Below are 70,498 nucleotides of genomic sequence, written 5' to 3' on the forward strand. Positions count from 1 at the left end.
AGAGAACTCACTATTATTATTTGGAATTTCCTCCCAACAATCAAACCTGCTGAAAAGGCATCATTTGATAATTCGTTTTCCATTGCTGGGAATGAAGATTATATGAGCTCAGTTTTGGACTTCTGTTATTTTAGCTCAGTTCACAGTCTAGATGCATTTCTATAAGAAGATGCTGGGTGCCAAAATGGGTCAGTAGACCTCCCGGATCATAGTCTTTAAGGAACAGAGGGGCCGTGTCGTGCGAGGCTGCTCCGGATCTCATCTGGTCGGAGAGCGTGCCGGTAACACCCCCATCCCATGATCTCTTGCGCATCACGTCACTGCAAACTCATACCTCTGGACTGTGAGTTCTAGAAGATGGCAGACGCCACGTGGGGCATTGCTGCTGCTGCCGCTGCCATCTCCCCCGTAGAAAGAAAGCATTGAGAGAGAAAATCCTTCCCCCTCCCCAGGCGGCATGGGGTTGCAGCTCAGTTCACAGTCTAGATGCATTTCTATAAGAAGCCGGGGGACCTCCCGATCATAGTCTTTAAGGAGCAGAGGGGCCGTGTTGTGCGCAGCTGCTCTGGATCTCACTCAGAGGGAGCTTTTTAAAGAAAGAGCTGGAGCAGAAAGCAGTTGTCTGAGCCCCGAGCACCTCCAGACAGAGGTCCTGAACCCCTAGGTGTGGCCTCCAAACAAACACAACAAACCAAATGACTACAAATTTCCATCAGGCCCCACTTTCTTTATAAACTTCAACTAAAATTACATGGAAGGAATGAGAAAAAGATAAAATGGGCCACGTGATCATTTAATGAACCTAGATGCTGAAGAACTTAAGGACACAAGACAGGGCCAAAGAGGTGCTCAACAGAGCACGCGCAGGTTCGATCCTGGATCCAGGTTCCATCTGGATCCAGATTTGATCTGGGCATGGACCCTGTCAGCTCTGAAAGTAGCCCCCAAACCCCACCAGGTGTGGCCCCAAAGCAAGGCAAACGCCCTACCCACTGTGCTATCACTCCAGTCCCACGATGCCACTCTTCTAACCATGTGTTTTTATACTGGAGAATGCACTTGATGCCCATCAAACGTTATGGCAGGAAATAAGGAACGACCGTATCACTGTCAGTCTGTTTCTTACCCTGGGTTCCTGGTTGTGTTAAATGAACAAATGCACCTTGCAAACGTCTGTTTGGGCAGTGAGGTGATGGCTCAGCCGCAGAGGTGTTGCCCCGTGACAGGGAGGCAGACGGCCTGACCCCGGGGCCGCCTACGTGCTCCAGGCCCAGCGTCTGCAGCTCCACTGCCGCTGCTCTGAAAGACGGTCTCACACACAGCCGGGCAGGTCCATGCCACACTATGGACATGCACATCCCTAGGCGGGCTCCACCTCCGCAGCCCCGCAGGCCCCGTGCCACCCACCGCCAGCACAAGGGGACTGTGCACGAACTTGCCCACTTAAGTGTGTGACCCTGATGAGCACCCCAACCAAGCATGTGCAACCCTCGGTGACTGCAGCAACCCAAGGAAGGGGGCAATGCCTGTCCTCATTTCTAGGAAGGTGGTAGGAAAGCTACAACGCAGGTGAGCCAACGCTTGTTGGAGTTGGGGAGGGGGAGAGAGGGCTCAGGCCAGAGCCAGCCGGAGTACACAGGAGCCGGGGCTCAATCCTTGGTGCGACACAGTCCCCTGAGGGCCATTAGGTGTGGCTCCTGAACACCGAGTGGACAGTAGCCACTGAGGACTATGGGTAGGGCCTGGACCACCCCTCCTCCCTCTCAAAACGAATTAAAAACTGGTGAGGGGAGAGTGAGAGAGGGCTCTTTCTGTGTGTGTGCACGCATCCAAGCAAAGGCCAGACACGTGGGACAAAGAAGGTGGCCACCGGGAAGCTATAGTGAGCCCTCATCCTAAATTAGCTTAATCGGAAGTGTGAGGAAATATAGCCTGGAAAGCTACCGAGAGTATCCCGCCCGCACGGCAGAGCCTGGCAAGCTACCCGTGGCGTATATACGATATGCCAAAAACAGTAACAACAAGTCTCACAACGGAGACGTTACTGGTGCCCGCTCGAGCAAAGTGATGAACACAGGACGGCAGTGCTAGTGCTACAGTGCTAAAGCGCGCGCGCACACACGCACACACACACACACACACACACACACACAACCCTCTAGCAAAAGCCACAAAGCCAACAGATCTCTCTGAGTCCTTACTCTGTCTGGTCCTACTCCAAGTGTCCGCGTGCAATATCTCATAGAATCATTTCTCCAGAAGAGCAGAGGTAGGTCTGGGGCTAGAGAGAGCACAGCAGCTAAGGTGTTTGCCTTACGTGCAGCCAACCTGGTTCCATCCCTGGCATTTCAGACGGTCCCCTGAGCACTGCCAGGAGTGATTCCTGAGTGCAGAGTCAGAAGTAACACTCGAGCATGGCTGAGTGTACCCCCGGCACCCCCCCAAAAAAAACCCCAAAAAACCCAGAGGTAGGCCTGCGTACCCTTAGCCCATACAAATGAGCCAGCAAGCACAGACCTGCTCAGGGCCCACACTTCCTCTTCCTTTTCTTATTTAGTACACTGGAGAGCACTGTGCTGGGAGCAACAGCGTTATAGAGTCAGTGGGGAAAGATCATTCCTCGCTTTGATTCTGGCTGCCGTGCTGAAGTCCCACAATTCTTTATCTCTAGTCCTAATATTTAACTGAGGTTGGATTTGCTGGTTGGGCCGCATTTCTGGAAGTCTTTTCCTAGTTTCTTGCGTCCTCTCCCTAGTGGCCTGCTAGTCCTTTTAAACGTGGTCCTTGACTTTGTCACTGGAAATTCGTTTCATATCATCTTTCTATCTTTGACAGGAATACTTCAGAATTCTCATCTCTAGCCTTCCTGGAATATCCTGGAGGCTCCGGGGGGACCAGGAGCGTCTGGCTGAGGGTTACTCTCCACAGCCTTTCTCAAGCCTGAGCTATATTTACACGACATAAAATTCACCATTTGAAAAATACACCTTTGTGGTAAAGTGGTTAAGAGGACGAAGGATCTCTGGCTCCAGGCACATCTTTTCGACATCACCGTTCTTCCTGCACTAACATATGCCTCAGAGACCTGGGCCCTACGCAAGCAGGATGAGAACGCTATTCGGGTATCCCAAAGAGGAGTCGAAAGAGCTATGCTTGGAGTATCACGTTTCACTCAAGTGAGAGAAGGAATCCGGAGTTCCAACCTCCATCAACGGTCAAGAATCAGGGACGCTGTCTCGTTTGCCAGGGTGTCGAAAATCAGCTGGGTCAGACACGTAATGTGATTTAGAGATGACGGCTGGACTAGAGCTGTTACCGACTAGATTCCATGGGACATCAAAAGACCGAGTGGCCGCCCACCTACGAGATGGTCAGACTTTTTCGTCAAAACCCTGAACGAACCGTTTGAGGCTCTTTGTGTTCCTGGAGTGAGCAGATACCATTGGGTTACACTAGCACACGACAGGGATGAATGGAGACATTACTGGCGCGTGCTCGAGCCAGTAGAAGATCAACGGGGTGACAAGTGACAAGTGACAAATGGTTAAATGGCAGGGCACGTGTTGAAATCCAAACAGCTGACCTTTGACCTTTGCTCTCAGAACTGTAACTGGGTTTCTTTTTGTTTGTTTGTATGTTTGTTTGTTTGTTTTTTGGGGTCACACCTGGCGATGCACCGGGGTTACTCCTGGCTCTGCACTCAGGAACTACTCTTGGCGGTGCTCAGGGGACCATATGGGATGCTGGGATTTGAACCCGGGTCAGCCGCGTGCAAGGCAAACGCCCTACCCGCTATGCTATCATTCCAGCCCCTGTAACTGGGTTTCAACCAGAGTGCTTTAAAGCAGACCGTGTGAGGCCAAGGCCAGAAAGCGGACCCTGTGAGCAGGGTTCAGTATTCCCGAGATCCACATGTCTCCATCGTTCAGACAGAAAAGGCTGGTCCAGTCCCTCTGAGGTGACGCAATCACGCAGTGGAGACTGTGTCCAGAATTGCTAATTGACTTCCAAAGGTCACTTCCAATAGACTAAACACTTGCTCTCACACAGGGAGACACTCCTGCTAAGTGTCCCTGTGACTCCGAGCCTGCGGGAACCCCAAAGCGTGTTGAGTTTGTTTGCTCAGCTGGTGTACTCTCAGCCCGACCGGCTCCACGTGTCAACCTCCACATTCAACACGCCGATGCTGTCTGTCTCCTTCCTGATCCAGAGCTTTGTTTCATGATGCTTTCAACATGAACACCTGCGATAATAAAGTTGAGGGTCTAGAGTTTAGAGGTGTGGGGGAACCCGGGAACGGGGAGCTTGTATTCTAGATCATTCTAGACTCAGTGTGTGGTTCGGATGGATGGGTGGATGGAGGGGTGGACGGCAAGTGAGGGCCAGGCTGCCGGACGGGAGAAGGGGAAAGATGCGACTCACAGGATGTGGTCACAAGCACTGAGGAAAGAGGAAGAAAAGAGTGTTAAAGGAAATTCAAAACCAGAAAGGCGATTTCAGGCACACCTGAGGGTGCTGGGCACTCAGTTCTGGATGGGGCTCCTCTGCGTACATACCGATACAGCAAGTCACAAGGATTTTACTTGGTTGCCCGCTGCACCTCGGTTATTTTGATACTCTAATCTGCTATGCAGAATGTCAAGTATATACACATGAAACTACACATCTTCATCTAAAAACACTTCAGGCTGGAGGCCAAAGAGATTGTACAGTGGATAAGACCCTTGCCTGGCACATGGCCAACCTGGATTTAGTTCCTGGCATCACATATGGTCCCCAGAGCGCCTGAGTGACCCGGCCACAGAGCCAGGAGTAAGTTCAGAGTACTTCTGGGTGTGACCCAAGCCCTTCACCTCCAAAACAGTTCTAGAAGGAAAGGGAGTCAGTATCCTTTTAGCCCTGCATGAAGGAAAGATTACAGTGAAAATATAAAAATCAGCACCTTATTCCTAAAAGCTGCTAACCACCATCTGTGCGTTCAGTGTATCATTATTCTCTCCCCCTTTCTTTATTTGCTAATGGGCGGGGATGGGGGTCTTGACTTGAAATTCATATCTGTCGATGGATAAAGGTAAGGGATTGCAAAGGCTGGTGTAGTTGAGGCAATTTCTAAAATAAGAAAGTCATGAAGTTAACACATTGACGGGGTCTTCCTAACAGGAAAGATTCCTCCATTTGCCGTGCATGTGGCTGACCTGGGTTCGATTCCCAGCATCCCATATGGTTTTCCAACACCACCAGGAGTAATTTCTGAGTGCAGAGCCGGGAAAGTAACCCCTGAGCAGTGCTGGTTGCAACCCCAAAAGCCCATAAGCCTCAAAGATTCCTCCATGGCCTGAGATGCTGGTTGATATCGCTTTATCAACAGTAGAACTTCCTTCCCAGCCGGACTCTCAAACTCTGCCGAGGTTTCATCAGCCAAGCCTCAGCGATCCTCTAAGCTCTTTGCTGCCTTCTCAGCCGTGTTCAGAGAAGCTCCATCGGCAGTGCATGCGGTCTGGGGAAACCACTTCCTTTGCGTTCATCGGACGGTAGCGTTTTACCATTGGCTCACAGAGATTTCACAAGTTCAGCTTCACACCTCTCTGGGTCTAAATCTCACCACCTCCACCACCAAGCAATGCCACAACACTAGCAAAACAAGACACCCCAGAGGACTGGAGAGCACTTGAAGCAGTAAAGCACTTTCCTTGCTTGTTCACTCCCCAGCACTGCAACATAGACACACAGACCCACACACACACAGACACACACACCCCAACAACAGCAGCCTAACAACAAAATGACCCCTCTACCCATTCCTCCCATGGCCACTTGCACTTCCCTCTGATCACTGCAACGTTTTTCCTTCTGGATCCATTCTTTTTGTGCCTTGATTGTTTGCTTTGGGTATTTATATTCCACACAAGTGAAACTATTTTGTAACTGTTTTTCACTTCTGACTGGCTGTGCGTAGAATGATCACTTCAAGTTCCAGGCATGTTGTCACAAAAGGCACAATTGTGTATTATTAATTGCTATTGGTGAGTAGTATTGTACTTAAAAAATTAATAGAAGTAGGCAAGCTACCCGTGGCATATTTGATATGCCAAAAACAGTAACAATAAGTCCGCTGAGATGTGATCCCGGGGGCTGCACGTGTGCGGCCTCTCCGAAGCTGCACGAGCATGACTCCAGAGGCCAACTAAACTACTTTTGGTACCGGCAGCTCCTTGTAGAATGTCTCCAGACTGAGAACTAAGCTGTGGCCCCATGCCTACCAGAGAGGGGAAAGGTCTCTCTCTCTCTCTCTCTCTCTCTCTCTCTCTCTCTCTCTCTCTCTCTCTCTCTCTCTCTCCTTTTCCTTGCCGGCGGGGGGGAAGGGTGTGGCGACTGCCATATTATGAGGACCACTAATGAGAGATACAAGCATACAATGATCCAATTTCTGGAAGAAATTTCCCTGGACTTAGTTGCTAAAATACAGAAATCCAAAACTGCATGGCCGATATTGCGACCGCATGACCTCATATCTCTTCACAACAGGTCTGACTCTAGTGGGGAACTCCTAACAATAATAGTGAGTTTTTTGTTGAAATATTGAATGTAACCAAAGTAAAGAGAGAGTAAAGTAAAATTTATCAGTTACACAGTCGGGGGCGTGGGGGATGGGAGGATGGGAGGTATACTGGGGTTTTTTTAGAGGTGGAATATGTGCACTGGTGAAGGGATGGTTGTTTCAGCATTGTATAATTGAGACTTAAGCCTGAAAGCATTGTTATTTTTCCACATGGTGATTCAATTAAAACAACAACAACAACAAAAAAGCAGTAACAACTCGTTACTGGTGCCAGCTGGAGCAAATCGATGCTACAGTATTACTTTTTAGTAGTATTCACTTTATAAGTAGTAGCAGTAGTATTCCTTAAAAAGAAAAAAAAACAGTAGTGCAACTCCTGTCTTTTTCTCTGTTACTGACTTAAAATATCTTATTCCAATTTTTCACTGAGTCTGTGTATTTCACGAGTGAAATTTTACCAGTGAAAAAATTAATTAAACCAATGAAAAAAAACAAATCATTCTAACTGCTGTGTTAGATGTCAACAAGGGGCTTCATCTATTCAGCAAACCATGTCACTAATAAATGTGTTGAAAATCAGACTTATTTTTGCATTTATTGAATGGGAGTACAGTAGACCCCTGGTAATTCTCAAAGCTTCCTGGATTTTGGGGACGGGGGGAGCACTGACCTCAACCTGCAGACACTGGCTGCACGAGCCTCGATACCGGACAGCCTGTCTTTGAGGCTCCTCATTAACTTCCCCCTCTGGTCATGAAAGTCCTTGATGGCAGTTTCTTTCAACATATAACCACTTGTGGACATCCTCCGTTTATTGAAGTCACCTTGGTCAATGGCTTTAGCTAGATCTTCATTATAACTTGCAGTAATTTGTGCTCGTCCTTGCTACAGCAAAACTGTTGCTTTGCTCTGCCAGGATGGCTAGTGCTGCTTCTTTGTTCACATGCATGAAACACAACTTCTGCCAGCTTCCTATTTTCTCATTTATTTTCCTGTTTTTCCTTTTCTTGTCTCTTATTTTCTCTCTGGGTTCAATGGGACCCAGGAGCAGAGATCCTCTGCCTGCTTGCCCCCAGCTCCAGCAACCCGGGGTCACACTCACAAGCCATGTACTCATCAGCCACCCTCCAGAACTCACGGCTGCTCCTCCCGGAAGGGAGCATAAAGTGAGGCCCCTATAACCGTGCCACTGGACTCTGCACCAGGGGTGCCCCAGAGGGGGAGGGGGAGAGCCCTCCCCGCCCCAAGGGACCCAACCCCGGCAGCCGACTTCCACTACACCATCACCACCACACTTCAGGTCGCTTTCCACATGCTTGGGCCGAGCCTCATGCATGAGTGAACATATTCCTCAACTGTGTGGCCGCAAACACATCATCATAAAAGGCAACATATATATATATATGCCTCTCGGAGAGCCCAGCAAGCTACCAAGACTATTCCGCCCACAAGGAAGAGCCTGGCAAGCTCCCTGTGGCTTATTTGTTATGCCAAATACAGTAACAATTGCAGGTCTCTTTCCCCTGACCCTGAAAAGAGCCTCCAATTGTTGGGAAAAACAAGTAAGGAGAAGCTGCTCAAATCTCAGGGCTGGGAAGAATGGAGACGTTACTGTCGCCTGTTCGAGTAAATTGATGAACAACGGGATAACAGTGAGACAGTGGTTTTTTTCTCTTTAACACGTGCCTGTTGGTCATCTTTTTGTCCTCTTTGTGGGAACGACTGTCCGTGTCCTCTCCTGATTTTTTAAGGCCGTGTGATTTACAAAGTTGTTCGGAGTAGAGGTTCAGATAAACAACAATCTCACACCACTTCCACCGCCTCTGTAGACGTCCCTCCACCATGTCCCTGGGTTAGCTTCGTATTTTACTTCTGCAGTTTCCCTACTCTCCCCGGTGTGCAAGGAAAGTGCTTTACCCCCTAGGCTATTTCTCAGTCCTTCCTTCTATTCCTTCTGGACAAGGGAAGGTAAAGGACTCCAGGTGCTGCTCGTATCTGAGCATCCCCACATCTCTGTTTGCTTCCTTAACTCTCCTCACCTCTAAACAGCCCTGTGGTAAAGCTCTGTTGAATTAGGCCCTTTGGGTCTTTTCCCTGCAAGGACCTGAGTATTGCTGATTGAGGGTGTGGGAGGGCAGGGAGAGGGGTACATGCAAGCGGTGGTAACACCAAGGTTTAGATTCTTGGCTTCCAGATGATTTTTAGCATTTTGCTCAATGCTCCATGAAGACACGGTCGGTTTCTACCTCAGGGGGCATTTCTGGGAGGGGTTAAGGCAGGTTCTTCAGAACCAAGAATAATTCATGGCACAGAGGAGTCCTCAATAAACAGATTTTCTCTTACATTGTCACTGAATTGCTGTCACATTATTACAGGTGCTTGTACACACAGTTCTGAAGATAGCATTAAATTGTACGCTTGGTTTTCTGTTCCACTCCGAGTGCTGAATTTCGAAACGTGTGTGGAGCAATAGATAAGGGCTACTGCAGCAATAACCTAGCTTATAGAACAATGTAAAAGACTTTCTTATAAAAAAACAAAACCACCTGAAGAAACTAAGTCTATTTAGCAACGAGAATATATTAATGCAAATTTCAATGCCCAAGCAGTTGGTTTGTGGCTGTAAAACTTTGTTCATCTAATTATAAACCATTTTATCTCCAACTAATTGAATATGCGGAGTGGCCTATTCTTTCTGTAATAGCCAGCTCAACTCAAGAGTTTCCTGTGAGGCTGGAGCGATGCTCTACCTACAGGGGGCTCCGGTCCCACCCAGTGTGGACCTAGGACTACTCTCCCAACCCCCAGTAAATGAATAACATAAAAAAAGAATTTAGCTGAGTCTTAAATTCTTGTTAAGCCATAAACACATTCCATTTGATTTTTTTTTTTTTGGCCATATCCAGCCACGCTTGGGGTCTCTCTTGGCAATGTTTGAGGGGACATATGGTGCAGGGGATTGAACCCGGGCCTCCCGAACACAGAGCCCTCCTGCAGCCCTTTAAGCTCTCTCTGACTCTTGGAAGAAACTTTTCTCACTGGGGCCTGCCCTGGCTAAAGCCTCCTCCTTTGTTTATTTATTTATTTATTTATATATATATTTTTTTCTGTATGCTTTTTTTTTTAATAAGAAATATTTTATTGAATTACAGTGAAAAAAAATTACAAAGCTTTCAGGTTTAAGTCACAGTCAAATACTGATTAAACCCCCATCCCTTCACCAGTGCACATGTTCTACCACCAAGAACCCCAATATACCCCCCTCCCACCGCACCCCCCACCTAAGTAGCTAATGATATTCCTTTTATTCTCTATATACTTTAAGTACATTCCATATTTCCATACAGAACTCACTATTATTGTTTGGAAATTTTCCCCAACAATCAGGCCTGCTGAATAAGGCCTCCTATTTTTAAACCCTCGGTAGCTGCAGTCTACCCGGTGGCGAGGGGGCCCGCGCCAGCCCACCCCACACGCAGCACAAACACTGCGCTCAGCCAGAACACTCTGTAAATACGTTCATGCTCAGGCACGACCCCCGCCGCCATGCCAGCCCAATTAAGTCAGAAACCTCTGGGTCAGAGTCCAGATATTAATAAGCGTTTAAGAGCTCCCCAAATTATACCAAAACGCACACGATTTGATAACACGGTTTTGAACCACCCAATGAAACCGGACCACACAACAAGGGATGCGCATTCCCACAGACGGCGTAAACACAGTAAACCTTGCGTCCAGCAAAGCCTTTCTCCGCGTTAATGAACTTCTGGGGCCTCCCCTCCCCCTCCACTCCCACCCCCACACGCCGTGAGCGTTTGCACAAGGCCACGCAGAGCCTTGCAGTCCGTTCTGCTTCCCCCTTTGGCAAGCGTGGCCTGTTGATAAGCTGCCCAGACCATTAAGACACCCCAATTAAACCTGCCTTGGTATCTGCCACGGTTTCCTCTGCCAGTAACCCCACAGGCGGCGAGGGGGGTAAGAACACAGAGCTGGAGAAACTGCCTAGGTTGGGTTGTTTGGATGGTGAGTGACCCCAGGGGCAAAGGAGCAGTGGCTTGTCCCTCGCCTCCTTTCTCCCCTCGCTGTTGAGACCGCGTGGACTGGGCGCAGCAGGTGCCACGCTCAGGAGCCGATGCTTGCCTCGGATGCAGTGCCATCTCCTGGGTCCGTTCTTTCTGGGGGGTCATAAAGAGCAGAGCTGCCGGTGTGGCTGGCACCAGGCTTTGAATTCATGCCCTCAGGTTTGCTGGGCACAAGCTTTACGCCACGGAACCATCTCCCAGGCCCCTGTCTTTTATTTAGGATTTTGTGTCACACCCGGTGATGCTGAGGGAGCCCTCCAGGTCCCGTGCTCAGGAATCACTCCTGGTGAGCTTGAGGGACCCTCATAGGTTGCTGGGGATTGAACGCAGGTCATCCGTGTGCAAGGCATATGCCCTACCCACCAACTCTCCGCCTTTCAGGCCCCTGTCTGAAGTGTTGTTAAACACACACACACACACACACACACACACACACACACACACACGGGCTGGAGCCATAGCACAGTGGGTAGGGCGTTCGCCTTGCATGCGGCTGTCCTGGTTTCGATTCCCAGCATTCCGTATGGTCCCCTGAGCACCGCCAAGAGTAATTCCTGAGTGTAAACCCAGGAGTAATCCCTGTGCATTGCCGAGTGTGACCCAAAAAGCAAAAACAAGCAAGAAGCAAGCAAACAAACTCACACAAACTTGTTGGGGCTGGAGCAATGGCACAGCGGGTAGGGTGTTTGCTTTGCATGAGGCCGACCAGGGTTCGATCCCCGGCATGGTCAGGAGTAATTCCTGAGTGCAGAGCCAGGAGTAACCTCTGAGCATTGCTGGGTTTGCCCGCCAAAAACCAAACCAAAACAAAACAAAAATTTGTTTTAAAAATTCAATATTACTTGGTAGAGGAGGGGGCACACCACACCTAACTCTGTCCAGGAATCACTCCAGGCGGTGCTGGGGAAACTGTACGGTGCCAGGGTCGCTGCCTGCTTACCCACTGGACTCTCTCGGCGGAGTCGCTGTCCATCTTACCTACTGGACTGTCTCTCCTGGGGTCGCTGTGTGCCTTACCCGCTGGACTCTCTCTGTGCCCTCGGCCAATTTTAGCTTTATCCCCTCCCCTTCTTGTGTGCTGCCATTGCTGCAGTGACTGGGGCTCACCCAGGTGCCCCCATTCCTTCATTGCACACATGTGTGGAGGTGCATGAGTTGTGGTTATGGGTCTCACTTCAGGAGGAAAGGGAGTCCTTGCCAGAGGCTGTACTTCTTGGCTGCGGCATATGTCTATCTCTTTGGTGATTATGTGTGTGTGTGTGTGGGGGGGGTGCAATCCCATTTCTGCAGTGCCCAAAGTTCCTGGCTGAAGTACAGCAGTTGGACATGGCTTGTGGCACTGAGGACTGCAGATAGAGGTGGTGCGAGGTTCAAAGAACTAGCTTCCTAGATTGGACATGTAGGGCCTCAGGGATTTGAACTCATGACCATATGCTGACAAGGCAGGTGCTGTCAATCCCCTTTCTTCTTCAATATTGTTAAGAAAATCTTTGAATAAGGACCAAGGAGAAAAATGTGCAAGAATGCTGGGTTTGATCCCCAGTACTGCACGGTCTTCTGAGCACTGTCAGGGACAAAAACTGAGCAACAATGAGTATGGGCAGCACTCCTGAGCATGCGCACACACACACACATACACACACACACACACACGCACACACACGTAAAATCCACACAAGTATTAATTTTGCCTCCTGCTGCTGGACACTTTTCTGCTTGTTTTTTTTCGGCCACATTTGGCAGCCCTCAGAGGCTCCTACCAGTTTTTCTCTCAGGGGATCATGTAGTGCCAGGGTTAGAACTCAGTCTCCAAAAGGCAAAGCAGGCGCCTACTCCTTCGAGCTATGTCTTTGGCCCCTACCTCTGAGTTCTTTCATCATCATCATCATCATCATCATCATCATCATCATCATCATCATCATCATCATCATCACGTTGATCGCTGAATTCCTTGAACAGTCTTAGTGCCATCTCCATTTGTCCCAGCCCTGAGATAATGGTGCCACATTGGAGGCTCTTTCCTGGTCAGGGGAATGAGACCCATCATTGTTACTGGTTTTGGCATGTGAATACACCATGGGGAGTTTGCGAGGCTCTCCCATGTGGGCAGGAAACTCTTTGTAGTTTGCCAGGCTCTCCCAAAGGGAGAACTAGGCTATAATGCTCTCCCCGCTGGGCTATCGCTCCAGCCCCTTCCATTTCCTTAACTTTCCCAGATGTTTCATGCTACTTTCATCAGTTTTATTTTTTGGTTTTTGTTTGGTTTGGGGCTGGAGCGATAGCACATGGGCTGGGACAATAGCACAGCGAGTAGGGTGTTTGCCTTGCATGCAGCTGACTGGGTTCAATTCCTCCATCTCTCTCAGAGAGCCTGCCAAGCTACTGAGTATCCTGCCCACACGGCAGAGCCTGGCAAGCTCCCCGTGGCGTATTCGATATGCCCAAAACAGTAACAAGTCCGACAATGGAGGTGTTACTGGTGCCCGCTGGAGCAAATCAAGGAACAACAGGATGACAGTGACAGTGCTACAGTTTGATTTGGGGACAAACAGCTGGAGTGGCTCAGGGGTTACACCTGGCTCTGCACTCATGAATCACTCCTGCTGATGCTCAGGAACCAGACGGGAAGCTGGGAATTGAACCTGCACTGGCCATGTGCAGTCGCTCTCTCTGCTGTCCTGTCACTCCAGGTCAGTTCCCAGTTTCCAAATGACTTCACCCGCGGCATTCTGAGACTGCAAACTACAAAGAACTGCCAGTAACTTGATTTCTCCATCTAGATTAATGATCACATTTTGGAATCCTCGGAGCTCCGAAGTGAGGGTTCCACGCGGGCAGGAAGCTGACCTCCACTTCCCGGCAGACGCAGCCCACAGGCTGATGGAGCAGTGGAAGTTTCTTCCACTTCTTCTCTGACCCCTCTTCACATCCTGCCGAGCCACCCTCCATCCCTGAGCTTCTCTTGGATTTGGCAGTATGTTCGGGAGAAGGTTCCTGCAGCCGACGTGTTTCAGGTGTGTTAGCTCAATAAACCCGACAGACCAAAACACAAGAAGGAGAGACCTCTGGCTCCGTGGAATGGGAAACATGCCCAGGACTACAATAGCAGCCTGTGAATGCATGCAGTAGAACCAGAGACTCACAGAGGTAACCAGAAGGGGCAAGTACTTCCTGGTCAACCCAATCTCTGTAGTTCTAGAAAGATCAGGAGCTCTCCCTCTGCATTCCAGTTCCCACTGGAGGTGGAGGAGTTGATATACTTCTTTCTGATGAAATGCTTAAAGGTAGAAGTGCCCCACTTTAATAATCCAAACACATCTCACATCACTATAGAAGGAAACATAGCACTAAAAGTAGAATTGGTGCATCTTACCTGTGTAATATGCGTTTAATAGAGTACATTTCATGGTTACATCATGTCCAAAGTAGGAAAGGAAAAACTTTGTCCTTTTTTTTTTTTTTTGCTTTTTGGTTTTTGGGTCACACTTGGCGATGGACAGGGGTTACTCCTGGCTCTGCACTCAGGAATTACCCCTGGCGGTGCTCAGGGAACCATATGGGATGCTGGGAATCGAACTTCGGTCATCTGTATGCAAGGCAAACGCCCTACCCTCAGTGCTATAGCTCTAGGCCCTTTGTTCTTTTTTTTTTTTTAAAGGAATGTTTTGGGGTGTGTGTGTGTGTGTGTGTGTGTGTGTGTGTGTGTGTGTGTAGTGTGTGTACAGGCTCTTGATTCTCCACAAAGCAAAGCATGTGCTCCAACCCTCTGAGCTAGCTCTCCCCCAGCCACAGACTTTTACCAAACGTCCTATGACATCCCATGAGGACCTTTAGTGTTTTGGCATTGTCAGGGAAACACCACAGAGTTACTTCTTTTTTTTTGAGGTTATGTTCTTCCTCCTCCTCCTCCCCTCCAGTGCTGTTGTTCATAATATTGCTATGGTGACGGAGGTACCAGCTAGTTAATTCTCAGTCCGAGGCTCGCCACTATCAGGTTGCAGAGTTTGTACCCTTGGGCGGTGGCTCCAGGTTTGCAAGCCCAAATAGTTATCTTAAATTGTACCCTTATAGTTCACTCTTAAATTGTTTCTTAGACAAAGTATAGCCAAGGACAAACACGGCCTGTTGTGCCCCACCCCCCCCCCCAAAAGGAGCAAAGGAGGGTGGGAGAGAAGTGAGAACTTCAGAGGGTGGGAAGGTTACGTGGGAACCGGCAGAGGGGTGATGGGGCCAGCGTGACAGGACAGCGGGAGGGTGCTTGCATGGAGACCACCTCCTGAGGCGCCCCGGAGTGATTTCTGAGTGCAGAAGATTCAGAAGTAACTCCCGAGCACCAAACCCCAAAAAATAAATACATGAGGGGATGCATTTTCCATTTAAAACAGGAACGAGCTGAATCCTCACTTAGAGGCTGTCAGGTGCAAAGGCTGCGTGTTGGGCCCAGAGTAAGTTGTGCGTGCGGAGTGTCCTGCCGAAGAGGCAAGCAGCTCACAATCTAGGGCGCTGGATGCTTAAGCGCAGATTAGGATTTAGGCAGGTTCTGAGCCTGGAGGTCCTTCAGATAATCAGATTAAAAGCACAGGCAAGGGCCCGGAGAAGTGGGGCGTTTGTGTTACATATGAGTCCCTGGGTTTGACTTCAGCTGAAAAAATCCTCCTCCTCCACCCCCCCAAATGGAGGAGTAAGAAAAGCATCAAAAATCTCTTTTTTAAAGAGGGGGTTTTGTTCAGCAGATTGACTTTAGGGGGGAGAAACTCCAAATCAATAACAGTGAATTTTTTTGTTTAAATATTGAATGTAATCAAAGTAAAGTGAAAGTAAAGTGAAATTTACCAGTTACACATGCGGGGTGGGGGGCTGGGGAGGTGGGGGGAAGGGGGGAGGTATATCGTGATTCTTGGTGGTGGAATATGTGCACTGGTGAAGGGATGGGTGTTTGAGCATTGTATAACTGAGACTTTAACCTGAACGCTTTGTAACTTTCCACATGGTGAATTAATAAAAGAATTAAAAAAAAAAAGAGGGGGTTTTGGGGAGTCTCCCAACCTGCGCTCAGGAGGCACAGGGGCACCACGGGTGAGGGCTGGTGGTTGATTGTAAAGGCCCAACGATAGTCGCTCTGTGGGGTTGGGATACCCTGGCCACCGAGCCTTGCTGGGGACACTCAGGGCTTCACCTAGAGATACTGGGGGACTGGATAAGGGCAGGGCAACCACACATGGCTCTGGGAATTGGATCAGTCAGTGCAGGCCAGGCAGGTGGTTTTATGGCTGTGCCATTTGTCATCTGCCTTTGTTTGGAGGGTTTGGGGGACACACCTGACGGTGGCTCGGGGGACATTATGTGGTGCTCAGGATGGAACAGGGGTGGCCACTTGCAAGGCAAATGCTTTAACCTTGAACTATCTCTCTGGCCTTCGTTTGTCCTCTTCCTTCCTTCCTTCCTTCCTTCCTTCCTTCCTTCCTTCCTTCCTTCCTTCCTTCCTTCCTTCCTTGGTCTCTCTCTCTTTCTTTCTTTCTTTCTTTCTTTCTTTCTTTCTTTCTTTCTTTCTTTCTTTCTTTCTTTCTTTCTTTCTTTCTTTCTTTCTTTCTTTCTCTCTTTCTTTCCTTCTTTCTTTCCTTCCTTCCTCTTTCTTTCTTTCTTTCTTTCTTTCTTTCTTTCTTTTCTTTCTTTCTTTCTTTCTTTCTTTCTTTCTTTCTTTCTTTCTTTCCTTCTTTCTTTCCTTCCTTCCTCTTTCTTTCTTTCTTTCTTTCTTTCTTTCTTTCTTTCTTTCTTTCTTTCTTTCTTTCTTTCTTTCTTTCTTTCTTTCTTTCTTTCTCTCTTTCTCTCTTTCTTTCCTTCTTTCTTTCTTTCCTTCCTTCCTCTTTCTTTCTTTCTTTCTTTCTTTCTTTCTTTCTTTCTTTCTTTCTTTCTTTCTTTCTTTCTTTCTTTCTTTCTTTCTTTCTTTCTTTCTTTCTTTCCTTCTTTCCTTCTTTCTTTCTTTCTTTCTTTCTTTCTTTCTTTCTTTCTTTCTTTCTTTCTTTCTTTCTTTCTTTCTTTCTTTCTCTCTTTCTCTCTCTTTCTTTCCTTCTTTCTTTCCTTCCTCTTTCTTTCTTTCTTTCTTTCTTTCTTTCTTTCTTTCTTTCTTTCTTTCTTTCTTTCTTTCTTTCTTTCTTTCTTTCTTTCTTTCTTTCTCTCTCTTTCTTTCCTTCTTTCTTTCCTTCCTTCCTCTTTCTTTCTTTCTTTCTTTCTTTCTTTCTTTCTTTCTTTCTTTCTTTCTTTCTTTCTTTCTTTCTTTCTCTCTTTCTCTCTCTTTCTTTCCTTCTTTCTTTCCTTCCTTCCTCTTTCTTTCTTTCTTTCTTTCTTTCTTTCTTTCTTTCTTTCTTTCTTCTTCTCTCTTTCTCTCTCTTTCTTTCCTTCTTTCTTTCTTTCCTTCCTTCCTCTTTCTTTCTTTCTTTCTTTCTTTCTTTCTTTCTTTCTTTCTTTCTTTCTTTCTTCTTCCTTTTTCTTTAGGTTGTGGTACCCATTGGTTTACAAGAGTATAAACATTTGAGGTCGAGAGATAGTACAGCAGGTAGGATATTTTGCCTTGCACTCAGCTGACCCGGGTTCCATCCCTGGCATTCCATATGGTCCTCCATGCACGCCGGGAGTTATTCCTTAGTACACAGCCAGGAGTACCCACTAAGCACCATAGGATGTGGCCCCCCAAAACAAAAGAGTGCAAATGTTTGTATATTTTAGGGATACAGTGTTGTCATATGCAGCATCTGAGGGTGAATACCTGTCCACCACTCTTCACTGGACCCTTTCAAGTGATGAACTGGAGGAGCCCCCAGTATATGTTTGTTTGTTTTGGTCACACCTGGTGGTGCTCAGGAATTACTCCTGGCTCTGAACTCAAGAATTACTCCTGGCTGGCTCAGGGGATCATATGGGATTCCAGGGCTCTAACCTGGTCAGTTGCATTCAAGGAAGGCACCTTACCCACTGTACTATCTCTTTGGCCCTCGTAGCTCCCAAGTTTTATAGTTTGCTATTCAATAGTCATCATTAGTGGGTGGAACATTAGTACAGCAGGTAGAAGGCTTGCCTTGCATGCAGGCGACCCAGGTTGAATCCCCAACAACTCATATAGATCCCCCATGCACTACCAAGAGTAATTCCTGAGTGCAGAGCCAGGAGTAACCCCTGAGCATCATTGGGTGTGACCAAAAAATTTAAAAAAATTGATCTGGTCTTTAACAAAGAATTTATGCAGTTTAAAATCCTCATTGGAAGACAAGAAGAAAACATAAAATATATTTTAAAAAGTCATCAACGTCTAAAACAGACAGGTTCTATGTACATCAAGCTATTCCTCAGTAATTTCTACTTCCATTTTCTTCAGTAATTGTCAACCTCACCCCACCCCCCTTTTCTGTATTAAATCACCAGGAAACAGTGGCACTGCATGGAAGGAAACAAACGCACCCCAAGAACAAATGAGCAGTTCACTCCTCAGGGGACTGGACAGTTCCCTCCACCTCCACCAGCAGGCGGGCAGGACTTGGGCAAGTCCCTTCTCAGGGTGACCCTTTTCCTGACTTGAAGAGGTCTTTGGCACCTCAAGAGCGCCATCATACACCTGCCCTGTCCTCATTCCCTTGGGATCCCTCACGGGCTGCTCTGCAGAGTGAGGTGTTGCAGCTGAAGCCACACCTTCCTGCACACCTTCCTGAAGAGGGACAGAAAGTCCAGGTTCCCCTGAGTGCTGAAAGTCAGTGCCTATGTTGCAGACCACAATGCCCAGAAAGAGTGAGAGAGAGAGAGAGAGAGAGAATGAAGAAAAGAGACAGGTTGGGGTGGGGTGGGGCAGGTGGGGAGCGAGGGGGGAGGGATATTGGGGACACTGGTGGTGGGAAACGCACACTGGTGGAGAGACAGGTGTTAGAGCACTGAACACTTTTTGATTATTGAAACCCAATCATGAACAGCCATGGGTGATGAGAAATGTGCACTGGTGGAGGGACGGATGTTGGAACACTATGATGAAACCCAATCATGAAGCACCTTGTAACTGGGGACACTGATGATGAGAAATGTACACTGGTGGAGGGACAGATGTTGGAACACTGACTCAAACCCAACACCATGAACAACTTTGTAACTGTGTCTCTCATAGTGACTCAATTAAAAAAAGAAGGCAACAAAGGAAATGTCTTAAGCACGTAAAAACAAAAGCAGGTAAGAGAAAAACAAACAAAAGAAAAAAACAAAAAACATTTCAGGTTCCAGCCCAGCAAAAGAGACTGGCCAGAGAGACCAGCGGGAGCCGCCAGGACGGCGCGGGGCCCGGCGCGCAGGCGCACCACGCCCTCCCGCCCCTCCTCGGCCAGAGCCCCGAGGGCCGTGACGTCACTCCCGCGCCGGGCGCGCTGACGTCATCGCGCGCGCGCCGCGCCCGCTTCCGGCGGGGCCGCGCCTTCCGGCGGAGGGGCTCGCGCTGTCGCCGGTGGCGGGACGGGGGTGGCCGCCGAGGCAGTTTGGGCCTTCGCTTGGCGGGGCGTGCGTGCGTGGCGGCGCAGGCGTGCGGCGGGGACCGGCCCATGCCCCACTCGCGGCCCGGGCCCCGGCGGGGCGCGGGCGAGGGCGCCGAGGCGGCCGGGCGCGACGAGCTGCTGTCGCGCTCGCTGCACAGCGCCGAGCACTGCCTGGGCGCCCGCGACTTCGGCACGGCCTACGCCCACTACCTGCTGGTGCTCAGCCTGGCGCCCGAGCTCAAGGACGGCGTCAAGGTGAGCCGGGGACGCGGGCCGGGGGACCCGAGCACCGCCGGGGAGCAGCTCCCCTCCCCATCGCCCCCCCCCCAACAAGAGACGGCGCGCGGCCTCGGGGCCTGGGAAGTGCCCAGGGGTGCAGCTCGTCAGGCCCCGGGAGGGGAGGGGGACAGGGCGGGTCCCCGGCTTCGGGGGTCTGCCAAAGCTAAATAGGAAGACTGCTTGGCAGCGCCCCCTGGGAGCCCGCGGTGCAGAAGAGAGACCCTTGATCGCAGGTGTTAACATTGCGACCGTCAGCACCGTTAATGTGTCGGGGATGGGTGCGACAAGAGACTCGCGCCGAAGACGAACTCTTGGGACTTAACAGGGGCTGGAGCGATAGCACAGCGGGGAGGGCGTTTGCCTTGCGCGCGGCCGACCCGGGTTCGATTCCCAGCATCCTATATGGTCCCCCGAGCACCGCCAGGAGTGATTCCTGAATGCAGAGCCAGGAGTAACCCCTGTGCATCGCCGGGTGTGACCCAAAATGCAAAAAAAAACCCCACCAAAACCAAAACAAAAACCCAAACGAAAAAAACCTAGCAGACCCTGGGGAAGGAGGGGTAGATATTGTGATTAAAAAAAAATATATATATATATATATATTTTCCCTCTATTTTGGGGCCATCTATATATTTAAGTGCTCAGGTCTTATTCCCTACTCCTACTTCGGGCTCACTCCTGGCGGGCCCTGGGGACCATAAAAGGTGCTGGGTTCGAGCAGGGTTGGCCATGTGCAGGGTAAATGCCCCAGCCACTGTACTGCCGGTCCAGCCTTGGAGTTGTGATTTGGCAGTGAAGGATGGAGATAACCTTGATTGGGCAAACTATCAAATTCTGCGTGTTCTTGCTGTATAGGTAATACTTTTTTGCCGCAGACATAATTCACTGTGCATTTGCTTACTTCGTAAATGGGCCTGTTAAAGCTAAATAAAATTGAAGATGAGCTTTACGTAAATTCACCTTGTGGTATTCTTAACCAGCATTGCATAGTTTTTCATACTTTATGTTCTTGACTGATACACTGTTCTCTCGTGAAGGAAACCTTTCAGTACACGCTCTTCAGATGGGCTGAAGAGCTAGATGCTCTCAATCGGACTCAAGACTTACTGGGTTGCTACGAGCAAGCCTTTGAACTATTTCCGGACGATGAAGTGATCTGCAATAGTATGGGGGAGCATCTTTTCAGGTTTGTACTGTTTTCAGTATTGTCAAAAATCTCTTAGCTCTGTTGAGGGACAGATGAGACTCTAATTTGAACAAAAAAATTTAATAAACTATTAACCATCACAGGATCACAGTAATGAGGGATTGACTAGTAAGAAATAAGGAGAGTTAAAAAATACTCCATGGGAATAGCAGACAGGGAATGTTTCTCATAGCGCAGTACTGGTCTGCATGTATGGGTTCAGTTCCTGGTACTGCGGGGAGGGGAGGGGTGGATGTAGGTTTGAAGAGAGAGTCCACGGGTAAACTGCCTTAGCTTGTGTGCTGCTGACCCCAGTTCGATCCCTGGCACCACTTATGGTCCCCTGAGCACCACTAGGAGTAATCCCTGAGCAGTCAGGAGTACACCCTGAGTGATACCTGTTGTAGTTCAAAAACAAGCACTGTTCTCGGTGGATTGATAGTTTTTTCTGCCTGCTTTTCTTGTTGATTTGATCACATCGCTATAATTTAGTTACCATTATTGGGTCATTGTCTTACTAAAAAATTAAGAGGAAAATCCAAAGCATTTAGCTTCGTTAGTCCCTATAGTTGCATTATCTGTAATAGTTTAAGTAAAATGTGTCATATGACAGGCAGAAACTGGTCTAGCAACACGTAGAGCTGACTTTTGAGACCCATAACACATACTTGTGGAGAGAAAAGTTGTTCGGGAAGCTGAGATGAGCCTCCGGCAGGCTAGTGACTTTGTTTTAGGCAGTGAGTGGTTTTCAGAAGGTGCCCATGTCCAGAGAGTTGGTTCAGTGGAGGGTGACTGGTCAGAGCTTTTTTCTTTTATTTTTTTGAATTTTGGGTCACACCTGGCAATGCACAGGGGTCACTCCTGGCTCTGCACTAAGGAACTACTCCTGGTGGTGCTCAGGAGACCGTATGGGATGCTGGGAATTGAACCTGGGCAAGGCAAACGGCTCCCCCCCCACTCCGCTGTGCTGTTGCTCCAGCCCCTGTTCAGAGCTTTTGCTCATGCTCTAGCATGATAGTAATACATAGTCAAGTACATTAATTTACTTAGGTCTTGTGGCCACAGTCAGCTTTGGTTAGGGCCTCTAGCTCTGTGCTTCGGGATCCTTCCTGCTAGTGCTGGGGGACCCCATATGTTGGGGATTCAAAACAGGGTTGCACAAGCACAATGAACGCCTTCCCTGCCTACTCTCTCTCTGACCGCTCAGTCCTTTCAAGTCCAAGAGTTTGTGAATGTCATTGGGACTCAGAAGAGAAAGAAGTGGTTGAAGATTGGGGTCTTCAAAAGAGGCTTCTTGAAGGAGATGGTTCCTGATTGAGAAAAATTGGGGTCTGGTGAGGTTAGCAGGAATCATAGTTGATCATGTTTAGTTGAATACTTTGTTGTTTTTACTCTAGGATGGGTTTTAGAGATGAAGCAGCCGGGTATTTCCATAAAGCAGTGAAGCTAAATCCTGATTTCAGTGATGCAAAGGAGAATTTTTATCGTGTTGCCAACTGGCTGGTGGAGCGCTGGCACTTCATCATGCTGAACGACACCAGGAGGAACACGGTTTATAATGCGGCCATCCGAAAGGCGGTTGGCTCGGGGGCCAGCAGCGTTCTGGACATTGGAGCAGGAACTGGAATATTAAGGTTTGTTGGGCTTGTATTTTACTCACATGGAATTAAGCAAATGCACATTAACTATGGCAAGTTTAACGGTGGAATTTTTAAAAAGCTTACTTTTTGTATATTTTACATCTTTTTATATCTTTTTGTAATTACTGATTTACTGTTATCACAATTTAAAAAGAAATTGAACCCATGCCCTCACACATACAGAGCAAATATTGTAGTGTTGGTTATATCCCAAATAATTATTCTGTTTGTTCATTGATTCTCACTAAGCACAAAGTGAATGTAACTACTGAGGAAAGGTGTAGGCTGTTACTGCGATCGTGAACTAAGCTTTGAGAATATTTTTTTATTTAGGGCTTGGCTGAGTGCATGCATAAGCATTCTCATCTCACTGAAAGCTTGGCGACTTTGTGACAGTGGTGAGTTGTTGCTAGGGAGGTGCCATTTTATCACATGCTTTGTTTTGTGATTAGAATATTAATGTATTTCGTATGCAGGATGAATAATGATTGTGTTAAAGGATAAAAGGAAAAATGCACATTTAAGTAACATTAATTCTATAAAATTTGGGAAAAAAGGCACGTGGATTTTTTTTTCTTGATGGAATACTTTTTTTTTTTTAACCCTTGCAGCATGTTCGCTAAAAACGCAGGTGCACGCTCTGTGTATGCTTGTGAGTTATCCAAGACCATGTATGAACTTGCGTGCGATGTCATAGCAGCCAACAAGATGGAAGCAGAAATCAAACTCTTGCATATGAAATCGTTGGACATAGAAATTCCAAAACACATTCCTGAAAGGTATTATGTACACTAATCTCAGTATTTATAATCTACTGTTGCATTTTTAAAATTAATGTTTTCACATTTCTAGCTTCCAGCTCAAACAAGAACATTAAAATTCTTATTGAAAATATGGGTATCAAATAGTTTAGCATGAGACAGATTTTCCTTTTGAAAATACAGATATGGGATGGTTTAGCATAAGATAGGTTTTCATAATAAGGCCATACTAGATAACAGAATTAAAGATTTTGAAAAAAATTGTGGCAAGTAATTTGATAAGCCTGATCTTTTTAAAGCCTGATTTAGTAAGTTATTTTTCCTTTGTGAATTTCTTCTGTGTGCTCAGTAATAGTGAAAAATTGGTACTGAAAATAAAATTTGAGTAACTTGATGGACTTAGCACTTTTTTGGCCATTATTCTAAGGCCAATATTTACAGTGAAAACTGTGGAAATGTTGGCTGTCAGTGAATTTTGACCTGGACCATCCAGATATTCAGAATATTTTTAGTTTCTTTCTCATAAATCTTGACATTTTAGTGTGTCATCTTATTCTGAGCGATATCACAAAGCTGATAAGATTTTAGAGCTTGAAGGGATTTAAAAATCACTTGGGGATCTGAATCTGTCCCCAGCACCGCCAGGGGTGGCCCCTGTGGGGACAAGGCAAAGGCCCGTGACTTAGCACTGGGGTCTGAGCAGAATGCCCCTTGCCGCACCTGCTCTGTTGGCTCTCCTGCTCAGTCAGTGTCCTCTTAGTTCTTATTGAGAGAGGTGTTTTTTGTACTGTTGGCCTTTCAGAAAAGTCTCCTATAATTATTTGTGTCCGTACTTAACACTTTGTAGAGCTTCTGTATCTGTTCTGATGAAAGCCACCTCGTTCCATTATTGAGGCGGGTGGCAAATGTAGTGTTCTTCCGTCTTCACTGGCACCGTAACAAATCCCGTAGACTAAGGGTGTGACTTTCTTGTAGTTGTGCGGGTTAGAGGTGCAACATGTTTGCTCCCTGAGGGAGTTCACCTCTCAGGTCCCCGGGCCCTGTTATTCCCCCCACCCGCCCGCCCCAGCATCTCTGGGTGTACCCTGGTGGGGGAAAAAATCAAGATCATGAGCTCTTAGGAAGTAGGTTTATTTATGTAGACCAGTTTTCGTTTATCAGTTCAGTTGACATCCGGAGTATGGATGGAAGATTAGATAATAGCCAGTTTGTGAACTCTTGTAAGTCAGAAAATGTCCAAGGTATAATAACATGCCCTGAAGTAGCTTTCTATGGAGACAGGGAGAGACCCCTGTGTCTCTTCCTTTTTGGGTCCCCGACAATCTTAGTTCCTCACCCTTGGGCCATCATTTAACCCCCATCACATTTTGAAGACCCTCATCTCCAGGGAGTCACAGTGGGTCTTGGGGCATTAGCCTGCCATTTGATGGGACACAAAATTCAGTCCAGAGCAACATCCAAAGGTAGGTTTTGAGTGAAAAGATGTAGAGTGTAGTACAGTCATAGTTTTTATCTGACCTTCAGAAGCTTACTTAGAAATGTCACAATGTTGAACCAGGTGATGACATACCATCCATATCACAAATGTATGCAGTTGGAAATAATGAACATTTTGTGTCTATGTAGTTTAGGTATTGAGGGGAATACCAGCTTGTTTCTGTCCCAAGGCACCTACAGTTACAGGAACAAAAGGGATATTTGTGAAACTTATTTTCTAACCACATGCATGATGCTGGCAGGAAGTGCTCATGAGGCTCCAAGAAGGGAAAAATTATTTTGGAGTATATTTGAGTAAAATGGTTTAGAAAAAAAGAAAGGACAGACTAGAGCTCTTTGGATAGTCTCTTGTGAAGAGTAAGATCAGCCAAGGAGAGGCGTCAGGAGCCAGGAAGAAGAGTGACTGCTGTTCCAGAGAAAACAAACGGAGCTGCGCGATTACAGGCGCTAAGGGAGGAGCGGTTCATGTAGCCCTGCCTTAGAAGTCCAGTTCCTCAGCAGCAGGGAGGGAGCCTGGACGGGTAACAGGGAACCTTCGCAGGGAGTCAGTGGTGAAAGGGAAGCTGGTGTCCCCCGAGTGCCTGTGGGAGCAGAGCAGAGGGGCAGCAGTCAGAGCTAGGAATGGTCCCAGCGGGCATAAGCACTGTGTTATAACATGCTCTTCCTTCTCTCAGCTTTGACGTCTGTGTAAGCAGCATGATCTCTTACTTACGTCTGTATCTTTAAACAATCATTCTATAGAGTGTCCCTAGTTGTAACAGAAACTGTCGATGCAGGTTTATTTGGAGAAGGAATTGTGGAGAGTTTGATTCATGCATGGGAACATTTACTTTTGCCACCAAAGGTAAGCCAGCACAAAAGCCATTTCATTTTGTTCATGGTTTCCATAGCTGTTCACCGAAGGGGAATTTTATCTTTGGGGATATTAGGACCACCTCCGGTAGTGCTCAGGGATTAAACCAGGGTCTGCTGCGTGCAATAGGGTATACTTAGCTGCATATAGGGTATACTGTGTATAGGGTATGTTTTTACTCTGTACGATCTCTAGCCCTCAGTAACCTTATTGAATGCCCAGTGTCTTTGCCGAGTATTCTGCCTCCCACCGTCAGGATGGTCACTCTGGGTCCTGGGTCTCTATGTGGGCTGGGGTGTAGCCGAGTGGTAGGGTGCTTGCCTTACCTGCCTGGGGCCCTGATCCCATCTCCAGCACAGAAATATATGGAAAACACTCCGTAACAATGTGTTGTCTACACATGCTTAGGGTAGGCAGACAGGCACTCACCCCTCCAGCGGGGGAAGTAGGTAAGTGGTAGTAGTTAAGGTTCCAGTGTAGAGGGACTGGCTGGAATTCTTCAGTAGTGTTGAGAAATGGAGACGCTTGTACCCTTAAGCCATCGTTTTTGGGCCACGCCTCGAGTGCTCAGGGACAGTGCTGCATGGTGCTTGTGGACCACGTGACACCAGGATCAAACCTAGGACTCTTGCATCCAAGCAGACACCCCAGCCCATTGAGTTGTCTCCCTGCCCACTGCTTGGGTTTTTTGTTTCTGGGCCACACCCAGCAGGTGTGGGGGTTCGAACTTATAAAGCAAGCACCCTACTCGCTGGACTATTGCTCTGGCCCGCCCCTTGGATTCTTGGGCAAGTTACTAAGAGGGCGTCTAGTGACGGCTGACTTGGGGTTGTTTCCAGGTGCCAGGGAGCCCAGGCTGCGGTGGGCCACGATCCCCTTGCTGGGGTCACATTATGTCTTGCATAGAAATTCTCTACTGTGGCTCACAAACTGAAGGTTTTTAATGATCTGTATTCTGAGTGAAAGGAATTGAACCTAGAATGAACACTTGCGTTATGATAGTGATTTGGATTAAAAATAACTAGAAATTGAAAAGAGCAGTTTGTTATTTTTAAGTAGGTAATGGTGACTTGGAATTTTCTATTAAAATCGTACCCAGTATCCTTTTATGTAGTCCTCCATTTGCACCCGCCTCCTTATTTGTACTGTGAAAAATATTTTTTTTAGATATGTGTATACACATGAATGCATATATATGTTTGTATGTATATATATCAGTAACAAGTCTCACAATGGAGACGTTACTGGTACCCGCTCAAGCAATTCGATGAACAACAGGGTGACAGTGACAGTGACAGTATATACACATACAAATGAAAATAGACATTCTATTGAGATAATAATTGATGTACAACTTAGTTTCAGATGTCCAGTGTAATTTATGAAACTGTCACCTTGATAAGCCTAGTTAAAAAGAGAAACATGATTATATTATTAAACATTAAAACATTATTGTATTATATTTCTATAACTTATTTTTTGGGCCATACCTTGTCATGCTTAGGGAGTGTTCTGGCTGTAGTCAGGAGTTACCTCTGATAGTCCTCTGGGAACCGTATGTGCCCTTGTGCTATCTCTCCGCCTAACAGTAGAAACTTTAAAGAAAAAAAAGTTTTAAACAGATTATTCACTATTGTTGTTTAAACTTTTTATTATAAATTTTCATAGCTCTTCATCGTAAGTGCCTAATTTGCGTATACATAATTGAGTGTAATTTGTATTGTTTTGTCTTCAGACCACAGGTAGTCTTGATGATTGTGAAAAATTTGGAAACGTTATACCAGCAAGTGCTGTTATGTTTGGCATGGCAGTTGAGTGTGCAGAGATAAGAAGGCATCATAGGTAGGTGATTAGTTATGTGGCGTACTTAGAAACAGTAATTGTAAGTAGTAGAGTACTTAACAAGTTGTTTAATAAAATGCTTATTTGGATGAGAATTTATAGTTTTTTTCTTTCTTTTTTTTTTGTTTTGCTTTTTGGGTCATACCTGGTGATGCACAGGGGTTACTCCTGGCTCTGCACTCAGTAATTCCTGGTGAGGTGGTGTTTGGGGATGATATGGGATGCTGGGAATCGAACTTATGAGGCTAATGCCCTACCCGCTTTGCTATTGCTCCAGCCTGAGAATTTATAGTTTCTTGACCTTTAAATGCATGATGATATTCAAATCTTAATTTTGGGGGGGACTTTTTTCTCTTTTATTAATAATGGAACTCTGGATTGAAAACCAATATTTCATTTTTTTAATTTGAAGATTAATTTTGACATAGCATATTCTTTGAGTATGAATGAATCACATTGAATGAATGTGATAAATTCATATAGTAAAGTATTAATCAGACCGAATTTTATTTTATTTTTTTATTGAATCACTGAGATACAGTTATAAAACTTTCATGGTTGAGTTCCAGTCGTACAGTGATTGAACACTCCTCCCTCCACCAGTGCACATTCTCCACCAGTGTCCCCAGTATTCACCGCTCTTCTTCCCAACTCTCCCCCTGCCTCTGGCAGACAATTTCCTCGTACTCTCTACTTTTGGGCATTATGGTTTGTAGTACAAATATTGAGAGGCCATCATGTTTGGTCCTTTATCTACTTTCAGCACACATCTCCCATCCTGACCGATCCCTCCAACCATCCTTGTCTTAGTGATCTCTTCTCTATCCCAGCTGCCTTCTCCCCAGCTCATGAGGCAGACTTTCGACTATGGGGCAATATTACTGGCCCTTGTGTCTGCTGTCCTTGGGTGTCCACCTCATATTATGTTATTTTATATTCCACAAATGAGTGCAGTCCTATGTCTGTCCCTCTCTTTCTGACTCATTTCACTTAGCATGATACTCTCCATGGCCATCCACTACAAGCAGATTTCCTGACTCCGTCTTTCCTCACAGCTGGATAGTATTGCATTGTGTAAGTGGACCAAAGTTTCTTTAACCATCAGACTGACTTTTAGATGAAAAATTTCCTGTGTGAAATAGTTTTTGCTTGAATTGGCTTCTCCCTGTTTGCTCTTTGTTCTTGCACTGTCTCGGGAGCATCCGCTCCAGGGGGTGCGGGGCGGAGTGGCCCCTCGAACCAGCTCAGCCCCACGCCTGCTGGGCACGTCTCCCCGACCGGTCCTGCCCAGGGGGTGTGTGGTGTGCGCAGCCTTCACCCCTGCAGGAGCTGGTCAGGAAGGAGAAACCGCTTAACTTGTGGCAGGGCCTGGTGGCGCTTGGAGGCCCCCAGGCTGCGGCCCACCCGGCCTCCTGTGCAGGCTGCGCCCGGCCTCTGAGCCCTTTCCCGGGCTCTGACGTGCCTTTGGGGGTGTTCAGGGGCTTTCCAGAAGCTGGGCCAGGGCAGGGTGAGGGTGTGGTGTGTGTGTGTATGGGGGGTCGTCTGGCCACCCTAATGGTGCGGGGGCTCCAGGGCTGCACCCTGCGAGGCTTGGGGGAGCGTGTGGTGCTGGGAATTGAACCCAGCTCAGGCGCACACCAGGCATGCGCCCTCACTGCTGCATAGTTTTGGGTGCCCGGGCTTTGAGCAGTGACGAGACGGGCACAGGAGCAGTGGGGCAGTGCCGGGTCAGACTCCGCCTTCTCCTGGACCAGGGGAACTTGTGGCAGGCTAAAGCGTGATGTTTTTTATTTTATGTTTGTTTTGGGGCCACACCCTGTGGTGCTCAGGGCTTGCTCCTGGCCCCGTGCTCACGGATCACTCCTGGCAGGACTTAGAGGACCAGATGGGGACCTGGGTGGGCCACGCCCTACTCCTGCACCATCTCTCTGGTCCCACTTCTTGTATTTTATAAGAAATCAATGGGACCTTACCTTTCACTCCTTTTAATTTTCTTTTTAAATGTGCGGGGAGCACAGCTAGCAGGGTGCAGGGCTTCCTCCTGGCACTGTCCAGGAGCCGCTCCTACTGCCTGGGAGAGGGGGTGCGTAAGGGTGCTGGGGGTCGCATCCGGGTCCGAGGCGTCACGGCAAGCGCCCTGCCTGCTGTCCTCTCTGGCCCCCCAGTCACTCTTTCCGAGTCTCCTGGCCGTATTCCAGGAGTAGAAACATCAACCCCCTGAAGAGTGAACCCGGGGCCAGGGAGTTCCTTGGGCCGAGCGCGGGCTTGTCTGTGGGAGCCTGCGTTCCGTGCCGGCACCTCCAGACGTGGCCCCTCCAGAAACAGGGAATCTGGGATCTGCTCGGCTCAGGTGGCACCCAGAAGTCTCCCCAGGTGTTCTTCGGGAACATGCAGTAGTGCAGAGTCTCTGTCCTCAGTGGTGCTTGTTACTGGCTGTTCTTGCCCCCTCTCTGATGGTACGATAAGATTTATTGTCTTGTTGGCTAGTGAGTGTGAGCGACTGACTGTGCTTGTGTGGACCTGTCCTTTGGTCAAGTGTCTCTTTTGCCCATCTCTTTTTCTTTGTTTTTAAGTAGTGTTCCTGGTTGGTGCTCACAGTTCCCACACCTCACCTCCATCGGGTGCCCAGGAGCCTCCTCCGGCCTCTCCCTTGCTCCGGGGGTTCTCCCCGCAGCGCTGGGCCAGGCTGCTTGTGCTCAGACGCAGGGGCGCGGGGCACGGGGCAGGCGGCCAGCAGGGCTCTCCTGGCCAAGCGCGGGTGGCGCTGGAGCAGGGCAGGGAGCTGTGCTTCCCTCAGCAGGGCACGTGTCTACCCTGCCAGCTGAGTCCTCGCCCAGCGTGTTGCCCATTAAAAAAATAATTTGTAGGAATTGAAAAATCTGTTTCAGCCCTGAGAGTCCTTTGTTGATTGAGTGAATCTCGGGTCTCTGCTGTGGGGCGGCTCCGTTTCGGTGTGGCCCAGACGGCAGCTGCGCAGGCTTCCCTCCGACCGTGGCCGGCTCTGTCCCCGCTCCGGCCGTCTTTGCAGGAGCAGTCACCGTTTTTCAAATTTTGCTCTGGGTCTGTTTGTTTGCTTTTCTTCCTAGTTACTGATTTGTATAGTCTTATTTCTGTATTGTATTTAGGAAACTGGTCTGTGAAATTTTCTTTTTATGTTCACTTTCTCAGGACTCAATCTTAGATGGTATTAACTGAGTCTACAGCACCCAACGGTCTCTCTTTCCTCCCCCTCCTGTTCCCCTCTCACCAGAGTAGGGAGTCAGGACCTCGCTGGCATCTCTCTGCCCCCAAATGTGAAGTTCCGGAGCCCGTCTTACACGGCTGCAGAGACTGAAGAGACGGTGGAACCGTATACGACGGAGAAGATGAGCCGGATCCCGGGCGGGTACACGGCGCTGACACAGAGCTTCGAGATCCTGACAGTGGATTTCAACAGCCCTCGGGTGAAGCGAGGCTCACGGGCTCTCGGGGGCTTATGTTTGAGCCACACTGGTGGTGCTTGGGGCTGACTCCTGGTTCTGAGCTCACAGATTACTCCTGGAGGGGCTTGGGGGGCCATGTGGGCTGTTGGGGATCGAACCTGGCTTGGCTGTGTGCAAGGCGAGCGCCTTCCCGCCGTCCGCTCTAGCCCTGGGCCTCGTCCTTAGGGCTGTGTGGGTTTGTCCTTAGGGCTGTGTGGATTTTTGCCAAGAGCTTCCCCCCAGGGCCCTCAGCATTCCCCAAAGGATACTGGCAAGACCAAAGCTCAGAAGTGCAAGCGAGACGGTGGCGGGGCGGTTCACACTCAGCATCTAAAATCCTTTTTCTGTCTCTTGTGTGCGTTTTGATCAGGAATTAAAAAATCTTGCAACCAAAAAACCCAACAAAATGGCTATTCCTGTGGTTAAAGAAGGCATCTTGGACGCTGTCGTGGTCTGGTTCGTCCTCCACCTGGACGCAGAGCACAGTCTGTCCACCAGCCCCAGCGAGGAGACATGTTGGGAGCAGGCTGTGTACCCTGTGCTGGACCTCGCAGGTGGGCTTCCTCAGAGCAGCGGGGGTGCTCAGGAGACCCAGGTTGGCTTCCTCGGAGCAGCGGGGGTACTCAGGAGACCCAGGTGGGCTTCCTTGGAGCAGCGGGGGTGCCAGGAGACTCACTGTCAGTGGGAAGGCGTCAGTCAAGGTGGGAAAATTTCCAAATTTCCTTTCTTAAAGGTAGTGTTAAGATGAGACCAAAACACAGCTCTGCTGACCCCACTCAGAAGTACCCTAAGTCCTTTCTCGAGCTGGTCATCTGCAGGTGGGAGAATGCTGACCCTGTGTCTCTGCCTCATTGCGTGGAGCCGCAGCTGGGACAGCTGGTGGCATCATGGAGCCCGAGGTCACGGGACTGCCAGCTCACATGTGCGAGACTGTAGCTTCAGGGAGCTCAGGAACCAGGAGCTGCCTTCCGGAAGTCCTGTCTAAAGATTTTGTTTTTGGAGAGACATACCTTGGCCAGTAAACGGATGCAAAGGAATTCACAGCAGTTCTGTTATATAGAAAACCATGATCTTTTCTAACCTGCTGAGTCGGTCACTTTCCAGGGGGCGGGGAGATAGCTCACAGGGCTAAAGTGCGTGCCTGGTGTCCCGAACCCCCGAACCTTCCCCACGTGCTGGATAGAGCCCTGCTAGCCCCTGAGCCCCTGTGCGGTGGCCCCAGTGACGCTAGTACCGCAGGCTAGCATCACCCGTCCATGCGCTTCTGAGCTAGAGTGGCCTCCGAACAGTCTGAGCAGGGCTTGAGAGGGCCCCCGCCCCTCCAGTAATAATGGCTCTAGTTTAGCAAGGTCCCTTGTCCCGGAGTCCCTGTCGTTCTGTGGCTCATGGTGTTTGAAGTTGGTCTGCGATTTGGGTTCCCAGCTGGGTCCCGTGTCACCGCCCAGCTGGCCTTGGCGGTTATTGCTAGTGCTATGTCGCTGTCCGACACGCCCTTCCTCACATGGCCAAGCTTGAGCCCAGCGCTTCACACAGGCGAGCTACTGCCTTGTCGCCGAGCTGCATCTGGCCTGCTGCCGTGCTCCGAGGAAGTGTCTTTTTGAGAAAGGTCTCCCGTTAGGGGACCTGCAGGTTTGGCGTTGACTGCTGAGCTTCTGTTGTTTGGGTCACACCTGGCAGTGCTCAGGGGTTGCTCCGGGTGGCGCTCTCACTCCTCGCTGCCTGCCTTGCTCTGTTCTGTCTTCCTTCCCCTCTTCCTCCATGGTGCGTGCCCTGCAGCCCTTTCCTTGCCCACAGTGGGGACACGGTCCTGCCTAGTGACCGGAGCACAAGTTCTGTGTCGTGGCTTGTTGCCTTGTTGGGATGCTCTGATGGGGCTCCCGAGTCTCTCCACCTGGGTCTTCAGGTTTCTCTTCCTGAGACAGCTGCTGGGCTTGATTGTCATTGTCTAGTTTGCCTTCCCCCGCACCCCTGTGGAAGTGAACACGCCAGTGCACTGAGTTCTAAGGATTCCTTCTGGGGTGGAGAGAAAGGGTGGGTGGCAAGTGGAGTGGGAAAGGTGGCGAGGCCCCTTGGTGTACGTGTCACTCACCTGTTCCACCCTCCCTGTGTCTGTGTGATGAAGACTACAGGATAAAGCCCGGGGACCGCGTGATGATGGAGGTGTCGTGCCAGGATTGCTACTTACGGATCCAGAGTTTCCGTGTCTGCAGTTCCGAGTCCGACATGGATGTTGGGAAGTGTTCCGCCGGGGAGAAGGATGTGTCCCCGCTGGGGCCCGAGGCGGAACTGTGCAGTGCGCTGGCCAACCTTCAGACCAGCCGGCCGGACGCCGCGGAGCAGACCTGCATGCTGGAGTGCACGGAGATCGCCTTGCTCAATAACGCCCCCTATCACGAAGGCTTCCGACGGGCCATGAGCAAAGTGTTCTCCTCCCTCGCCCCCGACACGCCGTGTCCGGATAGCTCGGAGCGGAGCCATGAGGGTGCTGGGGAGAGTCCCGACCCGAGTGTCCCCGAGCCTTTCTACGTGCTGGACGTGTCCGAAGGCTTCTCTCTCCTGCCTCTGATCGCCGGCGCTCTGGGCCAGGTTCGGCCGTACAGCTCCGTGGAGAAGGACCAGCACCGCCTCACCCTGGACCTCATCTCGGAAGCCAACCACTTCCCTAAGGACACCCTGGAGTTCTGGCTGAGGCACGTGGAGGACGAGTCTGCTGTGCTGCAGAGGCCGTGCTCAGACAAGCTGTGGAGCATCATCATCCTGGACGTGATCGAGCCCTCGGGGCTCATCCAGCAGGAAATCATGGAGAAGGCCGCCATATCCAGGTAGGCCGGCGCGGGCGCACGGCGTTGCGCTGCTCACGTGTGCCGTTTCTTTTCTGAACTTCTTTGTTGATTCTGGCGCCGTGCCCGGCTGTGCCCGGGGCTGTGCCCGGCTTGGGGCTCGGAGGTCACCATGTGCTCCGGCCCTTGGAGCTCTGTCCCAGCGCCAGGGGTCACCAGGTGTTCCCCTCCGAAAGGAAGCGCGGCACTGCTCTGGGGATCAGGACTAGTCTGGGGATTATCTTTGAACAAGCTGGTGAACACTGTGAAGTGCGAGATGGCGTGTACCGGGGAACGGAGAGGGTCCGGCCAGGATCTCACACGTCACTGATTTCCTGGCCATTGAGGTTTCTCTGAGTCACTTAGTCTCTGTCTCTCGGATCTTCTCTGTGCAGTGCGGGCTCAGGGGCCTTTCAGTTTCCCGAGTACCCGTTCCTGCTTATGATGTAAGCGCTGTGGAGGATGGCTCTGGTAGGATCATGAATTCTGTACAGTGAGGGCTCCTCGGAGGAATTTGGCTTCCTGAATACTATTTCTGCCTGTAATTTAAGCACTGTGTAGGATGATTCTGGTCAGATCATGAATTGTCTTTAGAAGTCTGAAGCTGTTCCACAATTGAGTCCTCTAGCTGTCTCAGTACCTGAGGAGGCTGAATTTCATTTCTGGTTACTTTACATCACTTGGTTTGAGTTGTTTGATTAGTTGCTAAATTTCACTTGGTACTGAGGCAGTTATTTGCAAGGCTGAGGCTGAATCTTTTATTTATTTTATTTTTTTATTTTTATTTTTTGAATCTTTTATTTTTAATTGAATCACTGTGAGATAGTTACAAAGCTTTCATGATTGAGTTTCGGTTCTATAATGATTGAACACCCATCTCTCCACCGGTGCACATTTTCTACCACCAATGTTCCCAGTATCCCTCTGCCATCTGCCCCACCACCCACCCTCTGCCTCTGTGGAAGGCACCTTCCTTCTTACTCTCTACTTTTGGGCATCATGATTTGCAGTACAGATACTGAGAGGCCATCGTGTTTGGTCCTTGGTCCTTTGTCCACTTGAGGCTGAATCTTTGAGACTCCAATTGTCCTTTTCCCTGCGAACTCTCATTGGTGGTTTCCGTCTGCCAGGTGGCTGTTCCTTTCCTTTCCCTGACGAGCAGTCTCTTTAAATTGGGCGGGGGTCAGTCTAGGTGGCTTCCCATCCGGACCACTCCATTACACTGAAATTTCATCAAGTAAATCATGGACTTACCTGCGGGTGTTTCAGAGGCGCAGGGAGTCCGGACGCCCGTAGAACATTCCCCTCCCCCAGGTGTCTGCTGCAGTCGGGAGGCAAGATCTTCCCTCAGTATGTGCTGATGTTCGGGCTGCTGGTGGAGTCGCAGACGCTGCTGGAGGAGAGCGCCGTGCAGGGTCAGGAGCGGACGCTCGGGCTGAACATAGCGCCTTTCATTAACCAGTTCCAGGTAAGTGTCTGCTTCCTCAGTCCTGTCTCTGCGGCCTTCTCCGGCACTGTGCGGAACTGGAGTAGACGCCGCTCAGTTCCCCGGAGCAAAGGAGCCTGTTAGGGCAGGGAGCAGCCTGGGGGTGCCAGCCTGAGCACAGCCAGGTGTGGCAACAACAGTCCATCTGGGGTCTAGACTGGCCAAGGAATTCTGTCTGTTACTAACGAAAGTCAGTATAGCCCTCCGAGCCCCATTCGAAGTGAGGAACAGTACCTGTCTGGTTTTGTGAGTGTTTGCTCTTGGGTTTTCAGGGCAGCCAGACCACCCGTGCTTACGACCTTGAAGTGAATCTGCTTGGTTTATCTTGGCTCCAGCCCCTGCTTCCTGGCGATCAGACCCAGGCCTCTGGCATGCTCGCCCGTTGAGCTGCCCTGGCCCTGCCCTGGAATCGAGCTAGGCTGCAGCCTTGGGCAGAGCAGCTCAGTCTGGGTGATGACATGGCAGCGTGGAGGGTGCAAGGGACTCGGAACCTGGAGGACAGGCGGAGAGGGGGTGCTCATTGCTGTCTGGATCTGCGTTACATTTGTGTGTATGTGGGAGTCTAGGGAAATTTGGGGCTGGGGGCTAGGGACAGAAGTAGGTGGGTGACTGGGACTGGGAGATGCTGAGCAGAGTGAGGCCATGCTGTCCAAGTACCTAAACAGCAGCTGAAGCCACGGGACGAAGCTTTTGACTGTACTTAGATCTTCCAAAGACACACTTGCTGAGGAAGTACTTTTTTCAGGTCTTCCTAATGTTGTCAAGTTGAACATCCTGTTTTCTGGAGAGTTTAACAGTACAGGAAAGTTCTTTGTGGTCCCGTGCCACCATTGCTTCTCTCTGGTCTCCAGTGACATTGCTCATTCTTTTTTTTTTTTTTGCTTTTTGGGTCATACCTGGCAATGCACAGGGGTTACTCCTGGCTCTGCACTCAGGAATTACCCCTGGCAGTGCTCAGGGAACCATATGGAATGCTGGGAATAGAACCTGGGTCTGCTATGTGCTAGGCAAACGCCCTACCCGCTGAGCTATCACTCCAGCGCCAGCCATCCAGATTCTTACGTGGTATTCATTCTTCTCGAGTGTAGTGGTGATCTGCTAGAATGCTGACTGAACTAGAGGAGCAAAATTATTATTAAAAAGCAAAAATATAGGAATATTTACCAGATGTTACTGTGTATACAGTCTGATGTCTGAGGAATACAGCTTTTTTTCCTTTTTGGGTCACACCCGATGATGCACAGGGGTCACTCCTGGTTCTGCACTCAGGAATCACCCCTGGTGGTGCTTAGGGGACCATATGTGATGCTGGGAATCGAACCTGGGTCGGCTGCATGCAAGGCAAACGCCCTACCCGCTGTGCCATCGCTCCAGCCCCGGAATACAGCTTTGAAAGGAGAGATATCCCGGCCCAGGAAACTCCCATTCACGTGGACAGCAGACAGGCTGGCCGACTGGAAAAGTGGCAGCCACAAAGCCCAGCTTCCGGCCCTGCTGGCGTCACCCCCTTAGCACCACCAGATACGGCTCCTGGAGATGGACAGACCAGAGAGAGCAGAGCGAGCTGGGTGTCACGGCTAGGGGGGGTGTCATGGGCCAGAGGCAGGTTGAGGGAGACACAGTAGCCCTGGGTTCTCTCCCTGCGCCTGGGCCGCCGAGCTCTGTTGAGTGTAGCCCCGAGTAGCTCGGAGCACCACTGGGTGTGGCCCCCAGCCACGATCAGTAAAACATCATCCTGTGTGCTCATCACTTCATCTTTCACATGCAGGCATATCCATGGTTGGAAAGTTTTGGATATTTTAGCTTAAGTAAAAATTCGTCTTCATCCAAGCAAATAGTAGCTAACCGAAACCATAGCAGCTCATGCAACCTGCTTTTCGTTTGATTGGTCCCCTGAACCTGGAGTCAGGAAAACCCGTCTTCAGACTGGTGCGGAAATGAAAGGCAGTGAAGGCGGTCATGGCCCGAGAAGCGGCTGGGACCCGGAGCCAGCTGAGCGGGGCGTTTCCGTTGCAGGTGCCCGTGCGCGTGTTCCTGGACCTGGCCTCGCTGCCCTGTGTGCCGCTGAGCGAGCCCGTGGAGCTCCTGCGGCTGGACCTGATGACGCCGTATCTGAACACCGCGCACAGGGAAGTGAAGGTAACGCGGGGTGACTCCTGTAAGCAGCGGGAGCGGGAACACCACGTGCTTGGAAAACTCAAACGCCACTTTTGTCAGTTGACGTTCATTTGAATTGGGTGGTTAGGTTTCTTGAACTGAAAATGACTTAAAAGACCTACCCTTGGCTGATGGCCTGATGCTTTCTTGCCGCAGGTGCCCATTTGCAAATCCGGACAGCTTACAGCCATCCCCTTCTGGTATCACATGTACCTCGACGATGAGGTCAAGTTGGATACTTCGAGTGAAGCCTCGCACTGGAAACAAGCTGCGGTGGTGCTGGACCGCCCCGTCGGGGTGGAAGCAGGGGACGAACTTGTGCTCAGTGTCCAGCACCACAAAAGCAGCGTCAGCATCACCGTGAAGCAGTGAGCCGGCTTCCAGGGCCAGCCCCGGCCTTCTGCTGTGCGTGAGCGGGACTGCCGTGACACAGAGGCGTAGATGGGTTCTTTGTATCAGTCATATATGTAAATGTGTATTTTGGAATTGACATGAATAAAGGTGTGTTTAAAAGATCCAGAAGTTGTTGGGTCATTAAGAAATGCTGTTGCCTGTCGGCTTCTGGAAGAACGTTGTCAGAGCTGGAGAGAGATGGGTTAAGGCCAGGACCAGACCTTGGGTACAAGCTTTACCCACTGGACTCACACTCTGGGCCCCACCTTTACTTCCAGTAGAAATATTCGGTGTGTAGTGGTGCAGAGACCTTTCAATTACTGTATCCTAGTTAATGTGTGTATGTATATCACTATAGTAAGCAAAGGTTTTGGAAATAATGCATACTACTTGAAATCTACAACATACTACTGAGTACCTTATGTATTTTATTTTCAGCATAAGATAGACCCACTGGGTTATTTGTTACAAAAAAATTTGGATTTCCGGTGTAAAACCTAAATGAGGCAAGGTTTTTCGTGGTTTTCTTTGACACAGGCTTCTCCCTAAACACCTCCACGGTCTTCTGGCCCTGGGCTCAGGAGCATTCCATGTTGGCTGATGTCTGCCGTGTGTCAGACACGGAGGAAAAGTGCCAGGAAGTATTATAGCGGCACACCCCCCATTTTCGCTCACGAGTCTCCTACTCTCCCAGTCTTCCACCCAGTTCATTCCTTTTCTCTAAGCGTGGAAAACCCATTAGCAGTGCTACAAATGGAATTTTAGGTAGCACTGCTCCTAGACGAGGAAGTTAGGTCCTAAGTAATTTCTCCTAACGGGAATATAAAATACAGTACCTTTAATTGTCTTCATGCTTTATAGTCCTTCATTTTCAAAGCTTATTTTCAGGCCTCTTAAGCAAGCAGTTTTTAAAACATTAAGCTTATGTTTAAAGAATGACAGACATAAAATATGTTGCGGAAAATAAATGACAAATTCTTTATTGAAAGACAACCAGTTGAGAAAGAGAAATTATTGTTAGGTAAGCATATATGGCACATGATTATGATTTAAGTTCCACTAATTCATATTTCCAATTTATACTTTCTGCTAATTCCAGAGCATTGTATTCATGCAGCAGTGCTAGGAAGCATTGATTTCTTAAAACGCAGATGTCCGTCTTGATAGAGCAGTGTAACAGCGGGAACACGTTAGTTCCTAGCATTGAGGGAGTGTGTGATAATGCTCGAAATGTTACGAAATCAAGTCTAAGTCTAGGGTGTTTAGACCGATTATTGGAGAGATAGAAAATTTAGTTATTACAAATCCAGTACCTGTACCTTGCTTCCACCTAACGTCATCGAGAATTCCTGGCACTGATGGCTTGTCCGGGCGCGAAGTCCTGGGCAGTGGGACCCACGGGCCAAGCCATACGTGCCACACGGCTGGTGCGCCTGGCTGCCACCTAGCTTTCTACTCAAGTTTTTCACTATTCCGGGCGTCTCCAAGCAGAGCGTCTGAGGTCACGGGAAGCTGCTGCTTCAGCACAAGCTTCAGGAGTCCCCGAATTTAGGCCCTTGAGTCTCTTGGGTCGTGTCGTCGAGCATTTCCTCCGGGATGTCACTGACGGTCCCAGCTGTGGCCTGAGGGGCCAGGGTGTGCCCAAACCCTTGGTAGTGACCGGCGGGCGAAGGCGGGACAGAGACCACAGACAGGGCATCTTGTGACGACGATGACAACAGGCTCGTATGTTCATTGTGATCCTGATCCTCGGGAAAAAACTTCTTACGAGGCTGTCCCAGGACCGTCCTTCCTTCAAAGCGACAGAGATGTCCGAGTCAGCCAAAACCTGGGTGTGGGCTATTTTTTTTTTTTTAAAAACAGATGCTAAAAATACAGCCCTTGGAGTGGAAGCAACACTACATTACACAAAATTCTCTCTTTAAAATAGCTATTTTAATCGCTCTGGTAGGAGAAATACCTAATCCACTGATCTGGGCGAGTTCAATGGCTGGTACTTACCCACATGTCTTACTTGTTCAGATATGTCATCCCTGATATCGGAAACGTCCCACATGGCAAGGAAGGAATCAAAGCACGACCCCTCCTCTGCTTCCTGGACGTACGGTCTGTATGAGAACGTGTAGTGGTGGGCGATGGCCGCCAGGAACATCTCTATGCAGATGATGAAGTCCTGCAGCCAAGGCAACAGCAGCCGGCTTAGAGGCCCAGTTTTGTGAGGTAACAAGTATTTCAAAAGCCCCTTATCAACAGCTGTTCTTAACAATTTCACATTTATCCAAATTATTTTTAATCCTTAAAAATACCCTGAAAGTAAACACATTTTATCGCATCTCTATCAAACTGTCAGCCAAGCACCACGCCTAGTCCCCGAGGACTGAGCGGAGGAGCAGAACAGGACACAGACGAACGGGACGGAGGCACCACTCCTGGCTCGACTCCCCGGGAGTGACCATGGCCAGTCCTGTAGGATTTCCATCCCGCCTGCCAGTGAGATGCAGGCTGGCTCGGAGGTGACGTGTGCACACGCTCAGATGCTAGGAAGGTCTCAAGGGCGCCACTTACCTGGAGTCCCGTGGCCACAGCTTCCACCGTCTGCCACTCCCATGTGTGCTTCTCTGAAATCACGCCAACTTTCACCAACAAAGCAATCACTACTGCTTGCCTAGAGGTCAGGAAAAGGCAAACGCAAGTCTATGTCGAGCATGAAACGAGCACTTGTTTTTAAAAAAGCTAAGCCCTAACAGCCGTGGCCCACCATCACCTTTGACCCTCTGTTACAGTGCGCCCCCTGAAACAGTCTATTCTCCAACATACCTGGATGGACAAATTTACAGTCTCCTCCTGCCAACTTTGATGGTGCACTCCTAGAACTTCAGTGTTTGGCTTATACACCCTGGCTTTGAAAGCGTACACAGATTTTAAGTTCACCTTGTAGACGGCCCCAGGCCCTTTACAGCAGGCATTTGAAATAAACACCTTCCACTGGTGTTTGGGGACTACTAGCTCGATGCTTGGGGTTACTCCCGGCAGTGCCTGTGGGAGAGGGGCAAAGCATGCCTTCCCTCTAGGGGCTTGCTCTCAGCTCTGTGCTCAGGGACCACTCCGGGCAGGCTTGGGGGACCGTAAGGGGTGCCAGAGATCGAACCTGAGTCAGCTGTGTATAAGGCAAGCACCTTGCTGCACTAACTTCTCCCTCGCTCCGCTGCATATTCCCCTTTTAATACCAAAGCTATAAGTGATGTATTTTCAATATATTTGTAAATTATAAGGTATAAATATACCCTTTATTTTATATAAGGAGAGCCCGGCAAGGTACGGAGAGTATCCCGCCCACATGGCAAAGCCTGGGAAACTACCCGTGAGGTATTCGGTATGCCAAAAACAGTAATAAGTCTCACAATGGAGACATTACTGGTGCCCCCTCGAGCAAACTGATGGACAATCGGATGACAATGACAGTGATACAGTGATAAAACACAATTATATTTAATACTGAAGGTATAAAAAAAATAGGGTTTTTGTTCTTTTTTTTGGGCTGCTGTTTCTGAGCACCTACTGGTGCTCAGGGATCAGCTCAGGCAGGATTTGGGGGCAGCCTAGGGGATGCCAGGGACCGAACCCTTGTCAGCTGCATGCAAGGAAATCTCCCTAGCTCTGAACAAAACTGCTTTAGAAGTGCTTCTTCTAAACTGTCTGTTCTTTGTATGAGAGGCCTAGGATTTATTTGAATGCTTCCTCTTCCTCTCAAGTTAAGACTTTAGGTTATCGTGAATAATTGTCTGTTTTCTGTTTCTGGGCCACACTCTGCCGCTCAGGTCTTGCTCTTGGCTTTGTTCTAGGGCATCATTCCTCGTGAGGCTCCGTGGACCATACGGGGTGCAGGGATCGAACCCAGGTCTACTGTGTGCAAGGCAAACACCTCCCTCCCCGCTAATCTTACCACTCAGGCCCCCTACTTTAATTTTCTTCTAGTAAATATTGCAGTGACCAATAGATGGATGGATTGTTTTTTTTTTTGGGGGGGGTGGAGGGGTAAGAAACCAAGAAAGGTGAGTTTAAGTAGAGACATTTGAATTACTTTCTATTAATTTAATAATTTAAAACTATTCTGAAACTGCTCCCTGCTCAACAATTTAACTGCTCTTAAGGAAATGAGAACATTTAAGAGAAAACAATACTTACCAAAAAGAAACAAAAACCACTAGTTTAACACAAAGAAATTTGCCCACAGGTTGGATTGGACTCAGTTCCTCCTTCAGCACTTGGTAAAACAGCAGAAGGCAATACATGGCGAACTGGAAACCACATCAATAGTTAGACTTCTCCAGTGAGAATAAACGTGGCAAGAAACAGTCAAGTTACACACAGGCAGAGAGTAACTTTTTTTTTTTTCTTTTTTTGGGTCACACCTGGTGATACACAGGAGTTACAAAGTTCTTGGGACACCATATGGGATGCCGGGGATTGAACCCGGGTCGGCTGTGTGCAAGGCAAACGCCCTACCCGCTGTGCTATCACGCCAGCTCCAGAGAGGAACTTTTTAAGGAACTTGTTCTAGGCCTTTTGCTACCTAGGTCAGCCACAGACTTGAATAATTTACTGTGGCTGAAGATACTCTGCATGATTCATGAATTGCTTCAGATGATGTATACATCTTCCATGAGGACATTCTAAGTGTTTTTCGTTTTTGGGCTGGGGTGGGCGGCATACCTGGCGAAGCCCAGGAGATAGTCCTGGCTCTGCACTCAGAAATTTCTCCTGGTGGTGCTTGGGAGATCGTATGGGTGCTGGGACTGAACCCAGGTCAGCTGCGTGCCAGGCAAGTGCCCTACTGCTGTACTATCACTCTGGCTCCTGAAGTGTTTTCTGGCTAGGGCCAAGGACCGGAGAGATCCCGGAGGGCTGGAGCATGGACTCTGCAAGCGGGCAGGAGCCCTACGCTGGAGCAACCTCAGAACACCACCAAGCGTGGCCCCCGGCTGGGAACCAAGCCAGCGAGCCGTACAGACCAAGCACTGCTCCGAGCGGAAGATACTCGGGCAGAATAAAAGCACCTACTTACTGATGGCTTTTACACACATTTTATATAGACTGGGTTTACGGAGTATATTTTACACAATAAGGGTTACGTAAGTACCTTGAAAGTGTCGTGTGAAATCTGAATGGAATCACTGTTGGGGTACTGTTAGTATTGACTGGATTTACGATATTAAAATTAAAAAATATATTTTTCAAGAATTAAAAGTGTTTTTACAGGCGTAGCTCTACAGTGCTGGGGCTGGCGTTTGGACTGGAGGGGCAGACCCAGTGGTGCTGGGCGCTAACTCAGGGACACGCACCAGGCATGTGTGCTGACAGCCCCTAGCCCCAACTTACTTTCCTGTAACTCCACCATTCCTTTCTACACGCAGGTGGTTCCTGGCAGTGCTCGGGGGACCGTATGGGCCGCCAGGGATGGAACAAGGGTCAGCCCTATGCAAGGCACATGCCCTATTCGCTGTTCTATCTCTCGGGCCCCTGCAATGTATTTTCGTAAAGAGGCACTGTGAATGTCTTTATGGCACACATGCAATTAAGTCATGAGAACAAGACTGAATGAACAATCAACTGGCCGAAGTCTGAGTCCTCAGGTCGGGGAGACGGCTCAGAGGGCTGGAGCACATGTTTTGCACCTCATTGCCCCCAAGGACCACCAGGAATGAACTTGGGAGAACCCCAGACTGGGAGAACCCCAAGACTAAAAAAGTACAAATCAATAAAAAAGATTACTTATATTAATTCTGTTTATATAAAATGAATTTCAAGATGACAGAGCAACCCTCTTAATTTTTCTGGGGGTGGGAGCACACTCAGGGCTTACCCTGGTTCTGTGCTCAGGCGTCACTCCTGGTGGGGTTCCGGGGACCAGGTGGGAATAGAACCCGGCTTGGCTGCAAGCCAGGCAACCGCCTTAACCTTTGTGTTAGCTCTCTGGCTCCATTAAAAAAGTAACAAACTTTAATCTAGGAGAGCCAACCTAAGAAAAAACTACAGGTAATAACTGATAGGATTCAGACGAATACCGGCCGGAGGTGGCTCAAAGGGCTGGAGCACAGGCCTCTGAGTGGGGGAGCCCCGGGCTCAGTCTCCAGCGCCACGGGGACCCCTCCCAAATGGACAAAGAGAGAGAAAGGCAGACATTTACTTACCAATTGTGACATGTTGTTTATTATAACCAAGTAAGTCCAAGCATTTGAGAAGCTAAAGTTCCCTTCATCATATACATGAAGCAGCTCACAGATTCTGGAAAAACGGCAACACAGAAGACAACTTTCAGGTCAGCTGTGAAGGGGCGGAGCGGACTCTGGGAGACACAGCTCCCGGGGGTCGGCCCTGGCGGTGTGTGGGACTACCGGGAATGCTGCAACTATGGGAGGGTGAGCCCGGGGTGGGGGGCACTCACAGCCCCCACGTGTGTAACCCCAACAGCAAAGGGGAGAAGAGGGTGCGGAGGGAGTAAAGACAAAGCAAAACATCACTGCTTGAAGTAATTTGACATGTCCTACATTTTTTAGGGAACAGTGTGTCAGATCACTTAATGGAAATAAACAGCATTTTCCTTCAGCTGCTATCACTGTCACTGTCATCCCATTGCTCATCGATTTGCTCGAGCAGGCACCAATAACGTCTCCATTGTGAGACTTGTTGTTACTGTTTTTGGCATATCGAATACGCCACGAGGAGCTTGCCAGGCTCTGCTGTGCGGGCGAGATACTCTCAGAAGCTTGCCGGGCTCTCCGAGAGGGACGGAGGAACCGAACCCACAGAGATTTAAAAAAAAAAAAAGAAAGAAAAATCTTAATTTCTTCCTTGAAATACAGCACCCAGAGTAAAGGACAATAGAATCAGGCAGATAACTTTTACCTCGTGTAAGTTAAAGCTATACAGAAGCGGTGAGAAGATCAATACCTGGGCAAAGTATTTTCAAATTTGGGGGCTCGAGAGAGAGCACAGCAGGTAGGGCGTTTGCCTTGCTGACCCAGGTTCCATCCCCAGCACCCCATTCGGACCCCAAGCACTGCCACGTGTGGCCCCCTCACTCCCCCTGGAAAGGAATTTCTAAACGTTTTCCAGGAACGCTAGGAATAAGGGCAGTTAGAGGAGCTTTGCCGGTCACTACTATTCACTTCCGCGGCAGGGGTTTCGTGGTTGGAGATTCTCCGGTACCTGGGCTGGGGCGTTTGGTACTGCTCCAGCCAGGGAGTGCCGGGGACAGCCCAGAAATGCTGTGGGGCCTCCAGTGCTGTGCCAGGCAGTGTTTAGGGGACCCCATGGCACCAGGGGTGGGAAGCAGGCTGGCCGCGTGCAAGGTGCAAGGCCTGTACCTTAACTGCCCCGCTGCCCCATGCTGGCTCTGGCCCCAGCCTCGATGGGTCCCTGCCCACCAATGGTGGCATTACTGCTCTTTAAATGGAGGAGGGTTTCTACACACGGTCGGCAAGCCAAGCCAAAAACTAGAGATTATATAAGCGAGGCAATTAATGCTCTTTTAAAAAAATCGGTTTTGGGGTCAGAAGGACAGCACAGCAGGTAAGGCATTTGCCTCGCATGTGTCTGACCTGGGTTCGATCCCTCAAGCACTGTCAGGAGTGATCACCGAGCACTGCTGAGTCTGGCCCAAAGACCAGAACCAACCAAACGATACAAATCAGCTGTTTCCACATTAAGTGCATGACTCCGAAAAGGGGAAAGACAACGTATGTTCTCTGTACTCACAATGCGATGATGGTGGTGAAGGGCCTGACAACGGTATACTGCAACACACCCAGTTTGCACCTGAAAAGCAACACCCTGCAAGAGAAAGGGCGGGACATTGCAGCCACCACGCAGCAGTAGCAGCTCCTGCCCAGAGCCCCCAAACTAAGACCACTTAGGACGGACAGCACTGCAAACTCCATCATTCTTTCTACATGGCGACGAGAAGCAGGTGGGTCTTAGCCAACAAGTATTTTTATTATTATTAATTGCTATCACTACCATTTCTGGTTGGGGGCTGGGAGCTGCCGGGGATGGGCGGAACCCCTCTCGGGCACCTGAGGCACGCACACCGCCAGTGGCGCCCTCTGGCTCTTTGGGTGGGAATTCCGAACTACTCTGCTGACAGGACTTTCTCAAAGACCATCTGTTTTGTGTGTAATCTCGAGTTGCAGAATTTTCGACCCACGGAACAGAATGAAAGGAACCAAAGTGGTCAGTGTGCTTTTGGAAGAAAAACGGGGTTAAGAAAGGAATAACAAGTGTGTCCCTGTGAAGTGTATCTACAGAGAATTACTGACACTTAGATGCTCCGAGAGAACAAAACCAAGGTTCTGCCCGAAACAGTTTTAGTTACTTGGCCCAATGGAGGGGAAACCCACAGGGGCGGCAGCGAACAGCGTCCACAATGGGGCACGGCGGGTGGAGGGGCTGGTGGACTCAGGCCGAAAGACGAGCGCGCAGGTGCTGGGCACACTGGTCTCGCTCTCCAGTCGAACCGGCCAGTGTGGGTCTGGCGCGGAACCTGGAGGGGTGTTTCAGACTGAGGCAAAGTGCTGAGTCACTAAGATGGCAGTGGCGCAGGGCTCAGGCTGGACAGGGACTCGGGACCGGACCTCATCACGAAACATCCTGGCCAGGCCTCCGTGTGACGGACTTTACACAACTCAACTCAGCTGAACGACAGGGCCCCCTGCGTTGGTTAAACCAAACCAGAGACCACTAAGATCTGTCAGATGCCTCTGGAAGCTGTGGAGAATTAGCAACGGGAAGATGTGTCTGAAGGAGCTTCCCGGAACACAGCAAGGGCTGAGGCGAAGAAAGGAGTGCGAGCTACAAAGAACAGAGACCAGAGTCGCATGTCACAGATAATCAACGTCAATCGATAATGTACATTCTGAGAGACAGAACAGACGAGGAGAGGAAAGGCAGGACCAGAAGACAGTACGGGGTGAACTTTCCCAAACCAAGGAAAAACATGTCTCTACAGGCCGAAGGGCTGGGAATTAAACCGGGTCAAAAGGAAAACCACCTGGCACCGCGGAGCGGAGCTGCAAGTGCCCAAGACGGAGAGGGATGTTCAGTGCGGGCGGAGTCGGACAGCAACCTAGCGGTAGTAAGAGCAGGCAGAACTGGGCAGAGGGGCCAGAGCAACAGTACAGCGGGAAGGGGTTTGACCCCCACATCCCAGATGGTCCCCAGAGCACCACCCGGACTGATTCCTGAGCGAGCGCAGAGCCGGGCGTAAGTCCTGAGCATCTCCGGGGGTAGCCCCAAACCGAAGGGAAAAAAGTAGCAGAATAAAATGTTCAAAATGTTTGAAGACAATTTCTGTCAATATGGAATGTGTAAAACTTATCTTTCGGCTCTCTCCACCCTTGGAGAAGCCCGCGTTCTTTCTTGAGTGCGTTACTCTTACTCTTCTCCCACTTATCCCTTCTTCCTTCCCTCAAAGAAACCACTAAATAAAATGTTTACTTAAAAAAAAAACCAACAGCTTATCTTTTATCTTTCAAGTATGAGGACAAACTAAATAGACTTCTGCGTAATTCTGTTCGTGAAAATCTGCCACTGGTACACTGACATACTTAAGGCAGAAATTCAGCAGGGGAAAGAAATGATTGTAGATAGAGGAACTGAAACAAGAAACAGAAGAAAGTAAACAAAGCCTTTTAGGTCTATAAACTACCCACCAAGGACTATTTGTTAATATTGGATCCTTAAAAAAAAGGGGGGGAAGGGTCAGAGCCCAGGACTCACTCTGGCTGTGCTCAGGGATTACTCCTGGCAGTGCCAAGGCAAGCATCTTACCCTCCCCCACCCTCTCTCTGGTCCTGAAGTAAAATAAAAAAAAATTTTTTTTAAGTAGTCATGGTAAAATGTAGACTTAAAGTAATCGTCAGACTAGAAATAGAAAACTCAATTTCCAGATCAGTAGAGAGGGGGGAAAAAAGGGCTAAGAATAGAATCAGTCACCTATAGGATACCAGCTGTAATCAGACAGTGGAACACAAAAGGAAGCGGTCACACTGCCTTGGCTTGATCTCTGGCACATTTCCCTAAGCATGACCAGGACTGACCCCGAAGCACTGCACCAGGAGTACCATCCTGAGCTGGGTGTGACCCAAAAACCAAGCAAAAAGTCAGTGACAAAGGTAAAGAAGAAAAAGTGAGACAAAATGTACCAAAATTACAAATAAGCAAAATCATCACAAAAATGTCTTCGCTGACAGGCTGTCAGACTAGAATGGAAGAACACTAAAAACTTAAAAAAAAAAATTCCATATAAGATTAAAAAAAAAAAAAAAGGCCCGTGTTTCCCCTGCACAGCCAGGAGTAAACCCCGAGCACGGCACGGTGTGGTCCCAAAACAAAACAAACTAGAAAAGTCTGAACAACAAGTGGTTACCTCAAACAGAAGGACACAGAGAGGATGAAGAGGCAGGGAAAAAAGATCTGCACGAGTATCACACACAGAAATGTGAGCTACCAGTCGACAGCACAGCGAACAGCTTCAGACTAAAGGGAGACGGGGCAGAGCCAGGGTAAGGGCAGGTCAGGGTTCAGGTCACGCACGGGAAGGCCCGAACCTGCAACAGTGTAAAAGCAAAACCTGACAGGACCGCGGAGTAGATGGCAAATTCTCAGCACACACTGAGGGAAATGGAAGAAAGGAAGCTAAGAGAATCAGAGACCAGCGCGGGCTGGGGGTTCCTCCTGGGGTACTGCCCAGGGCTCCTGCCTGCAAAGCAAGTGCTCCAGCCCCTGGGGCTTCCTCAGCCACGCAAGGGCTTTTTTCAACAAGACTTGGAAAGTGCCATGAAGTGAGACTGAGACTAAACTGGGAGGCAGGGATCGCAGCCCGGTGGAGGGGCGCGCGCTCTGCACGGTTCAGCAGAGTCCCAGCTCCGGCACTGCTCAACGACAGCGAATCGTAAATAAATTAATCTGGAAAACTTCGGTGACTGGAAGGCAGGGGCGACTGCTGAAAACTGCAGAAGCGATTTTCAACCCGCCCGAAACAAAGGCCCGGGAGCGGCTAGGCAGAGACCCCCGGAAACACTGCAGGACAGAGCGCGGGCAGGCCGGCAGGAAGGGAAACCAGGAGCGAGTGGGAGCGAGGCCGGCTCGCGGGCAGAGCGGCCGGTGCTCAGAGACGCGGGTGAGCACGGGCTCTGAGGAGGCAGAGCACGCCCGGCAGCCCAGGGGTTACCCTAGGGCAGCTTTTCTGTGTCAGGTCAACCCTGCAAATTCTAACCGAATTTTGGGAGCCACGAAGGAGTACATGCTGGCCCGTGAGAAGTTTGCTTCGTAAGGGTATCCAATCCTGGAAAATGTTTCCCCTCCACGAACATGAACAAAACTGTGTTTATTCAGAAAAAAAAAAATCACTGTGTTCACAGCTGATGGGATGGGAGTGGGAAGTATAAAACACAGGCCAATCCTGTATCACCTACAAACTTTTTTTTTTTTTTGGCAGGGGAATGGGGGAAATACGTGGCCGTATCTGGGGCTCAACTGGTGATGGGGTTCAAGCCTGGGGCTCCCACACGCCAGTGCCACACGCCAGCGCTCTGAGCCACCTTCCCTGGCCCCCAGCTAGAACTGTGTGCATGCGTCTGCTGCCAGGGCCGCGAGCCAGAGCACCACACTGCAGTAACCTGCAGAGCAGCAGCTCCGCTCAAGCAAACACGGGTTGGTGAGGACAATCGGAGCGCTGACGTGAAGGCTGGGCGGTGCTTACCGGGGCCAGGGTGAAACCAGCTGGAAGAGACCAGGAAACGCCGTGCAGGAAGAAAGCCTGTGCAGCCAAGCGCACAGACAGACTCTGGGCATCTTGACAACGCCATGAATTCACTCTGCTCGGGGCCTGAGTCCCGCACCCGCCCGGCCGAGGCACCTCCAGCCTCCCGCCGGGTTCCGCAGCAGAGCCTTCCCGATCAAAGCCGAGCCAGCGGCGGCAGGCTAGGCCTGCACGCACTGCCGCCTCTTCTTCCAAACGCATCACTTCTGGCGGTGCTCAGCGCTTACTCCCGGGTCAGTGCCCCGAGGAGCGTGTGGAGACTGTGCTCCAGTCCACTGGCCTGTCTTTCCAGCCTGACGACAAACTGTTTAAAATACTGTTTCGAGTGTTCCCTGTGGGACTCGTGCATTTAATAGATGCATCTGACTTCGGGTGACTTTCCTGGTCTTACCAGCCTTTGCTGAATGTGCACCGCTTCGTGGGAACCTGATGAAGCCTATTCACGGTCAGAAGCTGCCAGAATACACCCGCTGTTCCCTGGGCCCACCTTCTCCTCCCTAAGTTTTAGAGCTGATTTTGCGGCTGTGCAGGGACACGGTCTTACATGCGTTCATTTCTGCAGATTACCTCCCCGCTGTCAAACACGGCTGACTGCCTATTAGGCCTGGAGTGCATGTTCTGCGTGCAAGGAGGCGTGGGCTCACTCCCAAGCACTGAGCCGGAGAGACGGACAGTGGGGAAAGCATTTGCCTCATGGGGCATATGGTCCCCCAGACGTCTAGAGTGATCCCTGAGCATAGAGCCAAAGTGAAAAACCAGAAACACAAACACCCTAGTACCCACGGTGTCCCATCAACACTGAGTGGTGAGTACCCCTGGGTACCAATGAGGGTTAATTTTTAAGGTTTTTTTTTTAACTTCACAATACTTTTGGCAAAGACTATTTTATGTATGTGGATAATAAAAATGTGTTTTGTTAGTCTTCAAATTTGACTATGAACTTACTTGCTAAGGGAGAACTCTGTCTCATACTTGCCACCCTGCTCACTGTACTTCAACCAATGCCTTTCAGAAGACTGATACTTAAACGATAAGTGTAACTAAACCCAAAGCATCAAGGAATGAAAACCAACCATACTTACTCCCCCATAGCCCACGGTGGACAGCAGCATAGAGGAGGAAAATGTTTCTGCTGTTCTTTGGCTTCGAGGATTAATACCAGATTTGGATATCGGTTAGTTAGGTAATTGGTAAGAAATCCCATAAAGTTGTAAATGACATAAGCTTCGTAACATTCTCTGCAGGTATCCACATATATTGCAATACTGGGATATTTCAAAGCTATCCACTATGGAAAAGCACAAATGGAACGTTAAGTGGAAGGCAAATAACAGACACAGAGAAGCTACATATACACTTGAGTTCTTAAATATAAACTGAAATTTACCTTGACATTATTCTATAAAAAGCTATTAAAGAGAGTTTTCTTATATTTAAACAAACGAGAACAAATATCTAGCACTGAAGAGATAGCTCAGAGGTGAGTGTAAATGCTGTGCCTGATGGAGGCCTGGGTCTAATCCGTGTCACCACATGGCTGGCCACCTCCCTCACTCCTCCTCACCACCAGGAGTGAGCCTTAAGTACTATGCTGGGAGTAGCACTGTCGTCCCGTTGTTCATCAATTTGCTCGAGTGCGCACCAGTAACATCTCCATTGTGAGACTTGTTGTTACTGTTTTTGGCATATTGAACATGCCATGAGTAGCTTGCCAGGTTCTGCTGTGCGGGCGGGATACTCTTGGTAGCCTGCCGGGCTCTCTGAGAGGGACGGAGGAATCGAACCCCGGTTGGCTGCATGCAAGGCAAATGCTCTACCTGCTGTGCCATTGTTCCAGGCCCTGAAAACCACCAGGTATGGTGTGAGCCAAAACAACAAAAATAGCTGATCTCTGTCTGCAACAACTGCATGGGTTAGAATCCACCAGGAAATGTTTTTTTTGTTTTACGTCACACCTGGCAGGGGCGACTTCCCGATCAGTGCTCAAGGGTCTTTCCTGAATAAGCAAGTGGTGCTGGGGCTAGAACCAGCCTCCTCCATGCACAGATGCCTTCTAGGCTGCTGAGACTCTGTTTATTTTTATTGCTTTTCAAATAAAAACAAAAAGGATGAATGATAATGTAATTTAAAATATAACAATTTTAAACACAGCTAAACTCAAAAGGTAAGCAAAGAAAACATCTACCAAGTTAAACAAACCTGCCAACCTCTGCATCTTCCACGGACACTTACTTCCATCATCAGTCTAACAAGTGAGCCTCTTCATGTTTCCTATCATCTGACGCCAGGGTCAAGTGACACGCTCTCATGACCTTATGCATTCTATAAGTACAGTCGGTGTGATCACACAATTTCTTAATGAGATCAATAAAATATACTTACACTATCCAAACTGTATATGGGCACCATCCAAAGAATCCTATTTGGAAAGCAAAACATACAAAATCTTTTTATGTCCTGACAGAAGCCAATACAACACTTAGTAGAACTAAAATACAAAACTGACCTTCTTCTACAGAATGGAGCTTAGCAAGGGGAGCGAGGCGAGGGGTGGGGAGGGCATGGGGTGGCTGGGAGGAGACGTGGGGACACTGGCGGTGGATGTGGTGCGGGCACACTGCATGCATGAATCCCTAACACCAACGGTGCTGTACGTCACGGCGTTGCAGACGAGACGGAAAGGGAAACGGAGGTTACCTGATGATGGGTTTCTGCAGTTCAGGCTGTGTGTAATGCACCAAGTGCTGGAGGATCACCCAGAGGGACACAGGGATCGTCAGGAGTAAAAAGATGCCAGCGATAAACCAGGCCTTGGTATGAATCCCAACCTGCAGGGGCAAAGAAGCAGGTCAGCACGAAGAGCTGGAGGAAGCGCTTTTATTTCTTGACCTTTTGTTTGTTTGACTAGCAACAAGGCAAAATATCGACCTGACGAGTGGCTGCTATTTTCATGCCTTCCTTTTGGCAAACAGTCTTGAGGGTCCTCGGGGCGGGCGGGCTGGAATCTGACTCCCTGGGTCTCAGCAGCAGCATTAAGGCCCAGCACCCCCACCCCCACCCCCAGCTAGAACTGTTTACAGCTGAGTATCGTTTGGGGGGGACTGTACAGATGTCTTGAAATTTCCAGCAACTCAAACCTAAAAATCCTTCCATGGTTGCTCCTTTTTTGTTGTTGTTTTTACGTCTAGAAAGCCAAGGAGGACCTTTATTTTCTATAAATCTTATTATCCAACATCTGAGTACAAACTCTTAATCCAGCTACCACTTACACACAGCGACACAAACTCGGGAAAACAGCATTCAAAAGATGTCTGCTGGGTGCCTGGGGGATGATTCAGCGGCTGAGCGGTTGCCTTGCCTGTGTGAAGCTCTAGGTTTGATCCTCACCACCCCCACGGCACAGAGCAGTAAATGAACACGTTGCTCCTCAGTGGAGCACGTGCCGTGGATGGGAGGCCCTGGGCCTGACCACCCACACTGCAAACAAACAAACAAACAAAAATCTGATTTTTTTTTAAAGGCCGGTATCTGATGAGTATCCTGTCTTTTGAAAGCTCACTTCTGGGCCAGGGAGACCGCTCCAAGGCCCGGCACATGTGCCTTACACCAGAGTCATGGGTTCAGCCCCCTGACCCTTGTCGGGAGTGACCCCTGCGCACAGAGCTAGGAGCCATCCCTGAGCACGGCCAGCTGGGGTCCCAAACACCTGGGTCCGCCACACTCAAGGCAAGCGCCCCACCGGCTGTGTGTGGCTCTGGCCCCGAAACAGGGAGTCCTGATGCACACCCAGCTGCAGGGGGGGACACTGCACAGGGCCGGCGGGGCCTGCCTGGCACACAGCTCATCCGGCCCCACCCCTGGCACTCACATGGTCCCCGAACCCAGTCAGGAGCGATCCCTGAGCACAGAGCCAGGAGGAAACCCTGTGCACAGCTGGATGAGAACTAATTCTTGCCTCCCTCCCCCTGAAAAGGGGGACATGTAATTCAATTGGCCAAAATAATTTCCGATACATAATGCCCACAATTAGAATTGGAAACTTGAATGGCACAAGGCAGAGCCACATTGGAGCGTGAAGTTAATCAGCAGCCCTGAAGGGCGGCGTGTGGGGGTGGGGCTCAGAGAACCAGCTCCCCGGGGTCTAGTTTGGGTATTTATTCTTGTGGCCACACCTGGTGGTGCTCAGGGCTCACTCCTGGCTGTGAGCTTAGAGATCATTCCTGGGGGGTCTCGGGGGACCCTATGGGGTGCCAGGGATCTATCCCAGGCCAGTCCCAAGCAAGGCCGATGCCTTACCTGCTGTACTATCTCGTGGGCTCCACGGACGCCTACTTTACTCAATTTCATTCCACACTGAGCATTTGCTTTAATGATAATCTAGAAGAATACTAAAAGAACGTTCTAGGTAGTCTCTCTGGTAACACGATCATTCCAAACAGTCCTGCCAAGTCCCTTTCATGCCCACATTTGCTTTTAGGACTTGGCCTGGTGCCCAAAGCACAACTTGGTTGTGGACTTGAGAGAAATGATGTGCCGGTGACTCATGAAGGTCAGGCGTCCTGGGTGTGCTGGACGGAAGAAAGTTCTCCCAACAATCACAAAGCAACTGCCCGGGGAGCTGATTCATTACTGGACAGTGGTGCCAAGTTAAAAAAACAAAACAAAACAAAAAAAACAACCCAACTGGCATCAGTCAGGCCCTTGTTAATGGACACAAGATGCCACCTCCAGACACATCATCAGTCCCATCCCCGGGAGCCACTGAGCTTCAGGTGCTCTCCGAACTGACACAGCAGCTGCAGGGATCAGGAGTGTGGCTGTCTTAGGTCCCACTACGTGTGAGCGTCCCAGTACAGCGCCAGGGATCCGTACCAATGACCAATGACGAGGAGGACCATCATATTCACAGGGACGGGATTCACACTGCTCTCTAAGGTGCCCACCGCAGACACCCCAGGCGACACGAACACTAGCCTAAGGCCTGTCAACCTGCACGGAGAGCTTTGTTCCGGTACACGGAAACTGGGAGATAACATCGCCGCCATTTTTCCTATAGTAACGTGAGAAAAGACCAAAGAAGGGCGAGAGGACTCTCCAGCCAGGTGACTGCGACAGAAGAGACGGACGAGAGTCCACTCAGGAGTCACCTGGGGCTGGGGGCTATGACCCTGGACTGGGATCCCACCCTTCCCCCAGGCTCTCAAGAGCTCCTGCCCAGGGCCATCTTAGGCCGACTGGGACTCCAGTGGCCCACCGACCAGGACTGGTCTGAGCAAGCCCGCTACCTATCTGCTGGAGCACTTCATAGAGAGGTGAGGGTGCAGAGATCCAATGAGGGCCCAGGGCCAACCAAGAAGCTATTTCCTCGGGGACCTGAAGGCTCTTGAGCAGCTGTGGCTGGGGAGTATGGAGCAGCGACAGCGCTGGGCACAGTCACCTACTTCAGAGGTGGACCTGAAGGCAGCTGGACAGTGACACGATACTGAACACAAGCACTCAGCCTGGGGTCACTTTACCTGCTTATCTCCAGGCCTGTATCACACCGAGAATATGAGACTCATTCCTATGCTTCAGGGTCTTTAAGAAGATTAAATAAAACCACACCAAGCACGGGGCCCAGAGAGTATACAGTGGGTAAAGTGCTTGGCCTCTTCGCGGCTGACCCGGGGTTCGATCCCAGGCACTCCAAAGGGTCCCTCAAGGCCTGCCAGGAGTGATCCCTGGGTACAGAGCCAAGTAAACCCTGAGCACAGCCGGTGTGTCCTCAAAACAAACAACTACTAAATGGAAGAAAGGATGAAGGATGACAAACCCACGCCTTGTCTTACACCCAGAAGAGCAAACGGGGGTTGGGGAGGAATAAGGAGGCGGCAGGACAGTGGCAGCGGGTCCTGGGCACTCTGGTGACGGCGGGCGCAGTAGCTGTACATCACTACCATAAATGGTAAGACACCGGCAGCCATGTGACCTAAACAACAGTAACAAAAGAATTCTAACACGATTATACCCAAGCCTTGGAGACAAGGCCCAGTGAGGGCCTCTGGTCTCAAAACAAACTTCGGGGGGTTGGTGGGGAGGAAAGAGAATCCCTCCCCCCACTCCAACTCCCCTCACTTCCCTTGAGAGTCAAAGTTCTCCTAGGAAACTCCAACAGGAGCAGGAAACTGGTCTTGGACCCCGACTCTCCCCATCCCCAGGGAATTCCCATGGCTGGTCCTCGGATGTGTGCTGAGGCTGCCGTGCCCTTTCAGTTCCCCACGGTATCGACCAGAACTTTCTATCACTCAACTGTTCCTGTCCAAATACTGTGGAGTGGGCGCTCCGTTTACCCTAACATACGAAACACAGGCCCGATGGGTCACGGGGACGTACATGCCGCCCCAGGGTCAGACAGCTGGGCAAAGAGAACAATACCCTGTCCACGCATCAGATGATGACAATGACGGTGACGCTAGGAAGAAAGACAAAGCCGCGGGCACACGGGGTGGAGGCGAGGATGCTGGTCATGCTAAGTAAGGCAGGGAGTGGAGTGACATCCGAATGCAGACTCGCATGAGAAAACGGCCTGCAGGGAGGGAAATCGCTTAGTGCGAAGGCCTGGGAGAGGGCACATGAGTCCCACACCTGAACAAAGCCAGGGTGCGAGAAGCCCAGGAAACAAGGGAAGTCAAGATGGGGTGAAGGGGGGTTGCGCAAAAGATTACGTCGATTCTCCAAACGCCTTACCGTCTAAACTACCTCTGTGGGCCCACTTTGTTCTGTTGCTGTTAACTAAGCATCTACCTTGGGATTTCCCAGTCTATTATATTTTTACTGCCCTTACAATAACGTTAAAAAAGAAAAAGAAGAAAAAAAAAAAACCAACCCTAACAATTTCCCTAACAATTTCAAGGGACTCTCGGCAAGATGCCTCTGGGTTAAACGCACAAGTGGGAAGCAAAATACAAAGACCACGAAGGGAAGCGTTAAACCTAAGAGCAGGCGCCCTTCACTCCAGGACGCCAGCCACTCGCCCAACGCCACACGTGGGCTTCAAGGTGGTTTTCTTCCAGCTAGGTAAGGCGGAGGAGACTAGGAAAGATGCCCATGCAGGGACTAAAAAATGACCTTGGATTTGGGGAGCTGGCGAAGACTTGCAAAAAAAAAAAAAAACCCACAAAAAACCAAAAAAAACCCAAAACACCCCAGCGCTTCTCTTAAGCAGCTCCCTGAACAGGGACCATGTCAAACCCGCCGCATGCTTGGAAAAAATAAATAAATAAATAAAAAGTGACTAACAAACTCGACAAGCGTGTCTTCAGGCGGGGCTCAACGCCATGACACGGCTTTACAGGGCATCCAGTCTGGGTAGTGGCCGGGATGAAGACGGGGGTCGGGGGGCACTTTAGCTGGGCTGCACGGTAGAGAGGCGCCTTCCGAAGGCTGCGGGACGCCCCCCGCGCCCCCCTTACCTCCAATTTCTGCAATTCCCACACGCACAGGGGGACGGCCACCACGACGGCCAGCAGGTAGATGACCACGGCCAGCGGCCGGATCCACTGTCGCCAGTTCCTCCAGGTGCAGGTGCAGGGCATGGTGCGGCGAGGGCGGCGCCCGGGGGCGCTCGGGGGGCGCGCGGAGAGGCTCGGGGCGGCGGGCGCGGCCGGGCGCGGCCAGGGCACATGCTAGGCCGGGCCCGAGGCCGGGGCGCTGCTGCCAGGGGCCGGCGGCGCGGGCCGCATCCCGTCTCCTCCGGCCCCGCCGCCGCCTCACCTGGGCAGCGCCCGCGGCAGCACCTGCACCATGGCCTCGGGGGCGGCGCCCAGGACGCGCCGGTCCTCCTCCTCCTCCTCCTCCTCCGCCGCCGCCGCCGCCCGGGCGCACCTCTCGGCGGGACCGCGAGGATGGAGAAGCGGCCGAGGGAACTCAAAGGTACCGGCCCCGAGGTTGCCTCACTCCCTCCCTCGGGACATCTCCGGCGGCGGAACCCGGGCCAAACCGGGACTTCCGCTTCCGCCCACGCCGCCCGCGGCTCGGGATTCGTGGACGGAGGCCAGGGGCCCCGCCCCATCCGGCTCACCCCTCACTCTCCGATTGGTCACTGCTAGGGGGCGGGGCTAGAGGGGGCGGGCTAGAGGGCGGGGCTTGAGGCCGGGATATTTTGGCAGGAGGTTGCTTGAGTCTGGTCCCCAGCGAGAGAGCCTCCCGAAGTCGATTGCAGGCAGCTGGCTGGGTTCACGAACCCCAGCATCCGCCGGGAGTCATCCCTGATCGCAGCCCGGTGCGACTGAATAAACAAGCAAGCAAACAAACAAATAAATAAAAAGGAATCGTGGAGAGAAATTGTTCTAACTGATGCCCGCGGACCTAGTCGCTCTTGAAGTTGTGTAAGTTGCAAGAGATGAGAGAGCAGGTGAAGAGCATCCAGGGCGTTCTTTTTCTGCTTGTCCTCCAGCCGTAGGAAAGCCCGGGTGAAAGGCCCTTGCCAGCGGCACCATTTTCAGCACAAAAAAGATTTGCGATTCTCCTCTTGGAGTGCAGGAGCCAGTTGGATGAAAACTAACTAAAGAAAGGGAAACACACGCCAGCCTGATTCTCCCCTCCGCCCCCCCCCCCCCGCGATCAATTGCTAGATTCTAGAGGCAGGACTACTAGTTATTTTGGAAGGCAGCTATGCTCACCACTATACCACCAAAGCAAACTACTAGTTATTTTGGGTCCTGCTGAGAGCTCATCCCAAGGAGAGCTTAACTTAAGAAGCGACTGCAAACACCGAACATCCTCTTCACATTTGGGACTCGTGTTAAATACACACTTTAAATTTCAAAAGCTCGATATTGCAAATAACACATTTTATGCGCATTAAGAGCTTAACTAAGGCTATGGAATGGCAAATAGGATATTTTGTGGGGTTTTTTGGAAATGGGATTTGGGCCACTCCTGGCTCTGGACTTGCAGTTACCTCCGATGGTGCCAGAGGACCCATGTAGCATGGGGATAGCACCGACGCCTCTTGCATGCAAAGCCTGTGCTCAGCCACTTGAGCTATTCTACCTGCACAGGACCTCAAAACCTTTCTAAATCAATAGTGAAAAAGGAAAAGAAAGGGCTATCATCCACTAGGCTCTCTGACACCCAAAGTTAGATACTCTCAATTAGATACTGAAATGTATCCTATATTATCGCTGTCATTTCCCGAGGGAGAGAAACTGTATGAAGTCCTTTAGCTGCACTCTTTCATTGATATGCACAAAAATCCTGAAAAGTGGGTGGGTTTCTATGTTGCAGGTTCATAAGGTTAAGTAATTTGCCTGAGTTTATTGAGCTAGTTAGTGGTGGAACTGGAATTCGGAAGAGATCAATTGGTGCCAGATGGGAGCCCAGGAGAGGATTTTAAGGGCAGTTAAAATATTCTGTCGAAGCTCATAGAATGTACAGAAGCAGGAAGAGCAAACATTTATTTATTTATTTATTTTTAATTTTTTAAATTTTATTGAATCACTGTGAGATAGTTACAAGCTTTCATGATTGGGTTACAGTCTCACAATGATCAGACACCCATCCCTCCACCAGTGCACATTCCCCACCACCAATATCCCGGGTATACCCACCTTTCCCACCCTCCCCTTGCCTCTATGGCAGACAGTATTCCCCATATTCTCTCTCTACTTTTGGGCATTATACTTGCAACACAGACACTGAGAGGTCATCACGTTTGGTCCATTATCTACTTTCGGCATGCATCTCCCATCCCAACTGGTTCCTCCAGCCATCATTTTCTAGTGATCCCTTCAAGGAGGAGCAAATCTTTAGGAGGGGCTGGAAAGATAGTCATGAGGTTAAGGTGCTAAAAGAAAGCAGATTTCAGGAGTGTAATAGAATGATTGATTGTTTACCTTCAGTGAGTTTATGATTGTCCTGTGTTCTTTTAGTGATAAGATAACTAACAAAAGTGTTTGTGTATTTGTATATGGGTGTATATACCTCTCTCCTCTTTTTTTTTTTTGCCTCATTGGATGGTGATCAGGGCTGACTTCTGGCTCTGTGCTTGGGGATCACCCTTGGAGGTGCCTGGGAGTCTATACATTGCCAGGATTGAACCACAGTCGACTCTCTGGCTCTTAGGTGTGATCCTGTGTGAGATACCCTGTGATTGCGCCAATCATAGTTGCAGATTGGAGCTTTGTAGATTGGAATGTAGGGAAGGGCCGGGCAGCTTGACAGTGGGAACAACTGTGTAATGAGTCATTTTTTCTCTTTCCCTCAGACAGAGAGACAGTGAGAGAGTGGTCTGCTGACTGCCCTGTATCACAGGAAAAAGAAAAGCAGGAGAAGCCTGTCCCCCGATGTGTGAATCTAGCCTGTTTCCACTTAACCTGCCATAGCTCTTGGCTATGTGCTGTAGGCCTACGTCTCTCTCTGTCCCAGATAGCATTTGATGTTTGCCTTCACCTTCTTCTTCACAGTGTGTGGCTTGGGGCCAGAGATAGTACAGTGGGTAGGACTCTTGCCTTGCATGCAGCTCACCTGAGCTGGGATACGGTTCCCCGAGCCTGCCAGGAGTGATTCCTGAGTGCAGAACCAAGAGTAAGTCCTGAGCATTGCTGGGTGTGGTCCCAAAACCAAAAATCAAAAGCAAAGCAAAACAAAAAACCCCAAACCAGTGTGTGGCTTAAAGGAGGGCTTTAAAGTGCTCTGGCTTCTTTCCAGACAGGTACTAGACACACGTGAGTCATCAGAGAGTCCTTGTGGTGCTGCATGATGCTGTGGTTACGAGTGCAGCAGCTCTGGTGAGGGCTGCACCAATTTGCATAGTAAATAATAAAAGACTTTTCATTATTACCCATGAGCAAAGCTTTCCAGTAGCCCCACCTGGTGGGAAAGTTTGTGTGATGCTTTCTTTTCAGATTGATTTAGGTGATAATCTTGGTCTATCAGATAACTAAGGAAAAGAAAGGCAGAAAAACCTTAAACACATTCTTGTTTTGTTTTTCTCGGGTCACACCCAGAGGTGCTCAGGGTTTACTCTGGGCTGTGAGCTCAGGGATCACTCCTGGTGGGGCTCAGGGAACCATATGGGGGTCAAATCCGGTTCTGTCGCATAAACTCTACCTGCTACTCTGGACTCTGAAACTTAAAAAGCATAAAAAATCAGCCAAACTAATCAATGAGATAGAAAGATACTCTTTATGTGTGTATGTGGTGGTGGTGGTGGGGGAAGGTCGGGGCATACCGGGCGATACTCAAGGGTTATCCCTGGTTCTTGTTCAGGAATTGGGGGACCATCAACATGAGGAACAACTTGGTGCCAGAACTGCACAGGAGGAAGAGAGCAGCGTGGAATGCCTTCAAGAGCATCGGAGAAGTGGTTAAGAGAATGAAGAACCTCCGACTCCAGGCACATCTTTTCGATTCCACCATTCTTCCTGCACTAAAATACGCCTCAGAGACTTGGGCCCTACGCAAACAGGATGAAAATGCTATTAGGGTATCCCAAAGAGGAATCAAAAGAGCTATGCTGGAAATATCATGTCTCACTCAAGTGAGAGAAGGAATCTGGAGTTCTGACCTCCGTCAACGGTCAAAAATCAGGGATGCTGTCTCGTTTGCCAAGGCATCAAAAATCAGACAGGCCGGTCATGTAATGCGATTCAGAGATGACCGCTGGACTAGAGTTGTTACCGACTGGATTCCACAGGACATCAGAAGACCTTGTGGCCGCCCACCAACTAGATGGTCAGATTTCTTCGTCAAATCCCTGAATGAACGATTTGAGGTTCTTCCTGTTCCTGGAGCAAGCAAATATCATTGGGCTGCACTAGCACGAGACAGGGACAAATGGAGACATTACTGGCGCCCACTCGAGCAAATTGAAGATCAACAGGATGACAAGTGATACAAGTGATACAAGTGATGGGATGCCAGGGATCCAACCTAGGTCAGCCATATACAAGGCAAATGCCCTACTGGTTGTACTATTGCTTCAGCACATGGAAAATATTCTTAAAACATTTTTTTCTGGGGTCTGACACTCAGCAGTACTCAGGGGCCTCTCCGGCGGTCCTTAGGGGGGCAATGTGGTCTTGGGGTTGAACCCAGGTCCTCTGCATGCCAGGAATGTACTCCAGCCCAGGCCAATAATTTTGTTTCACTTATTTATTATATATATTAAACATTTATTTATTTTATGCTTCTCTGTTGATTTGGGTTTTGAGCCCCACCCAGCTTACTCCTGACCGCATTAGGGGATCACCACTAGAAAGCATCTGGGGATGGAATGTGGCACTGGGGTTTGAACCCAGGAAAGCAATTTTATAGGAATACTTTTTTTTTTTAGGAATTAGATAGAAAGTCAATGTCACTTATTTTGTGATTCCTTGGAAAGATGACAGGGCCAGGTATGAGAAGGGGAAATTCAGGGAAGAGATGAAGCCTGGAGAGAAGCTGCTTCTTCCAAGGGGAGGGGCTCTCTCCCCGGAGCTTGGGTTTGGGAATCTGCCTTGTCCCTCCACAGCCCTTGAGTATCCCCAAGAGCATGCCCTCTATAGTTTTTTCTTCTTCTTTTTTCAAGTTTTTGGGCCACACCCAGCAATGCTCAGGGCTTACTTCTGGCTCTGCATTCAGGAATCCCTCCTGGCTGGTAGTTGGGGGATCATATGGGATGCTGGGGATCGAATTCAGGTCAAACGTCATGCAAGGCAAGCACCCTGCCTGCTGCAGTATGGCTCCGGGCCTGCCCTCTATAGTTTTACCTGCGGTGTGGTGGTCAAAATGCACTCTCTCACCCCTAATTATAAAAGAGCATTGTGCAAGGAGTCCAACCGGCTTGGAGCGCCACCAGTTTAAACAGTTCCTTTATGATGCAGACAAAGAACCATTATTTTGTCCCTATAATGTTCATCCTATGCTTGGTGCTTCCCTGGCTCTCCTCCGGGAAAGTAGAGAAGCACAGGAGAGCAGAGTCTTTGCTTTTTTGTGCCACTTCTAGTGTTCTGGGACTACTCCTGGCTTTGTGCTTTTGGCTTCTTCATGGCGGTGCTGGGCCACCGCACCATGGGGGGATGGGCTCTGGGCATAGCTCACTCTGAACCCATTGAGCTCTCTCTCTCTCTCTGGCCCCCAAGGGTGTGTATTTCCCCCCTTTGCTGCTCAACACTCCCTCTTAATCAATAACCCAGAATCAAGTAATTGCTCTAGAACCAAGCCTTGGCAGTTCCCCTGGCCCGCCACCCCGAGACCCTCAGCTGCTCTGGCTCTGAGAGTCTGACACTGCGTTCTCAGGCGTCACTGGTCCAGAGGACCTTCCTAATGTGTTTTCTGTGGCTGCCTTAAGTCCGGAGCAAAGACCGCTCTGCCCTCTGCAGGTTGCTGGCTCAGTGCCAGAGGAAGCACCCGAGCTCCAAGGCGGCTCGGGGAACGTCTCAGTCACATGTTGAGGGATGCCGCTGACACACAGCAGAGGTGTCCATGTGCCCAGTTGATAAGCTCATGGAGGCAGAGAAGAAGAAAAGATTTTGGGGGGAGTGGCTTCCTGTCTGCCGCACTTGCTGCTCCTTCTGAGAGAGCAGATTCCTTCCCATCAGCCTTTACACAAGCCACACAAGTTGCTGCCTGTTTGGGGGTTGGAGTTGTGGTTCCATCTGGTGGTAGTCAAGGGTTACTCCTGGCTCGGTGCTTGGAGGTCATTCCTGGCAGTTCTCCCGGGATGATGTCATGTTTGGGATGGAATTTGTGGGCAGAATGCAAAGCCCTACCTCGATTTTTCTGTGGGGGTGGCGAGCTTTGGGCTTACTCTTGGCTCTACATTTGGGGATCATCCTGGCGGTGCTCAGGGGAGCATAAGGAGTGTCAGGGATTAAACTAGGGACAGCTGCATGCAAGGCCAAGTGTCTCGCTTCCTATTCTCCCTCTCCAACTCTTCCTTTTATTTCTGTTTCCTTAGTTTTCAGACCACACCTGGATTTTCTCAGGGCTTACTCCTGTCTCTCTGAGAAGGCACTGAAGGCACATTCCACATGACTGGCCTCCATATTCTCAAGAAAAACATTTAGTAGGTAAAGGGAAAGAACCTTTTACAATTATTGTTTGTTATTTTCAAAAACATTTGCCATTATAAAAATCATTATTATTTTATTTAAACAATTATTTTGAATTAACATTGTAAAATAGTTCTATAATGGGCCAGAACAATAGTACCAAAGGTAGGGTGCCTGGGTTCAGTCCCTGGTATCCCATATGATTCCCCGAGCACTGCTAGGAGTGATTCCTAAGTACAAAGCTAGGAGTAAGCGCTGAGCATCACTGGATATGGCCAAAAGTAACTGAAATAGTTCTAAATAATGATTAGTGGTTATAAGATTCAATCAAGACTCCGGGAAGTCATAGAATTCAACTAAGATTATACATGTTTGTTCAAATCCGGTGGTTTGAAGACAATTGAAGAGAAAAAAATGCTTATGAGTGTTGGGGCAAGGAGTAGGAAAACTAGGAAAACATTTGAGAAAGGGCAGAGAAGGGCCATCAGGAGCAAGTAGAAACCAAAGCCAGAAGGAAGATGGGAAGATCCAGTGGACGAGGGCAAAAGAACAATGAGCCATGAGGGAGGAGTCCTGGGGGGAGGTGAAACAGTGATGCTTGGCCTTCCTCATCTCTCTCTGCTCTCACTCAGGCCTCTTCTTGGTCCAGCCCGACCATAAGCCAGAGGACAAGGACGCCTGCTGATAGCCCCAAACAGGGCCGGAGAGATAGTACAGGAAGGAGGGAAATCAAAGCTTTCCAGATTTGATTCCCAGCACTGCCAGGGGTCACTCCTGGGGCCAGGTCACACCCCCTGAGCATCACCAGCGTGATCCCTAAGGCCCCAAACAAATCAGCCTCCCAGTCACCAGAATCCATTGGAAAGGGGAAGAAGGGAGCTGGAGAGATAGCACAGCGGGTAGGGCGTTTGCCTTGCACTCGGCCGACCCGGGTTCGAATCCCAGCATCCCATATGGTCCCCTGAGCACCGCCAGGAGTAATTCCTGAGCGTAGAACCAGGAGTAACTCTTGTGCATCGCCGGGTGTGACCCAAAAAGCAAAAAAAAAAAAAAAAAAAGGGGCAGAAGATAGATTTAGAGTGACACATGGAAGAAATACATCCCACCCACGTGAAAGAAAGTACTGGAAAGAATACTGACCCTAAAATATGCTAACTCCCTGATGTTTTTGCAGTTGGGTAACTTTCGCTTTCACCAGGAAAGGGAATGAGATGTTTGGGGGCATAAATCTGCCTAAATATATATGTGAAACAGTATTGTTTATTTTTTATTCTGTCCCTATATAAATATTAATATTTTACATCATTTGACTTGCGAGAATCCAGAAAATTGGCCGGGAGTTCAACACCCTCCCACCTCATTCCGAGAACTGAACCCTCTCCGCGGATTTGAAATACATCCTCATTTTTATGTGGTCACTGAACTGGCGGGGTGCAGATTTGAGCCAATTATTTCAGACGCCCTCACGCTGGCGTCTCCTCAGGGTGGTTGGAAGGGACTGGGTGGCCTTCTCCACTGATTGTCTGCAGGGCTGGGAGCGGAGCGCGCCCATCAGCCTGCTCAGAAAGGTTCTTTCCAAGCCGCGGTTCCAAACGTCGGAGGCTGGGAAAGATGCTGACCCTTCAAATTCTTTTCCATCCAAATCTTCAGCTCCCCTCCTGTCACCCGCATTTGAAAAGCTAATCGAGCAGGAAAGGTGCCCTGACCTCAGCTCCCTGCCTCTTTGGAAAGAGCCACCGGGGAGAATATCCACACTTGAGGCCTGCCACTGCTGCAAACTTGACCCCGTGGGTTATCGGCCCATCAATGAGCGACACGTGCTTTCCAAAAGGCAAAGCTCAGGCAGAGCGGGGGCAGACTTAGAAATGGAAGATTCGCGAAATTTTAAGCAGAATCTATAACACCCAAATGAAGCTTCGTGGACATTTTCTTTCCAATGACAGTTAATCCTTAAAACTTCTACCTGGGAGCTTGTAGGTTGCCTGGGCCCTGTGTGTGCCACATCCGTCATGGCCTTAAAGACTCCCAGCTTAGCCAGGAGCTATTTTATTTATTTATTTATTTAAATTTAAATTTTTTATTTTTAATTAGTGAATCACCGTGAGGGTACAGTTACAGATTTATACATTTTTGTGCTCATGTTTCCCCCATACAAAGTTCGAGAACCCGTCCCTTCACCAGTGCCCATTCTCCACCACCAGTAAACCCAGCGTCCCTCCCACCCTCCCCAGTCCCGTCTCCCCCCACCCCACACTGCCACTGTGGCAGGGTATTCCCTTTTGTTCTCTCTCTCCGATTAGGTGTTGTGGTTTGCAATAAAGGTGTTGAGCGGCCATTGTATTCAGTCTCTAGTCTACATTCGGCACACGTCACCCCTCCCCCGCATGACCTCTGACCACATTTTATTTTTTATTTTTTTATTTTTTTGGGGGGGATGTTTTCATATTTATTTTTTAAATTTCATATATGTAGAGTTGACTCCAACTAGCAATGGACTGGAAGATTACAGCAAGTAGAAACATTTCTTTTGTTTCCCCAAACTATATAGAACAAGCTACAAATTCCTGATGAGAACGTTTAGTAAAATGAGCACCAACTTCAATCAGGACTTTCTACAACAGCACATTTTTACCAAAACAACTCGAACGTTTAAGTTTTGTGCATACTGAAAATGCGCAATCTTGTTACAGCACTTCCATTAAAAGAACAATTCCCAAAGTGACAAGTGTTATCTGCTTTGTATAATGACATTTGATAGACATTTCTAGGAAAAAAAATCCATTTTATCATCTTGTATTGAGACTGCAGTCGGTCAACTGTTTATTTTCCGTGAAAGGTTTATCCACTTTCTGAAGCCCCTTAATAACTGAAGAGTCATTCCCTTTCATTACCCTGGCAAGCTTCAAGCTCCTGGAGGGAGGATTGGGACATATAATTACACCATGGTATGATATAGGGTGAATAATGTACATATATATTAGCAATAAATACATTTGCCAAAAGTAATTTTTGTACTGTCTGTTTAGTTATCCATTACATAATTCTTTACCCCATTGTTAGAGCAAATAAGACTTGAGCAATACCTAAAACTTTACCATGTACATTTTTCAATCTTTTCAATTCTGGATTTTTATCAGAACCTATGTTGATTATATAATTCTAAATAAACTTAACCCACTTTTAAATAAAGATTTCTCTTTCTGAGCTATTCTGAAACTTTTTTGCCTCATTTACGTGAAATATAAATTAAACAAACAAAAATAGATATAATGCTTCTAGGAAAATTTTTTTCCTCAGAAATCCTGATAATTTTAAAAGGAGATATATAAGAAACATTGGAAAGTACATAAATACATTACTTTTCTCTATCCTCTGGTTAAGTGGCACTTAAACAATTTGGGAATTATCAAGATATTTTCTAGAAGCTTTTCCAAATTCTCTAGAAGAACTGAATTCTGATTTAATTCTTCCAAGAGTAAGATTCTCAATTTTATCATAGAGTAAAAAATATGAACTAAGTAAGATTCTCAATTTTATCATAGAGTAAAAAATATGAACTAAGATTCGCACTATTCTTTGGCTCCATAAATGAAACTTATTTCCTTTCCTTTTCACTGAAATTATAGAGATCTGTTTTTCCTTCACTTAATATAAAATAATCTTTCACCTTTTTACCTTAAAAACTAAACTCAAGAATAGCTGCTCATTCGGCAATGTATACCAGACCAAGAGTCTACCATATAAGGAGGGTAGCAGGCAGGCAGTAGGGAAACCCACTGTCTACAAAAACCTAAAAATAATAAACAGATAAACAGACTGCAAGTGGTTTGTCCTTTATTCTCACCATGTCCCAGTGACAGTGTCAGATCAGCTCTCTGAGGGGAAGGCTGTGGGACACTCACCCCTCACTCTTTTGGTACATCACTGTAAGGTAGTTTACTACTCTATTTCTAATAAGATGTCCTCACTTCAACATACTTTAATGATGACACAGCACTGTTCCTATGCTCTTTTATCAATGGCTCTACTTATATTTCCTTGCCTGGTAAGTACAGAGTAAAAGAACATGGATTGTAATAGAAAGCAACATAATATCAAAAGAAAGCATCAGGCTGCAGCATTTTTCATAAAGATTAAAACTATAATTGGAGGGGGGAAAAAAAAGCCCTGAAATTAAGGGTTACATTTGAGTCAATGTAAGCAACGCACAATATATTTGACAAACAAGAAAAAAGAATGCCATACTGCATTAAAAATTGAAGTTTAATAAATGTAGACAATATGGAGCTGGAGCTGTACAGCGGGTGGGGTGCCACCTTGCACGCAGCGGACTTGGGTTTGACCCCCCAGTCTGACCACATTTTACTTGGTGTTCCCTTCTCTGAGTTGCCCAGAATGAGAGACCAGCCTCCAAGCCATGGAGTCAACCGCCAGGAGCTATTTTAATGGATTTCTAGGTCCTAAAACCTTTTGAACTTATCTCACGTAGATGTTCCAGACTGGAGGTGATGTCTCACAAATTAATCAGGGGATATACATAAGTGCATGTATATGCGAGTATTTTATTGTCAGCATGTTTTGAATTTAGGGTTCTGGGGGACTTGTTGTACAGGTGGTGCTCAGAGGGCAGGGCCTGATGTCCAGTGCTCAGACTGGGTGATATGGTGCTGCTGTGGCCCCGTGGGTCTTCAGGGCCATAGCAAGGGTGATCAGGGGCCATGTGGTGCCAGGAATAGAACCCAGGACTTTGTACATGTAAGGGATGCTTCCAGCCCTTTGAGCTGTCTTCTCAGCACTTTAATATATATAATTTTTTGGGGGGGCTGTGGCCACAACTGGTGATGCTCAGGGGTTACTCCTGGCTCTGTACTCAGGGATCGCTCCTGGTAGTGCTCGGGGATCTTATGGGATGCTTGGATCAAACCTGGGTTTCCGTGTTCAAGACAAGCACCCTGCCTGACTGTGCTGTCATTCTGACCTGAGTCCTTTAAGATGTTTTTTTAAAAAAGGCTTATATTTTGAAAAGATTTGAGTTGCACCTTTAATCAAAGCCTTAAGTGTGTTCTTTAACTTAAGGGGGTGAAGAGTCTATGATCTTGGATAAAAAGAAGTTTTAATATTTAATTAAAAATTGATATTTGGCATTTGCTTTGGTTAGGAACATAAGCCGTGTGTCATATTAATTTTAGCAATAATGCTGATCAATAGCAGTCAGATGTAATAATATCATGCTATTGTCTTAATATTTTTATACTCACCACTTCAAAACTAGTTATGAGGTTAGCTTGATCTTCTTATTTAGTGCACTACTAAATAAGTACATATTACAAATCAGTTTTTCAGAAATTCTTTGAAAACTTTTAGTTTTAAAATCATTGTTTGGATTTGTAATGTATTTTAAAATATTACTTTGGAAAAAATTCCAGAAACTTCATCAGTCTTCCAAAGGGATCTATGCACTACAGTTATAAAAATTCCCTGCTAGAGGGGCTGGAGCGATAGCACAGCAGGTAGGGTGTTTGCCTTGCACGTGGCCGACCCGGGTTAGATTCCCAGCATCCCATATGGTCCCCTGAGCACCGCCAGGAGTAATTCCTGAGTGCAGAGCCAGGAGTAACCCCTGTGCATCACTGGGTGTGATCCAAAAATTCCCTGCTAGAATAGAGCCCAGGTGACTCCACCTCCACCCATTTCCTGCCTCTGGATTCTTTTCTGCAATTTTTCTTTTTAATACCTGTTGATGCTTAGGGCTACTTTTTGTTTAGTGCTCAGGGTTCACTCCTTGTGGGACCTTGGCAGTACCCTGGGATATTTCCTAGGGCAAAGCTTTTGCTCACTCCCTTGAACTGTGTCCGGCCCTAAAGTATGTGGATCTTAACACATTAGATTGTTGAGTTGAATTGAATTCATCAAGACGTGTAGCTGAATTGTCTTAGGTCTAGGTAAAGTTTCCACATTTTGGTGTTCTGTTTTTCCCACACCCAGTGTTGCTCAGGGCTTACCTCTGACTTCATGCTCGGGGATCATTCCTGGCATGCTTGTGGGGGGGGAAACATATGGAGTGCCAAGGATCGAACCTCGGTTTGCCACGTACAAGGCAAATGCCCTACCTGCTGTAGTATTGCTTTGGCCCCCAATATTTGCATTTTGAGATATTTTTATGGGATTATATACAACTAGTAATTATGGGGACTAGAGCAATAGCACAGCAGGTAGGGTGTTTGCCTTGCACACGGCCGACCCAGGTTTGACTAATCCGTCCCTCTCAGAGAGCCTGGCAAGCTACCAAGAGTATCCCGCCCGCACAGCAGAGCCTGGCAAGCTACCCGTGGCATATTCGATATGCCAAAAACAGTAACAACAAGTCTCACAGTGGAGACATTACTGGTGCCCACTCGAGCAAATCGATGAACAATGGGACAACAGTGCTATAGTAGGTTCTTTCCTAGAAACAAGGAGGTACTCAGAAGAACATAGCATAGAAGAACAAAAGAAAAGTCAAAGTACACTTAAATTTTTCTGGGAAGATGACCAGGGGGAGACCTTGGGTCTGGAATGGATTGTTGGCTCATTCTTAAAATCCTTAGCACAGGTGCATTCCCCATGGAGTCACAGACACTTCCTAAAGGCTTGTCACCCCAGCTCTGGGCATGGACTTTGTGGAGGGTTTAATCCCGAATGTACCCTAATGCTCTAAGCCCATGAGAGTGTACAGTGACTGAGCCAGCATCATGGGGCCAGAGAGACAGTCCGGTGGGCAAACCCAGGTTCTACCCCTGGCACCCCCTTGGTGCCCCGAGCTCTGCCAGAAGTGATCCCTGAGCATTGTTGGGTGTGGTCCTCCCCAAGAGAGAGAATATCATCATTCTGTCTTGCATTAATGGTGTTGATATTTGTGAAAGAAAAGCATATAAAAACTGTCTTTTAGGGGCAAATGTTAAGTACACATTTTGGGCAAGAGAGACAGTATTGGGGTTAAGGCACTTTCTTTGCAGGCGACTGACACTAATTTGATCCAAGGACCACACATAGTACCCAGAGTAACACCAAGGGTGTGTATATATATATATATATATATATATATATATATATATATATATATATAATTTCTCCCCCTCCTTTCCTTTGCTGTCTTTTGCAATGACT

The 70,498-nt window shown here is 48.9% G+C and overlaps 2 protein-coding genes and 1 long non-coding RNA gene across 3 annotated transcripts; 1 reads left to right on the forward strand and 2 right to left on the reverse strand.

Moving 5' to 3' along the window:
* Positions 1-19,074: 19,074 nt before the first annotated feature.
* Positions 19,075-37,645, forward strand: PRMT9 (protein arginine methyltransferase 9). Its single transcript, XM_004606188.2, has 12 exons — positions 19,075-19,397; positions 20,459-20,607; positions 22,005-22,241; positions 22,859-23,026; positions 25,247-25,349; positions 27,094-27,200; positions 30,451-30,643; positions 31,032-31,215; positions 32,784-33,483; positions 34,795-34,948; positions 36,983-37,105; positions 37,280-37,645. The coding sequence occupies exons 1-12, from the start codon at positions 19,209-19,211 to the stop codon at positions 37,493-37,495; spliced, it is 2,523 nt and encodes an 840-aa protein (XP_004606245.2). The 5' UTR covers positions 19,075-19,208; the 3' UTR covers positions 37,496-37,645.
* LOC129406567 (uncharacterized) lies at positions 24,124-27,087 on the reverse strand. Its single transcript, XR_008631072.1, has 2 exons — positions 26,849-27,087; positions 24,124-25,086 (listed from the first exon to the last, which is right to left on the reverse strand). It is a non-coding gene; the product is annotated as an uncharacterized LOC129406567 (long non-coding RNA).
* An 825-nt stretch (positions 37,646-38,470) lies between the features above and the next one.
* Positions 38,471-57,316, reverse strand: TMEM184C (transmembrane protein 184C). Its single transcript, XM_004606257.2, has 10 exons — positions 56,789-57,316; positions 52,035-52,165; positions 51,720-51,756; positions 50,420-50,625; positions 45,275-45,349; positions 43,708-43,801; positions 41,702-41,814; positions 40,082-40,181; positions 39,518-39,689; positions 38,471-39,308 (listed from the first exon to the last, which is right to left on the reverse strand). Exons 1-10 carry the CDS (start codon positions 56,909-56,911, stop codon positions 39,049-39,051), a joined length of 1,311 nt encoding a protein of 436 aa, XP_004606314.2. The 5' UTR covers positions 56,912-57,316; the 3' UTR covers positions 38,471-39,048.
* Positions 57,317-70,498: the final 13,182 nt, after the last annotated feature.

Source organism: Sorex araneus, chromosome 7, assembly GCF_027595985.1.
Source record: "Sorex araneus isolate mSorAra2 chromosome 7, mSorAra2.pri, whole genome shotgun sequence".
Taxonomy (NCBI): Eukaryota; Metazoa; Chordata; class Mammalia; order Eulipotyphla; family Soricidae; genus Sorex; species Sorex araneus.

Bases quoted from the DNA above. Each gene is read 5' to 3' on its own strand.
- PRMT9 (XM_004606188.2), top strand. From the start codon at position 19,209: ATGCCCCACTCGCGGCCCGGGCCCCGGCGGGGCGCGGGCGAGGGCGCC. The intron at 23,027-25,246 runs GTATTATGTACA...ATCATTCTATAG, and splicing joins CCAAAACACATTCCTGAAAG to AGTGTCCCTAGTTGTAACAG. The intron at 37,106-37,279 runs GTAACGCGGGGT...TTCTTGCCGCAG, and splicing joins CCGCGCACAGGGAAGTGAAG to GTGCCCATTTGCAAATCCGG.
- TMEM184C (XM_004606257.2), bottom strand. From the start codon at position 56,911: ATGCCCTGCACCTGCACCTGGAGGAACTGGCGACAGTGGATCCGGCCG. The intron at 51,757-52,034 runs GTAACCTCCGTT...CTTTCCAAATAG, and splicing joins CTGCAGAAACCCATCATCAG to GATTCTTTGGATGGTGCCCA. The intron at 45,350-50,419 runs GTAAGTATGGTT...TTTCTCTTGCAG, and splicing joins CCACCGTGGGCTATGGGGGA to GGTGTTGCTTTTCAGGTGCA.